We start from the raw sequence: 70,789 nt of genomic DNA, 5'->3' as shown, positions 1-70,789 counted from the left end.
CCACATCCGCGAGTGCCACAGGTCTCATACCTGTCCAAAACGCGACCCTCTGCAGGTGCGCGTCATTTATCTCCTCGAGCCCAGAATGCGCGTCCTCGCAGACATCACGAGTCCACTTTTGAGAGCGCTGAGTTCAGAGACGCAGTGAAGCACGCTGCTCGGTTTGTCACAGTCTAGTCAATGGGACGCTGTGCCAGAGAGGGGCTTGGAGCAGTAATGGGGGACGGAAGACAAACCCCGCCCTCCTTCGTCGCGCTATGCGCTGCGATTGGAGAGCCTTCAAAGAGCGACTGCACCACTGACGGGCATCTGCAGGCAACAATGATCCCCTTTGTGCAGCCTGTGCCCTCTGCACTGAGCAGAAAGCGTGTCAGGATTACGCACTCATCATGTTTTCCGCTGATTCCACATGATTCACGGTGAAGGGATCAAGTAGAGGGCTCAAGTTTGTGTCTTGTGTTTTTCTAGTCGATTTGTGCCGAAGCGTCCGCCGAACAGCCCACTCAGGCAGTTTTGCGTCATACAATCTTTTTCATAACCGTCATATAAATAGGCAACGTTACTTACTGGTTTGGGGAGACAATAGAAGAAGATGGCAGGGGATTGAAGGAGTGATGTGCTGCACCTCAGACGCGAGGGGGCGTTAGACGATCGCAGGTCGGTTATATCAGCTCTAGATCAGACAATCGGCAAAAATCCAAGAAAGGGAAATAAAAAAAATAGCCCGTATTTCTTAAGAATGGTGCACGTTGGGACATAAATGAGGGCCAAGGCTCTTTGGTCTTCAGACGTGGCTGCTGATATGGTGATGTGCCAGCGTCTGTCGCACATGTTGTGAGTGACCTTGAGATTCCAGCAAGTGACAGATTTTGTCTCAGGACTGGGAAAAAAGTGTAATGTGTGAAAACTAGTGTGACTTGCGTGAAGCTGTGAGCAGTGTACTCTTGAATGATTTTGAGTGACATGAAGCTGGTGTTCAGGCTGCGGCTCACTGAAGTGACAAAGAGGTGACAACTTGTGCTCAGCCCCAACTCATTTCTCACCTCCTTCTTTATCCCCAGAGCACTTTGTTACGGCTCGACGCTGAGGAGAAGGAAGAGGCTTAAAAAGAACCCAGGAGGCTGTTTTGTCGTGTGTGTGTGTTCCAACCACACCCATGTTGTAGCACATACCAGAGCTGATTTGTGCTCTGCCCTTATTAGAATGCAACCCCATCAGTACATCCAAAAACAACAACAACAATGCAGAACCCCATCTATAGAGGATAACCTTTGTTATTTTGTCACAGCTACAGCTGGCAGATGTGCGGTGCACAGGGAATTGCCAGGTTTCTGTGATAGACTCGCTGGTATGTAACTGTGCCTGTGTAAAACGTGCGTCTTGCAGTTTTCTCAAGGAGTGCTGATCCAAACCACCCGAGTGAGTGACTGAAGTCACATTGTGACACATTTGTTACATTAAAGAAGAGAATAAAGAAAAAAGAGATTTTTTTTAAAAGTCAGTAAAAACTAAAGGAGTCTGCATGTTCTCCTCACATCTATGTGGGCTCTCTCCAGGTACTCCAGCTTTACTCAAAGGTGTAAATGTGAGTGTCTGCCCAGGATGTATGCCGCCTCTCGCCCTGTGGCAGCTGAGATAGGCTCCATCAACCCTGCAGCCCTGAACTGGATAAGCAGAAGAAAATCAATGGATAGACGGTGCTTTATTGAGACATTTAAACCTAGAGTAAGTCATGAGAACATAACTGTTAGAGAGTGTTCTCATGAACAGAGAGAAAGTTTGTCTGTATCCCTCTCGCCAAATACACACAGAGTGGCGCAGGCAGCAGTCACTTCACTCCATTAAATGAGACCCGCTCATCGAGATGGTCCCCAGCAAAACACTCTCCAACTCTGAAGTGGTGCAGACAAAAAACTGTTGAGACAGAGAGATGAAAATAGAGAGATTTTACACATTCTTATTAATATATCCAAAATAAGCATTTAATGATTTCCTATTTTTCAGCCTGTGGGCACATCTACTCCATAGGAATCATTCACCATAAACAATTTCAGAGTTAAATGATAAGAGATATTGGTCTAACAGAGGCATAGGAATGGTACAAGTGCAGTAAATCTGGTGATTTTTAAAGTAATTCTTAAATTTATCAAGTATCAAAACAGTCTCAGCAGTCGGGTGATTAAGCAGACTGCAACCAAGATCATTTTGGTATTTTTAGCAGCTGATAAAGCACAATGTGGTGGGATTACCAGCTTTTAGTTCTAGGACCACAGACTTCTTCAAATCTAATCTTCATTTTATGTTTATAGCAGGCTTGCACAGTTTTATTGCATGGAACTTGGATTGTTGTAAACTCTCTCCACTACAGACAGACACACCTGCCAAAGCAGTCAGAGTCACCTTTGTGATTGTTCCTGCTGCAATGGTTTTCATTCTCCAGCGCCACTTTTTGCCATAATGAAACGGACACGTGGACAGACACAACCACAGAGTGAAAACATTACTAGCTACACTGTGTTAGGTAAATATTACATCTTCTTACCCTAGATGACAATACTTCCAATGAAAAGCTACAAATCCATTAATAAATGTAAAACTGTGAGATCTAAGCCAATGTCATGATGACCCTGACCCTAAGTTCATGGTAGTCAGTCATCGTTTTAAGTGACAGACATCAAGTAAAGTCAGGGTTAGGGTCACTAATGATGATTTAGATTCGAAAAGGTTAAAAGGATGTGGCACTGGTGTGCCCTCTTCTTCAGGTGCCAACCCGGGGATTGGACCACACCTGCACATTTTCACAACAATCCAAGGTTACATTTAAATGCCTGTCAAAGTGCTCAAAACTCCCTCTGTTGTAGTCCTGCCAAAGGACATTTCCCAAACACAAGGAGAGATGCAGAAAGACTCACAAGGCGAAAACAATACCAGCAACACTTTCATAGCTAGTTAACAGAAAACCTGTTTGTGATTTTCCCATCAAAACCAGCATTAACAGACAGTTAGTCATAATCTGTCAGTCATCTCATTAGGCTGACTCTTTACACAGGTAAGAAAGATGCAATCAGCACAATCGTGATCACTTAAAGTAAAACACAGGGAAACGCTAATGGCCCACTGAATCCAGCAAAACTGTAGGTTGCCTCAAAATGGAAATGTAAAAAGATGTAAAAATGATTGTGAATCAACCACAGCTTGCTTTGTGAGGCTTCCCACCTAACATCAGCTTGCTGAGGTGGGAGAAAAGGTTAACTGTTTGGATTTTGCGGAGGAGCTGAATCGGAGCGTATTTGAGCTGGCGGTTCTCACACATTGACCGTGAGACTCAGGAAACTTCAGAGAGTACTTTTCATGCTCCCTCACATCACACATGAATGCAGGCTGTTCAGTAGGTTATATGTTATGTAATTGCTGAGTTGTGTGATGCTTAGTGCCACCTAGAGGTAATTTTAATAGACCAAGTTGCAGAAAAATACTTTAAATTAAGGCTAATTGGTCATTTTAAATAAGCGTGGCTGCAGTGTTTCATCCCTTTCTGCTTGTGAGAGAAGTGAAGAAAGCAAAAATGATGTTTACACTGATGTTTAAGTATTTCTTGAACCCATTCTTCATTAATTAATGAAGGTTGGCAACTGGCGTGACTGCTTATGTTTGTTGTTACAGTCTATCACAGCCGCATGTTTATGAGGTAAAGTCTGGAGCCAATGACTCAACTCACAAGTTCCAGTCAGGTCTGTGCTGCCTTTCATAAGTCCCTAGAAACCAGTGACCCAGACTGGCTCAGGTGTCAGGTGGCATTCATCACCGGCTCCTCCCTCTCATTCATCCCCCCCCCCCCAGGAGGCATATCCATGTCAGCCTGCTGCACAGGTACACCACTGTCACAGGATGACTGAGCTGCAGCAGACTGCTCTCCTGCTCTGTCCTTCCTTAAGGTAGACAGCAAGCTACACCATGTACTACATAATATTATTCTAACCTGCAGGTTTATACCAGCTTAGATTTGACTGTTTATGTGCAATCTGAATGTTTATACATCAACCTGCAACCTTGCATCAACCTGAACAACAGGTTGATACAAACTGCCCCAGGCAATCAGTTGTGTCTTTATCTTTTCCTTCCTTATATATTCTCCATTTTATTCACACACATCTGCAGAGGTGCAAACAGAAGAACATGAGAGCTTTCTTTCACCTCCTTGCTTCCAAGTCTCTTTTTAACATCGATTCAATGCCCTTCATTAAAAATTTATGGCTGCCAAAGCTTTAAGAATAAAACCTAATTCTTCTCTTTGAGTGTCAGTTTGTGTGTGTATATGGTGTGTGTGAAGGCCGTGTGTGTGTGTGTGGTTGCCACATATCCAGCTCCACCCATAACTCTGCACCAGCACTGGTATCAGGAAATTCAAAGTGTGTGCAAACAGAGTCTGCACACAAAGCGAATCCAAATGAGCAAAAACACATAAATGAGCCATGCACTAAAGACATTTCAATTCAGCTGCTCACTAATGTCTCTCTATTGTATGTGTTTGTTGCTGTGAGGCTTGCGTGGCTCTTCTTTTGGCTTTACTTGGCATGAACTAGACTAGGCATTTAGGATTTTTACAGCCTGGGTGTGAAAATGTTCTCAAAATGAAGTGAGTTTCTGAGAGCTGTAAAAACAAGTCTGCTTAGGTCTCAAACCCATCTGTCACTACTTTCCTATTACAAAAGCAGATTTTCACTTTTGGACTTGGTTCCAGCAAAACTATTTTTAGAAGTATTTTTGCAGAAAGCTTCGGTAAGAACAAGGTGACCTGACATGCAACAAAGTTTCCCAGCAAGTATCAAACAGTGTGTTTGAAACATGTGATTCGGCATATAGATTCCATTTGTAGTCACCTCTATAATGATTTGTACTTGTTTTGCAGGCACAGGACCTGGGCACCTTGCAGTCACTGAGTTGACCATGAACTCTTCTGTATACCAAAGTACTCTAAAGATAAATGTGAGACATATATCTGACAGCTAAAGCTTTGCCAAAAGGTCGGTGACGGGACAATGATCCCAAGCACATCAACAAATCTTCAACAGAATGGCTGAAATAGAAAAGAATAAAGGTGGCACATTGATCCAGGCACATTCCAGACCTCAGCCTAATTGTTGCTGTGGCAAGACTTTAAGAGAGTTGTGCACAAACGAATGCCAAACTTAAATGAACTGTAGCAACAGAAAAAAGAGCAGGAAAATATCATCCACAGTGAAATGAGAGACAGGAACCACTTATTTCAAGTTGTTTCAAGTTATTGTTGAGAAAAAGCGGTTCTACAAGCTACTCTGTCATAGCATGCACTTACCGTCTCACATGAATGCATAGAATCCTAAGAAAACTTTCTTTCTCATGGGAGAGTTTATTCAAAATGCCAAACCATTACTTCCATTTTCAGCTCATTTAGTTGAACTTAGTTTGTCCTCACAGCACGTTTGACCACACAAATACTGACTTATTCATTAGGATGATTTTTTTTAGGGGGGGTCAACATTTGGTAGCTTCTTTTCTCATTTTTTAAATGTATTTTTTTATTTATGGAAATTATTGCTTTCACTTTTGTATAAGTCCACTTTGCACCAACTTGCACAAGTGCATGCTTTAACATGTCACATGACATGCCTCTAGCCTGCAGGGTGCAAAGTAGAGGGGGTGTTGCAGGGCCACGCCCGTGCTTGAGTCCATGATCGGCTCTGCACTTTGGTCTTTGTTTATTCTGTGAAGTCTTATATCGACAGCGCAGCTTGACACATACTTGACATCAAGCGTGTGAACTGCAACAACATTTGGTGTCAGTTAATTTAAACGTAATCAAACTTCATACGTCTTACTTTTAATCTGCACTTTAACCTACCATGGAAAGCACTGATTTATGAAATGCAGATCAAACGAAATTCAGATCAGATTAAATTACACTGATTTCCTAATTGCATATCCTAATCGTTGCTCCAAACATTGTACTTGTGTACTTTTATAACACTATTTCAGTGTGATGCAGGTTCTAACTAGAAAATGAAATCTAGTCACAAAGACAATTTTCTTCATGTTCATCATTTCTAGTAATAACTCGGAGAGCTGAGAACAATAGTCAGCCAGCAGACACACCCTGAACTCTGACAATTATCAACATTGCTCATCGCCACTTTTAATCCTTTATCGTGTTGACCGAAAACTTTCCCTTGGCACACACAGGGATGCACACTCACTCACATACACTGGAACACTGAAGATGGGACAAGATGAGACAGCCCCTCAGACAGTAAAAAAAAAAAGCAAACCAAAAACAATTAACATTCTCCTGTTAGAGGGAGTCAGTCAGAAGGTATGAGCTGTTTGTACATGCTGTGTTGGCACGCCAAGCAGAGATGGTTGTGTCTGTAAAACCCTTGAAACCAACCATACATGGGTGTGGTCCTGGGTGTGGAGTATGTCCTCCACTGGGCGCTTCCCAGAGCTTGCCCGAAGGTGTTACAGGGCGTTGAATATATTAATATTAATCTGAAAAGTTGCAACGGCTCAAGGATGAGTCAAGCTTTACTCAGTTAATTTTTGTTACTTGAAATACCCTCTTCTTTTGAGTTATGTAAAAAAAAAAAAATAGCAATCACGGATCTGATAAAGCCAGTTAATATAAGCTCTGCACTGCATTTAACACCAAGTAGTTGCATTTGAAATAATGCATTAAGTGTAAAACTAAAATCGTCACCTTCTCTTGGCTGCTGTCCTTACGGGTTGGCTCACTGGACCATCTCCCTCCATTTCACCCTACCCCTAGCATCCTCTTCTTTCACACCAACCCTCTGCATGTCCTCCTTCATTGCATCCATGAATCGTCTCTGTGGTCTATTCTGTACAAGTCCAAACCATTGAGCTCAGCCGCCTGTCTTTTTGTCAGTAGAGACCACCATAGCAGGTCTCACTAACACCTTGTAAACCTTCCCTTTCACTCTAGCTGTTATCCTTCTGTCACCAATCAAGTGTAAACTAAACAGATATACAGACTGCATACATTATTATACATTATTGTACTTTATTGAGCCCCGTGGGGAAATTGCTCTCTGCATTTAACCCATTCACTCAGTGAAGCAGTGGGCAGCCATTGGGCGCCCAGGGAGCAGTGTGTAGGGACGGTACCTTGCTCAGGGGTACCTCAGGGTAGCTGTTAAGGGGAATCGAACCCCCGACCTTCCGATCATGGGGCAACCACTCTACCTACTGAGCTATCCCTGCCACAAAAATGGATGTAGCTTTACGATTGTTATGTCCTGATGATCACTGGAAATAAAGTCAATTAAAACAGTGTCCTCAGAATAAATGCTCACATATGTGTCTGGAGGCATTTTAAAGAGGTCTGCTGACTTCCAGAAAGACTTCCGTGTGTAGAATACATTTTTTCAAGCATAAAAGTTGACATTTTGGGTTTTGCTTGGTTATTTTTTTGAAAATGCCCTGCTGTTATCAGCCAATACTACCAGACTTGGTTAGCATAAACTGAACAGGTGTAGCATTCATAACTGCCACCTAGTACTAAGTAAGAAGACAGGTAAAAATACTACAGGATATAATTTGTGGACAGGCTGTACCTCACAGACCACAGTGTCAACTAAACTGAGTTGGTGAGCCAGCAGCACAGTAGCAATACAAGCTCTGGAGATTTGGTCTCAGGACTTGTCAGAATTTCTTTTAACTGATTGTTACTAAAAGTGGATAAACTCTGTTAGTTAATTCACTCAAGACGCAGAAAGTATTTATGTATTAGAATCATCAACACTGGTAGACGACCTGCTTCCAAAAGAAAACAAGTTTGCTGTTGGTGCACTGCAAATGCATATTTAATAGCTCAGCATGCACACAGAAAATGTGAGGCTTTACCTGTCTTCCACAAACAAATCCACCAATTTCCACTGAAATTAAATTCTATAAAATTATATTAAAAAAATAATAAGGGTTGGGCTGCCCAGCCCTTATTTTATTTGATAATTTTATGCAATAGGCAGCTGCTTTGAGTTTAAACACGTGTGCCCAACCCTTAAACTCAAAGCAGACTCATCACTTACATAAGGATGAATGGAAACATAGAAGAGCATCTGTCTCCTTTCCTGTTAGATGGCCCCCCTTACTCACTTTCAAATTTCTAACTTTGGCATTTGTGGCCCTTGATGTTTACCAGAGATTGTTTTCTGTAAAATTAACCATGCCGTAAATATCTCAAATATTTCAATGTTTCAGTTAAAAAACAAACAACCAACATTTTAAATAATGGAATTCAGCAGCAAAATACAGCTGATATTTAGGCTCATCATACTGTGGAAAATACATGTTGCATTGCCCCAGGACCTAAAGGTGAATGTTGGGTTGTGGAGAGGTTAAAAGAGCAGCAATGCAGGGAAGGAGCAACACTGACAGTGAAAGGGACAGATAGGAAACTCTGAGAAATTGGAAGGTTGAAATATGAAGTTTATGAAGTGAGAGTTGGGATTCTTTTCAGCTTGAATGTTCTGAACTAGATGAGGTCCCACCAGGAGAATAAAGATCAGTGGAGTTGTTATGGTTTTAAAAATGACAACATGAATAAGTTTCTCAGGTCAGACTAATTACTGAAAACGAAGTGTCTGCTCTTTGAACTTATTCAGATCTAAGCATCTTTATTCTTTTTTTAATGTTTGAACTGTACTGACTCATTTTCTAGGATTACACCTTTTTTAACATGCTTCTACATATTTTGGCTACCGTAGAAACTTTATATGCAAGCCTTGTCCTGTCTCCAGAAATATGGAATGAAAGGAGATAGGAGAAGGTGGAAATTCTCACCACACCTCAGAAACATGCCCTAAAATGATTTCACTGATTCACCCAGAGGACAAAAAAGGATCAAACGCTCACACAAAACAAATGTGGAGAATTTAGTGGCTGACTTACAGAATCTTACATGCCTTTCTTTTTTAAGAAAATTACGATGGTCACGCACACCTGGGGTTCTATGATTTATCATTATCAGTCAGGACTTCTTTTCTCTCTTTTCCTTTATCCTCAACCACAGAGGTGAGGCTGAGGACAGTGTTTCCTGAGCCTGGTTCTGTAGATGGTGTTCCTTTTTTTTAATATTGCCGCTATTGTTGGGCGACTGTGGCTCAGGGGGTTGGGAAGTGTATCTGTAACCGGAAGGTCACCGGTTCGATCCCCGGGCTCTCTGCCCTGGTCGTTGTGTCCTTGGGCAAGACACTTTACCCTGCCACCTACTGGTGTGGGCAAGAGGGGCCGATGGCGCGATATGGCAGCCTCGCTTCTGTCACCCTGCCCCAGGGCAGCTGTGGCTACAACCGTAGCTGCCTCCACCAGTGTGTGAATGAATAGTGGCATTGTAAAGCGCTTTGGGTGCCTTGAAAAGCGCTATATAAATCCAATCCATTATTAAAGAAAATCTAGTTTTAGATTATATTATTGATAGATTACTGTTCTTGTGAATTAGACCTGCACAAATAAAGTTAATTCACACTAAATAAGTGACAAATGAGCTTTCAGGGCTGAAAAGGGTTAGCGTTAAAGATAGGGGAAGGGTAGTGCAGGAATGTCGTTTTGACAAATCTGTGTTTATGTGCAGGCAAAGGCGTGCTCTTGAATGTCATTCGCCAAAGGGAATAACAAAGTTAAGGTGGGACTTCTTTCTTTTTTTTCCCGGAGAAAATGTTAGACCAGTTTATTACCTTTGAGTCACCCACAGAAAGGCAAGCACACATAAGCCCTGGGAGTTGTAAGACCATCCTGGTGTGTCATTGGTTCCCAAAAATTCTTTTCCACTCTATCATCAGCACCAAGTCTGCAATTAGACTTGAGCTAATGGAAAACAAGTCTTTGTAATAAATCATACCAGCAAACAAACACTACTGTTCGCAATCGCTTGCACTTTCCCTCCTGTTTGCTCGTACATAACTCACAATCCCACTCATTTCCAAACACATACATGCTACATTCCGCAAAGGTTGCTGAGTTTATAAGTTAGTGTAGGGAGACTCTCCTCAGGCTGTAGGGTGCCGGTCCATATCACCAGTATTTATGCTTGCAGACAGCCTTAGGTCAAAGTCATTAGGATGTTCTTTCCTATGAGTGAGCTCCTTATGCACAAAGACATATTTCTGAAACATGATTGTTGTGGCTCAAAAACCGCAAACCCACTAAGTGGCTCTCTCTTCATTGTTGGTATTTCTGGTTTTGAAGAGAGTTTTTTGCTCATCATTTCTTTCTCATACTAAATTTTCCTTAATGCATAAGATTTGTGCTGCTGGCTAGGCCTCCCTTTAAACGACTGTGATCTGGACAACCTTAATTTAATCAGGGGAAACTGAATCTGAGGAAAGAGCACTTTTATTTTAGTGTCTTGTGACTAGATTACAGAAACACACACATATATATGAAGTCTATAAAGTGACACTGTGTCGTTACATTAGCACAAAAGCAATGCAAAGGCATTAAGAAAAACAAGAGCATTCAGTATGTAAAACATCTTTAAACAGAAATTTTAAATGTTTCAAGGTAACACAAAACCTGTGGTGACCCAGGACAGTTGTTAAGCCTGCTTCATGTGTCAGGTACAAAATTATTAAATACAATTTCCAAAATAATGAATTTAAAGTAAAGCAGTTTAGCCAGATGAATAGACAATAGAATAGAAAGCCTTTGCTGCTATTAGATTACACAGAAAACAATTAAATCAGGCGTGCTACACTTGATTGCATTAAAACACACAGTAACTTTACACAAATTCTATGTAAAAATTAGATAAGTTTATAAACTAAGAAATATATGCAAAAAGTCTCAAAAAACAAAATAGGCATCTGCAGAGCTACAAAAACATATTATAGTGTTTATTCTATTAAAAAAAAGGGAGAGGAATGCTTTAACACTCTTGATTAGTTTATAAATTAAAGTCTATGATTTAAGAAATTTCTTTGCAGTTATTCACAATTTTCCACTTTGCTAACACATTTAAAGCCAAGGCAGGTCACACCGCCTACTTTTGAACAAAGACTGTACATTAGTGAAGAAGAAAAAAACGTGAGCAATGAGAGCAATTTGTATCTCTGCTGAAACTCCACAGCAAAGAGTTCAAAAGGCTTAAGCTGAGCTGGTGAGTCATTTTGAAAGAAAAGAAACTTACAAAACCAAAGTAAGCAGCTTTGTGGAGCACTGGCGATTGTGCAGATAGACTGGGACTCAAAGTGACCTGTAATTCACTGTGAATGCATCTTTAAAATGGGGAAATGTGGGTATCGCTTGAAAAATAAAATATTAGTATATTACCAATAACAGCAAATAAGTGACTTGTTGGGAAAAGAAGTACATTAATTGGAAGGTGGTCCGACTGTGATTATGGACATCCCAAACACTGATAATAAAATTTAGTGTTACTGTCGTTACTGAGTGGCTGCTAAACCTGTTTTTCCAGTGAGTCCCACCCATTGCCTGCAGGCAGTTGTGTGAGCAATGTTAAAGTGTGTGTGAGAAAGAGAGAGTTTCTTCTCAGTTGAGGACGCAGACTGAAAGCAGATGGGAGGGGCATGGAAAGACTTAAAGACACCTGTGGAGAAGAGGAGTGAGCGATACCTCGGCAGCTGTTTTAATTTAAATTTCAAAAGATGCATCACCTGGTGTACTGGATGTATTATCTGTACTTTAAGCAGTTTGTCTTTAAGGCCTTTGATTATTACAGCCATTACTTTACTAGTTTCTGCTTAATACTACAGATGTTGTTAAACTAGGAATGTAACTAAAAGCAGTTGTTTTTATATCCTAGGCACATCTGTCAAGGGAAAACCATACTTAAAAAAATAAAAATCTAAGCACTGATCGCATTAGTATATAATCTAGTCATTTTACTGAATCATGTATGTTGAGCATATTGTATATACAATACTTTTTTTTTTTTTCAAATAATTAGTGTGTACATTTGAGCTATCCTGGCAAATACAAGCATTTCCTTCTTCTGCTTTATAATTGTGAGGATGTAATCGACTTCATTCCTTAACTAGAACTGCCACCATGAGTAATCCATCAACTTGACACTAACTAACAAGTTGTAAGTTTCAAGTTTCCAATTTGGGATGATCTCTAACTCGCTCTCATAATCAGTCACTTTAAAAATAACCCCACTTTACTAAAGCACACACATAACCTGACTTTTCAGAAACATCGTTATTTTAAAAAAGAAAGAACTGCATCACTTTCCAAATGCTGATCGCCTTCTGTTCAAATGCTATCTTCTGATCCGCTTTCTTAAACTGTGCTTTTAAAACTGTCTCTGCTCCTCTCAGACTCTGATTTCCATAACATAGCCATGCTTTCCAAAAACGAGCTGTCTTTACTGAAGCAAAAATAAAAATGTCATAATGTTTCAAAACGTCCTGCATTTGCGAGGTGTTCAAACCTGTGGACCTTAGGGTCACACACACACACACACACACACACACACACACACACACACACACACACACACACACACACACACACACACACACACACACACACACACACACTGTCTCCAGCTGAGTAGACAGGGGAGTGGCAGAAAGAGAGATAGAGAAAGAAAAAAGTTTTTGGCTGACAGACAGAGAGGTGTGGTCACAAGGCTCCAAAAACGGTCCCGTCCTGCTCTCGGTTTGCAGTCTGCACCGGAGGGACCAGGGCGGACAGAGTGGAGAGAGAGAGAGAGAGGGCGGCAACCTGTCAGGTTGTTTCCGTCCACTTAGTTTCGTCCAGTAACTTCTGTGGAGCCGCCGAGGCTGCAGTTCTCTGGTCACCATGTCAGCGTACGGGTCTCAGCAGGCCCTGAACATGCTCCGCAGGGCCAACTCCAGGGGAGAGTTGACTGGAGAATCCACCTACCAGTACGCACGGAGCGACGGCTTCCACGGAGGGGGTAACGGATACGACCAGTACGGACACGACGGACACAAAACCTTCACCTATTCAAAGTCCGTGAAGGGAGGTGGGATGGCTAGCGGAATGGCGAGCAGCATGAGAGCCGGAACCACGAGAGGAATGACGTGGCGTGGGGCCAGCATGGGAGGGGGGGCGATGAGCGGCGCCGGCGGGGGCGCGATCAGCGGAATGGGGTATGAATTTAAACTCTATCTTCCACAAGTTTTGCGTTTCTTTTTGCACCTGTGGCCAATGTGTGAACTGCAGCGCACGATAGATTATTAACTATTAACCGTGACAGCCTGTGTTGTTTTTTTGGGCCCTGCAAACACTAAAAACACCCGATACTCACTGGCCTTTAAAAAAGCGAACAAAGCAATTCAATGCACATCAGCCCGCAAGAGTATAATTACAGGGAAATGTTCTTGTTCTGCAAAGTAACAGCATTTCCACTTGTTTTGTAACACTGAAGTAAAGCTGGTGGTAATTGTGTATAAAACAAAATAAAGTGATGTTTAACTCAGATTGGTTTGCAGAGTCACGTCAGTGACATAACTGATCATACGCACTGATAATGCGCAGTGATACACGTCGTGATGCTGACATACAGCTGTTGTCTTTGGCACGTCTTTTCAATTGTTCCTCAGCTTCTGCTCTGCACAGGAGCAAACCTCCCCGGGGAGAAACGAGATTTACAGTCCGCGTTAAATTGCCGCCTCCCTCTGCTGCTTCACAGACCCACGGACACGCGTGTCGCTTTAACACATGCGACTCTATCAGCAGCACAAGGATTGTGTTTCTGACCCCGCACTTTGAGGAACGGGCAGATTTATTTAATTCGCAAACATAAGTTGTGAGTCAGAGCAACTTCGTTTATGGCTTTGATAGTTTTATATCAGGGAGTGATGTTTGAGATAAGGTACTCATGTAAGCCCTGTGATTAAGGGAAAAGTGCCTGGGGCAGCTTATGGCAAATATAAGTACATTTATTACATTGTTTATTATAGCTGGTAGCACTTTTTTCTGGATGGTAAGTAAAACAAGAAATACAAGTGTAGAGATGACAGAGATATTACAGGTGTTATTTGGAAACAGTGCCCTCATTCATAGCTAGTTAAATAAGCCAATGTCAGCTTAGATTTTTAGGGCAATAGTTATGATATGTGTGATAACACAAGTATATCAAAACTGGTCAATAAAATTGATAATAGAGATACATAGAGTGGGTCTTTATGCATATTTTAGAATGAGGTCAACATTGTAGTTTGTATGTGTGTCTGTGAAAACCAGAGCAGGTTTCAGGAAAAGTGTATTTTGTAGAAATTTGGATGCTTATCTGAGTTTCAGCTCAGACTGTACAAAACATTTTGCTCATATACAGCCAGCATAAATAGTTTAGTACCTCAGAATTGATAACACGTACTATAAGCAGCAGTGATAGCTGGTTATCTGGGGTGATAGCTTTTTTCTGTCTCTATATCTCCTTGTTTCTAGGAAACAGAGAGATCTCTATCATAACAACACTTATTTTTCTAAATTTTTAGATTTGTGGCTGCTGCCACAGCTCGTGTGTTTGAGCCCATATACCAAAGGCCCCACTAAAGATCTGTGTTCAAGTCTGCTCCAGACTTTTCCCCTCACTTTCCTGCGTGCCTGCAGTGCTTTCCTATCAAATTAAACCTAAAACAATATTAAAAGAAAATTGTAATGTTTATAATAGCAGTGAAAAGAGTTTCTTTGGCACATTGTGTATGAATGTTGACTATACATACCAGCTGTTGAGCCCGTACTGATGTAATCCGTTGCAGTGTATTTTTTTAGCTAATGTATTTGAAAAATCTAGCCATAACCATGACCATATCTTTTCAGTTTGTGGATTATGATGATATATGCAAAAGGAGACACTGCTTTGTTTTAGGGGAACACACGGTGAAAAAAACTGGGAACCGCTGCGGTAACTGGGAATATTTTGGTAATAGTTAAAGCTGAAGATCTTAATGTTAATGAGTTTACTTCGCTGCCCTCCACAGTGGCTCTACACTTACTTCTATCAACCAGAAGGCCGCTATCCTGCAGAGCCAGTGCAACGAGTACCTGCAGAAAGCCGAGTACTACATTCAAGCTGTGAGTTGTGTTTTCTTTTCTTATTTGTGTTACTTATTGTGCTTTTACTGCTAGAAGTGCAGATAAAAGTCAGTTAGCCCAGTCAGGAGGGTTTTTATTTCACATGAAGAGTGTAGTGTTGTAGCCTGTCCTCTGAGGCAAAAAGAAACAGAAAGAATGACAGAAACGTTGTGCGGCTGTAATTGGAGTAGCTGGATGTGTAGGCTTTTGGTGTACGGTCAGAATCTGTGAGAGACACCAGATAGATAATGTTTCATTTTTGTTTAACTCCCTGTTGGATGTGATTTTTAGAACTGGCCCCTTGAGCAGTATTGCAACTGTCAGTCCACTTTAAATTTACACCCTTCCTTAGTTTAGCTGTTAAGCAACCTATCATGAATTATTTATGTTACTGTGAAGTTCATCGCAAGTGCAAAACTCACCTTAAAATTTGTGGGCGTGTGATTTATTGTCTTGTTGACTACTTATATCGGCAGACTATCACAACCGCTTTGTCCTTGTCATAAATCATCTTCTTCCGTGGGTTGTAAAAGTTGTTTTTCTGAAGTTTTGACATTTTTTGGCACTTCTAAATGGAAATAATTCAATCTAAAGCACAACAAGGACAAAAGACATCTATACTCCAAGTGTGCCCATTCAGTTTTCTGGATTTGTACACCTCCTTGTGTCTGTGTATTGCAGGGTGGAAACCCGAGTGAGGCCGAGTACTTCATGGGGATGGCCAAAGAGGCCATTCAAAATCTGAAGAGCTGCGGGGCCGACCTGAGGCAGATGGGACAGCCTAATGAGAACGTAATGAGAAGGTAAGGAAGGCCAGATTTCTCTCTCTGTCTTAATCATCTCAGTTTTCTTTTACTAGAACAGTGCCCATCCGAGGTCAGTGTTACCCATGATTTTGACACTGAAATGTAACTGTCTCTTGAATGCGTCACATGCAGGTAATTAAGTAATTCAGTTGCTGTTCAAAAGGATAGTGAATGTATCTCAAGCTTTAAACTTAGTCCAAATTTCCTCAGGCAGTCAGTAATTAATCTCCCATTTTTAAAGCAGATGGGATGAATGTTTGTTGACCGGACAGATGGATGGACAAACAGAGATTTCATGAATTTTTATAAAAATATATTCTTTGTATAGCATATGCTGTTCATTCCAAGTCTCATCTTTTTCTGTTTTCTAATCCATAGTGTGGAGATGTACAATAGCCAGCTGAAGGGGGTCCACATGGCCATCTCAGGCACCACGCAGAGAAGGAAGAGCACCAAGGGGGGCTCCGTTGGCTGGGAGGAACCCGGAAGGAGCTATCATGATGCTATGGGCTGGATTGCACAGCAAAAGGCGTGTATAGACACACCCAACTTAATACCTAACGTGCACCTGCAGCTGCTTTTGAAGATCAGTCTTCTGACATTCATGAGCCCTTTAAGGAATCCTGGGTTAAGGTGTCTTGGTAAAGCTTGAGGGGCATTACTACAGTGTGCATTAAACTGTGCATTACCTGCAGTAGATGGTGGTCAAGCACCCGAACTTGGGGGAGTCGAGAAGAATATACTTAAAAGCTAAGAAATCTACTAAAAATCAATATTCGGTGAAATTTAGGCAACATTTACATTTCAAAAGATTTGTTGGAGGCTTGTTTTTTTCTTTTACATTTTTGACAGGGTTTTTTGCGCATTTATTTCAGTCTTAAATACCCTAAAATTGTTGCATTTTGATCACCTGATTTCGGTTAACACCAGCCTTCATTTTTTCAGATTAAGAGAAGTTGATGTAATTTGTCACATTAGTAAGTCAGAGACGTTTGTTACACACAACAGATAATCAGCTCATTTCATATCATAGCACATTTAAACACAACAGAAGTTAAAATGCTCCACAGTATATTTAATATATTATAGTTCTTTAAACACACTAAAAATGTGAACAACTACATTAAAATAATTAAAATTGTTAAACAGTTCAAGAAAAAGTATTTTTTATGTTTAACTGGAGAAACAGAGCCTTTACACAAAAGAAATCTTTGTGAAATAAACCTAAAGTGAAAGAAAGACCTACTTCTTCAACAACAAAAGTGACATTAATGCCCACTAACTAGATGGTTAAGTGCCGTGTCACTTTATGACAGTGTAATAAAAGGTGTCGGTAAACCAAATGACAGATCTCGCTGAACCATGATCACTATGATAACACAACATTCACAGCATTTAACACAGAGCATAGAGAAGAATGCTCTGCTATGTTGGTGTAGACACAGTATTAAGGGTGGTTGTGGTTAAGTACAAATAGAAGCTAAAAGGAGCTATTGTTTTACACTCAGTGCTAAATCATTTCTTTCTGAGTGGATTGCTGATCTTTGACCCCAAGTGGTGCATGAATTTACCAGCAAATTGCTGGTTTAACTTGTATCTCTGCCGCCACCTGCTGGTGACATGAAGTGCCTGTGTCTGAAGTCTTCTCTAAAACTCGATCTACTCCGTGCAGCGTCTGATTGAAACAGCTTCATGGGGAGACGATCCTGCAGCCATCGAGCAGCAGCTCATGAGCCACCAGAGGTTTCACAGCTCCATCCAGAGGAGCGTCGAGTTCGATCGAGCCAGAGATGACCTGGTGGGTTCAGTCAGCAGGTTCAGTATCAATGCTGTGATGATGAGACGATGCTGAGATTCACTGTTGCTTCAAACAGAAGCGCCGTTGATCTATTGTTTGGGATATTTAAAGTCACAAAACTAAACCAGTGTTAAAGAAGATCACAGGGTAAAGAGATAAATAACCTAAACAAATAAAAATGATCCGCTATTGGTCAGATAGCGATTTGTTATTATTAGTATCTGTTTTGATTATTAGCATTTGCAAATATTGACACATCACTTTATTTTGAAACACATAATTTGACTCATTCTCTTCCCCCAGATGAAGACAGGAGACAAAGCCAATCTTAAGGCTCTGGATCAGGAATGGGACAATCTCCAGGTGAAGAAACTAAATATTATCTCTGTGTAGTGTATTTCCCTGTTAATCGCTAGAGATTTGTATTAAATTGATTCACTTTAACCCTGTTTAACCCTGCTAGAAAAAGTCCCATGATCGGACCCAGCAGCTGCGAGAGTTCCAGCAGATCATTCAGGAAATATCCAAAGAGATCATGTGGGTGAATGAGAAGGAGGAAGAGGAACTGATGTTTGACTGGGGAGACAAGAACATCGACCAGTATATCCCCAGAAAGCAGGAGAGCTACTCGGTTAGTCAAACATCGGATCACAAGGGAACAAATATAGAGCTGGATTCAGTAGATGCTGCAAAAAATCCACTTTTTAATTTCCAATTTTACGAGCTTCATTTTAGGCAATAAACATTCTTGGCAATTCCTTGAGCCTAAATGGCGCTGATGTCTTTTATGTAGTAATCTGCATCTCATAAGGGAGCAATCATCTGTGGTAGATTGGATTTTGGCAGCTGCGATTAGTCATCCACTTACAGCGAAGCCACAGAACTTCCCTCTTGCTGCATCCTGATGTTTTTCCTGTGTCCCTGTGATTATCCACCTCTTCTTATATAACAGAAACTGATGAGTGCCCTGGAAGTAAAAGAAAAGGATCTGAATAGGCTGAAGGCCAAAGTGGACAACCTCCTGAAGAATGACCACCCTGCATCGGACAAGATCGAGGTCTGGAGCGATCAGAAGTAGAAATCTCAGTCCAAAAACAACTAGTTATAAACCTGCAAGTAAAAGCTTGGCTTTTTTTCCAGTGTTTGTGTGCTTGTGCATTCTCTTCAGGCTTATAGTGACACCCTGCAGACTCAGTGGAGCTGGCTCCTTCAAATAACAAAATGCATCGACACTCACCAGAAGGAGAATTTAGCGTACAGCCAGGTAACTTAAAGCTACTCTAATAAACATGAACCTGCAGGAGTCAGTCACACTGACGGACACTGTGAATAAGAGTGCATGTAAAAGATGCACCATGACACCTCTGATTTCTTGTTGCTACATTAGCATTTTGATTCGCTTTCAGCTTTTCAGTTGTTATGTACACATAAAAATTGCTTGTTTACTTATCATAATGAGACTGGGAAACTACAATTAACTTCATGCTAGATTTCACTCAGTATTTCACAAATTGTGCGTGTTTTCTCCTGAAACTCACATCACATATGCTTACACACGTGTGCATTTAGTTTTTCAAGGAGGCCAACGAGACGTACAGTGCTCTGCAGAAGGAACACGAGACGGTTCGTAAGAATTTCATCTGCGACAAGAACACTTCTCTGGAGACCCTGCAGGAGCTCCTCAGAAACCTGGAGGTACGACAGCGTCATTACAGCAGTAACTCATCAGCTAGGCATCAGGAGCTTGATCGCGTGTGTTTAGACGTTTAGCATAGCGAGATAAAACTGATTAGACTGAACATACAGTAGATCTTTGATGTAGGATGAGTAGGGATGGGTATCGTTTAGGTTTTATCCGATACCGGTGCCAAATCGGTACTTTTGAAACGGTGCCGGTGCTCAAACGGTGCTCAAACCGGTGCTTAAAGGATGGAGAACACAAAATTGGTCCAAAAACCTCTCATGTTCAGCTGTTTTTTGTAAAAAGATAACAATGTTAGCCTTTTCTGCAGCTATGGGGCATATATGGTATCACTCTTGGCTGGAAGCAGTGCTTAAACAATGGAAAAAACACAAACTTTGTCCTAAACCTCTCATGTTTAGCTGTTTTCCACTTTTTCTTTGGTCATTTTAGCCTTTTTGTCCAGGGTGAAGGGAGTATCTGCCATCAAACAGGAAGACAGCCGCATGTAGCTATGATGAGGTTTGCTAGTTCACCTTACATGCATTAATGTAATAACGTGGTTAGCCTACTCAACGTAAATTACACACGAACAACATTTAGCTACTCACGCAGAGAAGAACGGCTGCTGCTGCATCATCATCCGTCATCATTTCTGCTACACTGGCAGGGCTAGGGGCCAGGACTCTCCTCTTCGTGTTTTTGGGGGATGTTGCATAACAGGCAACCCACCCGCAGTAGATGCGCTCGGTGTGAGGTCTCGCAGCAAGCTATCAAATACGGCGCATTTCTGGGCTATGCGTCGCCAGGTGTTTCATCGGATTTGAGGTGTTACCTCCTTTGACAGTATCACAGTATCAGCTTAAAGCACTTGTTGCAGGCTGCTGAGTTTGCATATTTTGCTGTGAAGTACAGCCAGACTTTTGACCGCTTCGCCTTGGACATTTTTAATCTGTAGCTCTGCTCTAAAAGAACGTACGTACCTGGGCCCGCCTACTATCCTCGGAAACGTAAAATTATTGGCTAGAATCTAAAGTGTATCACAGCTCAGGAAAAAAAAGCACCGAAATAAAGCACCGAAATGTGCGCTGCTTTTCGGTCTGGTTACTACCGTTTATGTCAGAACCGGTGCCATCATGGCACCGGACACCGGTACCCATCCCTAAGGATGAGCTTTTGAAAATTTCATGTCTCAGGCACTACAGTAAACAACAACACAAAGCCTGAAATATATAAAGTCAGTGGATTATTTAGCCAGATAATTCAGTTCAGTTCATTTTTATTTCAAACATTTCAAACATTCACAATCATTACAAAATATCGTTCCATTATTTGTTTGAAAAGGAGTAGGCTGAAGTATTTACTTATTTGTCCCTACCCCCTCAAGTTTTACCTCTCATTCATTTAATTTTTTTTTGTCTTAAATAACAAACAACATATGAAACATATGAAGTAAAACAAAACAAAACAAAACATACATAAATCAAAAACAAGAAATTAGCAAGCCCCACCACAGTATAGTTTCTTTCATATGAAAAATACAGAATGTGTATATTTGCAGATACACGAGTTATGGAAAAACAAACAAACCAAAACAAAACCCCCAAAAAAGAACCACAACACCATTACCAGCATCTCCATAATTCATCAGGAGAGGTTGCTCGGAATAAACTGAATGTAAAAAAAGTTTTCTTTGAATTTAACGTTTTACTTATTGTACTTATGTTATAAAATCACATAGAACATTTACACATAATTAAAAAATGGGCAGGATTTTGGACAAATTAGTTTTGAGTGTACCACCTAATAGTGAAGCAACTCCAATACCATTGGATAATACCTTCGAATGACCAAATGTTTCTTTTACTCATTCTGGACCAGAACCCCAGTTTTTACAGTCCAGGAGAAACATGCATCTTAGCCCTCAAACTTTTGCCAAACAATAGAAAGTACTATTTTGGTTGTTGGCATCTTGTTACAGACATGCTCAAATTCAGCCCATTCTTTTAAAAGAAACATTATTTGTACTGTAAAGGCAGACTGCATGCCTAGTAGTTATGGCATTAGTTACAAAAATGGAAACAGAACTCTCAAAAAAACCCAAACCAGTTCTGGATTGCAGGTCATATGTTTCATACAGGACAGGCCATTCTGTGCGACTTCATTATTTACAGAGAGACAAAAATGTTGGCGAATTAGAAAAGTAAAGCAGTTGTTAATGGCTAAACAGTGGCAGGCTGACTGAAACCTTTTTTGTCTTCAGAGGGAAAAGGAGAAGATTGTGGAAAATAGGAGGCAGGTTAAACACCTGGTCAGCAAGTCCAAGGAGATCGTGAGACTGAAACCCAGAAACCCTGAAGAGAAGAACACCAGCGGCGTCATTGTCAAGGCTCTGTGCGACTTCAAGCAGGACCAGGTCAGTTTTCAGATGTCAAAGTTAAACACATATTGGTATTTTTATTTTTTACTTTACGTTGCACCGACATTCTCTCTTTCTTTTATTCTAACTTGTGTTTCATGTGTTTTATGTGTTTTATGTGACCTTTGGGCTCACAGAAGGTGATCCTTAAGGGCAATGAGGCTATCCTAAAGGACAACAACCAGCGCAGTAAGTGGCTGGTGACTGGCCCGGGGGGTCTGGATATGTTGGTGCCCTCTGTGTGCCTGATTGTACCGCCACCTAATCCAATCAGCATCAGTCTCGCCAACAAGTAAGAAACAAAAAATGCTTTGATTTGGACATTTACTGTTAAAGGTGATTGTATAACTCTTGCTCTGGCTGGAAAGATAATCCTGAAACCTTTAAATTTCACCTCTGTGTCGTGCAAAGAAACGAGCAGTACTACGAAGCAATCCTGTCAATCTGGAGCCAGCTTTATATCAACGTCAAGAGTCTCATCTCCTGGCAGTACTGCGTCATGGATATCCAACGCATCAACTCCCTCACCATCTCCATGGTAAGGACCGACGAGGTGTTGGAAGTCGGCCTCTGCTGTCTGTAAAAAAAATATTTAGTCATACGTCAAAGTCAAACTTTTGCTCTCTTGCAAGGTATCAAAGGAGAAAACAAATGGTCATAATAAAAGTTGTGACATGGTGTTAATTAACGTTTAATTATTTGGTTTTAAAGGTGGGTTTTTGCTTTTACAGTTTGTTCTAAGCCAACAGCTGTAGTCTTCCATTTAATATGGGCTTAAAAAGTGTGTAAACGTCTCTCATTCTGAGCCACCTCCAGATGCTGGGAAACAGCTCCCATAGTTGCACACTTTGGAGTGCTGCATAACTCTGTGGCATTCAAACAGACATTTAAGCATCTCTCGAAACCCGCTGCTTCAAACCAAAGTCCCTTTTGCAACTTTTCACTGCTCCAGTTTGTACTTTGTGTTAAAAAAACACACACAATCATTTTACTGCACTGTTATTCTTATAACACTTGATGATTTATTGGTGGAAAATTAATTTATAAACATAGCCTTAGAACTTAGAAACTATGTTTCTTACAAGTGTGGTGAGTATCGTCAACATAAAGAAGGTACCAAAGATTTAAAATAGCATGTCACATTTGACCTCTGACCTCTCCTTCTCGGTGAAAAGATATGTTTGGGTCCAAATTAAACTTAATGTTTCTGTGTCTGTTCAGTTGGCCAAGATGCGCCCAGAGGAGTACCGGAAAATGATCAAGAGCATGGAGACTCACTATGATGAGTTTATAGTGAACAGTGTAAATTCCCAGATGTTTGCTGATGAGGACAAGAGGAGCATAGAGAACCAGGTCAATGATGCCCAGACCCACTATGAACAGCTAGTGGTGCAGATACCTACTTACAGTAAGTGTTTGTAGTAATGATCACCTCGCAAGTACACGTTCTGTTTATTCTGTACATTTCTATTCAGTCTCATATATCAGATGGACCTCTTGCGCTCATTTTCAGCTCCATATGTTTATTCTTGCACTTCTTGGCTTTTGTTTTTTTAGCCGGATGTCTCTTAGACTTGTATATAAACATTGCTCAAATTCAATATTTTTAGTACGTATTTCAGTATATTACAGTAAAGTACAGTATACAGTATGCATTTGAGTCTGTGTGCTTCATAATGGAATAATTGAATTGAATAAGTGAATCTAGGGAACTTTTGAAAAGACTTTTATCTATTTTTTAAAAATCGTTTTGTCCACAGTTGTCCAGCAGGAACAATTACAGCAAACATCTGGGCAACAACACCAGCTGATTATATTACAGCAGCAGCAAGTACAAGCTGCTGCTGCAGAAGACGCAAGGAGGCTTGAAGAAGAGGCCAGGATGCGCCAAGAGGAGGCCTGGAGGCTTGAAGAAGAAAGACGGAGAGCAGAGCTCAGAAGACAGGCCGAGAAGAAAGCGGAGGCAAAGAAAGAGGTGGTGAAGAAGGAAGTGATAAAAGTGACCAAGACGGACGCAGGAAAGAGGAAGGTATCCACATCATCATCATCATCATCTCACAGCTTATTAGAGCTGCACTCGCTCAGATTGAGGCTGGAGGCCGCTGAAGACATGCTGAGTCAGCACATCCATGTCTGCTTCGGAGACAACGGCGTGCAGGACTGTAGCCTCAAGATCTCTCAGTTAGAGGTGAAAGCATAAAATATAAGAATAACAGAAATGCATGTAGAATGAAAACAAAAACGACCCTGTATTTATCGCGACACATATATGTGCATCTTTCAGACTGTGCAGCGTGATGTGGACTCGATGCGTGCTGAGTACTTACTTTTGAAGGAGCGCATTCTAAACGAGCTGGAAAGCGTGAATGATTCAGACAAAGCTCAGTTCCTCCGCAGCGAGATTGGAGTGATTAACCAAAGACTGGGCAGCCTGGAGAGCAGCTCATCAGCTTATGTTCAGCGGTACATAACACAAGGCAAAACCTCAAAACGATGGCGTAAAGCTTAGTGTGTTCTTCTGATTAATTTAAAAGCACAGTTAATAACTGTGCACTGTAAGATCAATTATTATCTGCAAAAAAATATACTTTTACATACAGATAATCTACATTATGACAAACACACATATGCCTTGCATATTTGCATATTTGATTATTCCATATGCTTGTTTTAGGCTACGAGCTCTAAGGGACATGCTGGAGAGTGTGGCACGAGCCGAGGACATTGTGAAAGTTTATGAAGCAAGAATGACAGAAAAGGAGACCACTTCTCTGTCTCCTGAGGAAGTGGAGGAATATATGTCAACTCTGAAGGTATTTTTGCAAGATAATGGTGTTTTCCTACTCTTTGATAATAGCAGACAAATCATTTGTGAATACTGCCCTATTTTTCTTATATCCTTTGTGCTGTGACATATGCTTTAATTCCACTTATCAGGCTGATTTTTATTATACGGTGGATGCAGTCGTATCATTAATGTTGTGTCGTGTGTCGATGTGCAGAACATCAAAGCAGAGCTGGATCAGAAGACAGGTATTCTAAATGCTATGGAGGCAGAGTTGTCCAAGGCGAGCCACTGGAACGGCCAGGTGGGCGGATCCTCCCACAGGTGTGACCTGATGCTAACAAAATACACAGAAGATGTGAACATGCTGTCAGACCGCTGGAGACGAATCCAATTACAGCTCGATACGAGGTATGCTGCTCTGTCAGTTTTTAATAATAACTGACTGTTAATGTGAAATTGAAGACTTTACAGTCATGCAGTAAATAACTCATTCCATATTCAACCATATGTATATGAGGCTGCTTGTACACATGTGAATCTATTTTTAAAACATCTTATTCACATACACATATGTCAATTTGTGATTGGCAGAAAATGATCGAGCAAAGCACAAAACATTTGTTGCTTCGGTATTTTAAATGTAATAAAAAAACAATATTAATCTGTAAACTTGGCATGACAGCGTTTGAGTAAAAGTGACATAACTCACTTATGCTGGTCGTCTCTTCCACTTGCTCAGAATGCAGGACCTTCGATCATATCTGCCTCAGCTGCAACACTACAAGCAAACCAGCACTTCCATTCTTGAATGGATTGAAGCCACTCGCAGAAAACAGGTGGCTCTACAGGCCACCAAAATAGAAAATGTTCAAGCACTGGAAGACCTCATTAACAACCAGAAGGTAATATGCTGAACTTTTGCTATTATTAGAGCTACTTCCAATAATTTTCTGTGAAGGCATCAGATACCTGACATCTGTACTTTGTGGGTTTCTCTAGGCTCTGAATGCAGAAATCAAGGTGAGGAGGGAGACAGTAGATAGTGTGCTGAAGGACAATGAAGCCTGTGTGAACGCTATCAAGGTAAGTAGGTCAATAATCGAGTGCATTTGGCCTCAGATTCATTAAAAGATCAACTTCCTCTATTTATTTATTCATTTTTATTTTTAACAGGACTATGAAACAGACCTTGCAGCTTACACCTCTGGTTTAGAAACTTTGCTCAACATCCCAGTGAAGAGGACAATGCTGAAGTCGCCGTCAGTGGATCTCAATCATGAAGTAATGCAACTGTAGTAAAAACATTAGACATGTAGTAAACCATTAGTACATGACATGTTTTTTCTTGTAGGTTAGAGTTGATTTTTCTGATGTTTTTTTAAAATTAAAATTAAATTTGTCTCTGTTCCAGGCTACCCAACTGCAGACTCGATATATGGAGTTGCTTACCCTTTCTGACGACTACTACAGATTCCTAGGAGATTTGCTCAGAAACATGGAGGAGCTCAAGGTACGGATCTCCAATGCTGAACATCCAAAAATATCTTGTTGGATGTAATCATGGTTTTCTTTCTTTTTTCTTCTTCTTTTTCTTTCTTTCTGTTTATGACATCTTGTCATCAAACTGCCCAGGGATTATGAATGAGAATTTGGGGTAAATCTGTCACCTAATCTTTGATATAACGTTAAAGTTAAAGGAACTCCTTTATACCTTCCAGCAAACCATTGTTGTTAATAACATCACCTGCAGTCAGCATTGTGTTGCTCCCATTTACATGCGTCTTTTGCTCATGAACTCGGTGTATTAATATCCATCAGCTAACAGAGTATTAAGACACACATTGCATGCAATGCGATGTTACTGACTGTCCAAGAACTGACAGACTACAGATGCTATATACATGAGTTTCAGTATAAAGAGAGTAAAGTTCACTTAGATATGACCAATGCCAAGGACATATGTTGCGACTAAGTTGCAGCTAGTCATAATAAGCAACCTACTATCCACTATGTTGGATATTAGTATCCTATGGAAAGCAAATTTTTTTCTCACATAGGACTATAGACTGGTAGCCTACTCCCAGGCAGACCATTTGGTAAGGAAAAATGTGTATTCCCATTCAAGTACTAACCAGGCACAATGCTACTTAGCTTCTGAGATCAGATGGTATCAATCTAGAGAAAAATATATCTTTCACAGCTGGACATTGTGCTAAAGGTGCAGTTTAGTGTTAGTAAGTTATGGTTGCAAACTAAGATAATAACAGTGTAGCTATGGATGACTGTAGTAATCTGTTAGTGAACAAAGCAATTACAGGGAGGTTTTGTTGAGATAAACCACATACCTCATTTGTGACTAATTTCACTTTGTAAGTACAAGCAACCTCCATGGACAGATTATTAGTTATTTAAGAACCGTTTTGTAGTCTCAAGATGAGTCTTTTCATTGTCACTAACTCACAACCACACGTCTTATGATTGATAACCTGTTAGCCAAGTGTGTGGTTTCATATGGATAACCTTCTATAGTATGATCAAGATTTTTAAAAAAGCAGTTTTTTGTTCAATAAGACCTAAAATACAGAAAAGTTGGTGGAAAACGCAAGAGACATGAGATAACTATAGTTTTTTTAAATTCAATTAATTATAATGGCAAATGAAACTCTACAATAACACAGAAAAACCCAACGATCCGATGAGATGACAACATCTCGCCCCCTCCCCCACTCCCCATAAACAAGCATTTGGTGACAGTGGGAAGGAAAAACTCCCTTTTAACAGGAAGGCATAGGTATCTGTCAGAACTGGTTGGGGGTTTTGGATTTGCCTCAAACTGAATGGAATGTTTCTTCATGGCAACACGATATGAATGTGGTGTTAATAGGGTTGTGCTAAGCAAATGTTATGCTGGATACTTGTTAACCACAACACAAGTGGGTAAAAAATAATAATGAAAGTTTAATTTATCATTTTTAAAAACACATTTGTATTCATCTTTTCTTTGTCTTTCCTTCAGATTCGTAACACAAGGATTGACCTGTTAGAAGAAGAACTTCGCCTTCTGAGAGACGATATGAGAGACCGCAACGCCAAGAACAAATCACTGGAAGATGCTCTTGCTCAGTACCAACGGGAGCTGAACCAGTCAAAAGAACAGTTGCTGTCAATGGAGGAGGTGAAACAAACTGCATCGTTGCAGTGCAGTGCCACCAAGGAGGACCTAGATAACACACAGAGCCAGCTGGCAGGCCTCAGAGATCAGGTGGAACGTCTCAACTACTTGCTGGATGAAGAAAAGAGGAAGAGGAAGCTAGCAGAAGAGCGCTACACTCAGCAGCAAGAAGAGTATGAAGCAGTGCTGAGAAAGAGGCAGAACGAGCTGGAGACAGTCAGTTGGTCCAAGGTGGAGGTGGAGAAGACTTTGTCAAATAAAGAGCTTGAGATTGAACAGCTCCGGCGACAGCTTGCTGACGAGACAGCAAGGTTCATGGAGCTGCAGAAGGAGATATCAAAGGTAAGGAGCCAATACAGTACGGAGATCAATAACTTAAAGCTCAGCTACGAATCTCAGATCCACGTCAGCCATGCAGACATGCAAAGGCTGGCAGCTGAGAGGGACGAGGATACAGTGGAGCTCCAGCTGCAGTATGACAGGATGGAGGCAGAGAGGAGGAATCTCGAGGAGGAGCTACGGAGACTCCGAATATCTATCAGCCAGGTTGAGGAACAAAGGAAGGCAGCAGATGAGGAAGCTCACACTCAGCGGGCTGTAATCATCGAGGAAGGCCGCAAGAGAAGAGAATTGGAAAGTCAGGTGGAACTGTTGATGAGGCAGAGAGACGAGCAAAGTAGCCAGTATAGAGTAGAGCTGGCTGAGGTTAGGAAGGACCTGCAGGAGACGAGTGACCGACTGGCTTATGTCACACACAGTCTAGAGGAGGAGACCCGCAGAAGACAAACTGCGGAAGAAGGTCAGGGTGTGCTTGAACAGACTCTGTCCCAGCTGCAAGTGAAGCTAACTAATTCATCAGTGGCTGTAACCCAGGGGCGGGAGTACAAGGAGGAGCTTCAGAAACTGCGATTGGAGCTGGAGAGAGAAAGCAGGGAGCGAAGCAGAGTTGAGCAAAATATGAGAAGCTTACAGGGACGCATCAAGGACCTCCAAGCTGTAAGAGATGGACTTGAGAGCCAGGTGGAGAATTTGCGGCAAGCTAACCAAGAAGAAGTAGCCAGAAGAAGGCAGATCGAGTCAGAGCTAGAGAAGACCAACATGACCCTGGCAGAACACAGCAGCACTATCGTTGCACTACGCCAAAGCCAAGAACAAGCCAGCAATTCTGAAAAGAGAGGTGAAGAAGAGCGTCTTCAGTTGCAGGAGGAGCTAGAGAAAAGCTTGAGACAGAACAAGACCTCTGCAGAGCACATCACACAGCTGAGCTCTGACCTGAAAGCCCTTCAGCAGCAGCTGCTTGAGGAGCAGCTCAAAGTCAAAGAGGCAAACCTCAGGAATGAAGGTCTTTATAAATCTATAGAGGAGAAAAGCAAGATACTGAATGCGAACTCAGTTGAGCTTCAAAGGCTGAAGGAGCTGACAGAAGCTCAGACCAAAGAGAGGCTGAGACTGGATGAGGAGCTAAGGACAACACGACATGAGAAAGATGAACTCTTGAGGGCCAAACAGGGAAGTGATGATGAGCTCTCCTCGCAGATTACTGCGCTGGAGCTGCAGCTACAGGCCAGTGAGCGCAGTAATTTAGACTACCGCAACCTGGTCTCCGAGCTCTCCTCTGAGAGGGAGAAACTCAAAGTGGAGACTGAGAAAATACAAACGCAGGCCACCGAGGTACACGGAAGTTTGGTGCTTAGTCCTGGACTGTTCTCGTCTTTCCAAATCAGAGTCTTCACCACTTGAAGCATTCAAGTAGCAACTGTAGCTCTAGCTAGTCTGAAGCAAACCCTTTCCTTGCATGCTGGAGTGCCTCTTGTAGATGCAACTCTGATTTGAACACATACTGTCTGTATGTGTTTGAATAAACTTGCATGTGTATAAACTCGCATGCAAACATAATCTGTGCCTCTCTACCTGACAGCCTTCCTATTCCACTGTCTCCCTGTACACACTGTGGAAAGATGGGGAGTTAAGGGTTAGAGTTAGTGCAGTTCGCTTGCTTTTTTGGGGTCACTTTATTTGCCCAGAATGATCAGCACCATCACTGCCGCTGGTTTCCTGGTCTACTAGATTCTGATCATTGTTTCTTATATTTTTAGTACATCTTAATGGGCTTAAAGACACCTTTTGCAATCTTGTAAAACAGCACTGGCATGACTTCAGAAATTTACAGTTTCCAAAAATGCTTATGACAACTCCTCTTACAAACTAAAATCAGGTGATCACGATTGGCCCACATCTATTGGTTTTATGTATCTGTGCTGTTTTGCAAATCAGTCTTGCTTTCTGGTCGTTAAATAGAATTAGCCATTTTTTGTTATATCACTAGTATAGCAAACCAAATGACAATTTGGCAGAACAGGCACAGACTTGCTTTTTATATTTCAACTTTTAACACTATTGCCAGCTGTTTTTCTTTTACAAAAATGTAAAAAGGTTTGAGTTGTAACGACAACAAAAAACTTTTTTGAGAAAATGCTTTTATTGTTTCTAAATAAGCTGTGCACCCAAATATTCTTTCCGCAGAAAGAATTCTTGCACTGTGAAAGATTGAAAAGAGCAAGAATGTGCACTGTCCTCAATAACCACTGGTTGTATACAAAAAATGAAAAAGAAATAAATGAGGTTCCTCATCTATACTGTTAATATATGAGTATTTTTGAGTTGAGTAACTTCTCGTCTCTTTTCTCTCTCTTTATTTCCTGCAGATAAGAGCCACCATGCAATCCCTTCAGTCCCAGTATAATGAAATTGTAACCGAGAGAGACACTCTGTTGCTGAAATTGCAGTTGTCAGAAAAGGACAAAGACCACATCTTAAGACTAGAGGAGGAACTCAGCCGCATTAAACTGTCCTTAGAATCTGAGTATCGCAATAAGCAGCGTCTACAGGAGGAGAACGAAAGAGTGAAGAGGGATTTAAGTCACTGGAAGGACCAGTGTGATAGCAAACATGGCCTGATTAGGCAGTATGAGACAGACAAGGATATTTCGGAGAGGGAAAAGAAATCTTTGAAAAGTGAGATAGAAAGGCTGATGAGAGAGTTACGTGAGCTTGAAGAGTCATATAAAATTAAACTGTCAGCCACCCAGAAAGAATTACATGAGGTCACCATTGTCAGAAAGAACATAGAAACTGAACTGAAGACTGCCAGAGAACCCCCAACCTTGGATCCTTCCACTCTGATTTTTGATGGAGTCCGTAAGACAGTGACAGCAGACCAGTTGCTCAATTGTGGTGTTTTGGATAAACAAACATGTAACCAGCTGGTGAAGGGACATAGGACTGTCCCTGAAGTGTCTGTTGACAAAAAAGTCAATTTAAAAGGTACAGGCCCAATAGCCGGGGTGGTAGTTGAAGGTCTAAAAGGTCCAGGCTCCATTTCTGGACCTCAGTTTGCAAAACTGACTTTCACTGAAGCCAAGAATGAAAATCTCCTCCCAGCAGATGCCATCAATTTGCTTCTGGATGCTCAAGCCGCTACAGGACACATCATTGACCCCAGAACTAATCAAAAGTTGACAGTTGAAGAAGCATGTAATCATGGTGTGATTGATGATAAGGACAGAGAGAGGTTGCTAGCAGCAGAAGCTGCAGCTGTAGGATATAATGGACCTGGGACAAATAAACCTCTTTCAGTATTTCAGGCCATGAAGATGGGACTAATTGACAGAAACACAACACTGCGTCTTTTACAAGCTCAGGAGTCTGTGGGGGGCATTCTAGATCCAGTACTCAGTGTGTTCCTTCCCAAAGACACAGCCATTGAGCGTGGCCTAATTGATGACAACTTATGCCGTGCTTTGAGTCAAAGACCTGAGCTCTACCTGGACCCAGAAAACGAGGACGGTGTAAGTTATATGTCAATGAAGAGAAGATGTAAGGTAGAACCACACACGGGCCTTCTTCTTCTTCCTGTCACTGAGAAGATAGATCCCTCCAAACTTATTTTTGATGGTGTTCGAAAACCTGTCACAGCCAAGCAGCTGCTGGATTGCAGTGTCCTGGACAAGCCAACATTTAAAGATCTAGAAAAGGGGAAGAAAACCATCCCAGAAGTGTCTGTTGATAAAAATGTCAATCTGAAGGGGACTGGGCCAATTGCTGGGGTGGTAGCTGGGAAGCAAGGCAAAATGTCCTTGTCAGAAGCCAAGAGACAAATGTTGCTACCTGAGGATACTGCAGATTTGCTACTGGAAGCGCAGGCTGCAACTGGTCATATAATTGACCCTCAAACAAATCAGAAGTTGACTGTAGAAGAGGCATGCACCAGAGGAGTAGTGGATATAAGAGATAGAGACAAATTATTGGCAGCTGAGGCCGCTGCTGTTGGCTACAAGGATCCTAAAGTTGCCAAGCCTCTCTCAGTGTTTGAGGCCATGAAGAAAGGATTGATTGACAATAAGACTGCACTGCGTCTACTGCAGGCCCAAGAATCAGTGGGAGGAATTCTAGATCCCAATCTCAGTGTGTTCCTGCCTAAAGACACAGCTATTAAGCGCAACCTTTTAGATGAAAACCTTCGTCATGCTCTGAAACAAGATCCTGAATGTTACATTGACCCGGAAACTGAGCATGATGCCAGCTATGAGACTTTGAAAAAAAGATGCAAGATAGAGCCTCATACTGGTCTGCTACTTTTGCCAGTCTCAGAGAAACTAGATCCTACTAAACTGGTCTTTGATGGTGTACGTAAACCAGTAACAGCAAAGGACTTGCTTGATTGTGGGGTGCTGGACAAACCAACATTTAACCAACTACTGAAGGGGGAGAAGACTGTCCCAGAGGTGTCTGCAGACAAGAAGATCTCTCTAAAGGGGACAGGAGTGATTGCTGGTGTGGTGGCTGGACCTTTAGGGAAACTGTCTTTATCAGAGGCCAAGAAACAGATGCTCATGCCCTTAGACAGTGTAGATTTACTACTGGAGGCCCAGGCAGCGACAGGTCACATCATTGATCCCATATCCAATCAGAAGCTGACAGTAGAAGAGGCATGTGCAAGAGGAGTGGTGGACAGTAGTGATCGAGACAAACTCTTGGCAGCAGAGGCTGCTGCTGTTGGCTACAGAGACCCTTACACAACCAAGCCTCTTTCAGTGTTTGAGGCGATGAAGAAGGGAATAATTGACAAAAAAACAGGACTACGTCTGCTGCAGGCCCAGGAATCTGCAGGTGGGATTCTAGATCCAAACCTTAGCGTGTTCCTTCCGAGAGACACAGCTATAAAGCGTAACCTTGTGGATCAGGAACTCTGTCGTGCATTAAATCAGAACCCCGATTGTTACCTTGATCCAGACACAGAACGTGATGCCAGCTATGGGGCTTTAAAGAGAAGATGCAAATCAGAGCCTCACACAGGCCTGATACTTTTACCAGTCACTGAGAGGAAGGACCCTTCCAAACTCATGTTTGATGGTGTCCGCAAACCAATCTCAGCACAGCAGTTGCTTGATTGTGGGGTTCTTGACAGGGAAACATTTAACCAGCTAGTAAAAGGACAGAAGACTGTCCCTGAGGTCTCCGTGGATAAAAAGATCTTTCTAAAAGGGACTGGTTCAATTGCTGGTGTAATAGCTGGGCCTTCAGGGAAGATTTCTTTAGCAGAAGCCAAGAAACAGATGATCATGCCCCCAGATAGTGCAGATTTACTTCTGGAAGCCCAGGCTGCTACAGGTTACATTATTGAGCCTACATCAAATCAGAAGTTGACAGTAGAGGAGGCATGTGCAAGGGGAGTAGTGGACAGTAAAGATCGAGAGAAACTCTTGGCAGCAGAGGCTGCTGCTGTTGGCTACAGAGACCCTTACACAACCAAGCCTCTTTCAGTGTTTGAGGCGATGAAGAAGGGAATAATTGACAAAAAAACAGGACTACGTCTGCTGCAAGCCCAGGAATCTGCAGGTGGCATTCTAGATCCAGCCCTTAGCGTGTTTCTACCTAGAGACACAGCTATAAAGCGTAATCTTCTGGATCAAGATCTGCTTCGTGCATTAAACCAGAACCCCGATTGTTACCTTGATCCAGACACAGAACGTGATGTCAGCTATGGGGCTTTAAAGAGAAGATGCAAATCAGAGCCTCACACAGGCCTGATACTTTTACCAGTCACCGAGAGGAAGGACCCTTCCAAACTAATGTTTGATGGTGTTCGCAAACCAGTCTCAGCACAGCAGTTGCTTGATTGTGGGGTCCTGGACAAATCAACATTTGACCAACTACTGAAGGGAAAGAAAACAGTCCCAGAAGTCTCTGTGGATAAGAAAGTCTTTCTAAAAGGGACTGGATCCATTGCTGGTGTGGCAGTTGGGCCTTCAAGGAAAATGTCCTTTACAGAGGCAAAGAAAATGAAAATTCTGTCATCTGATAGTGCTGACATGCTACTGGAAGCTCAGGCTGCCACAGGTCACATCATTGACCTCAGAACTAACCAGAAACTAACAGTCAAAGAAGCATGTGCCAGAGGAGTAGTGGATAAAGAGGATGAATCAAAATTGTTTGCAGCGGAAGCTGCTGCTATAGGCTACAAAGACCTTACTACTGGCAAACTTCTGTCAGCTGGCCAGGCCATGAAGAAGGGATTAATTGACAAGGACACAGCTCTGCGTGTGCTTCAAGCTCAAGAGTCTGTAGGGGGTATATTGGACCCTGACCTCAGTATATTCCTACCCAAAAACATTGCACTAAATAGGAATCTCATAGATCAGGATCTATACCATGCCTTAAGTCAGGGTCCTGACTGTTATCTGGACCCAGACACCAAGCAAGGAACTCCTTATGTATCCCTGAAGAAAAAATGTAAAGCTGATCCAAGCACAGGTCTTTTGCTTCTCCCTGAACCTAAAAAGCCAGCAACTGTCCAGGGGCTTAGAGGCCAGGTGTCTGTTGTGGATCTAGTGGATGCAAACTTGCTGCAGCGGTCTGATATTGACAAGTTGAATCAAGGTAGCTTGACTAGCCAAGAGGTTGAAGAGCGTCTACGCTCCTATCTGAGAGGTTCCACCTGCATAGCAGGAGTTTATGATCAGGCCAGTGATAAAGTACTGACAATTTATCAGGCAATGAAAGATGGACTGTTGAAATCTGGGACCACTCTTGAACTGCTTGAAGCTCAGGCTGCCTCAGGTTTTATAGTTGATCCTGTGAACAATCTCTATCTAACTGTTAGTGAAGCCTACAATAGAAGACTGTTTGGGCCAGAGTTTAAAGATAACCTGCTAGCGGCAGAAAGGGCTGTGACTGGTTACAGACTGCCTGGTACAGACAAGACTATCTCTCTCTTTCAGGCCATTGAGAAAGGTCTAGTGGAGAAAGGCCATGGCATTCGTCTACTAGAGGCCCAAATTGCCAGTGGTGGTATCATTGATCCGGAACACAGTCATCGTATTGATGTGAATGTAGCCTACAAAAGAGGCTACCTGGATGACGGAATGATTAAGATCCTCTCTGATCAGAATGCTGATACTAAAGGTTTCTTTGACCCTAACACGGAAGAAAACCTAACCTACACGGAGCTTAAGAACCGCTGTATCCCAGATAAGAAGACCGGCCTCATGCTTTTGCCTATAATCGACAAGAAAAGTCAAGAGTCAACACAGAAGAACACTCTGAGGAAGAGGAGAGTATTGATCGTGGACCCAGACACCAATAAAGAGATGACAGTCCGAGAAGCATATGACAAAGGGCTTATTGACTACGAGACCTTCCTGGAGCTGTCCGACCAAGAGTGTGAATGGGAAGAGGTCACTATTACTGCTCCAGATGGTTCTGTAAAGTTTCTTATTAATGACAAGAAAACTGGAAGACAGTATGACATTACAGAACTGCTTGAAAAGCGATTAATTGATGAATCAGTTGTAGCTCAGTATCGTGCACGAGCCATCACCATTAATGAATTCGCTGATATCATCACCAGAAAGACCAAACATAGCTCATCGTTTGGACAGCCAGCTGCCTTGGGCACATCTTCAGTGAAATCATCATCATCATCATCATCATCATCATCATCATCATCATCAACAACTTCAAGAACACCTTTGGGAATATCTTCAGTAACATCATCATCAACAACTACAAAAACATCTTCATCATCAAATTTAAGAACATCAGAAGGCTCAGTTCCCTCTTTGTCGACATCATCCTCACGATCATCCTCACTGGTGTCAAGACCCTTATCTCCCACTCTCGCTAAAATGACCACAACAAAGACGACCACTGTCACAGAGCGAAGCGCCAGCAGTGTTTCGCAAGATTCACCTGATTTCCATAAACACATGTCCAGTGTATCTTTCACTCTGTCCTCTCCTGTTGAAATAGTGGGTGAACAAGAACCTATTGGTGCCATTTTTGACACAGACAACGTAGAGAAGATATCTGTCACAGAGGCGTTAAATCGTGATCTAGTGGATTCCATCACTACCCAGAGACTGCTTGAGGCCCAGGCGTGCACTGGAGGAATTGTTGATCCTGCAAGTGGCAGAAGGGTCAGCATCCAAGAGGCATGTCGTATGGGCATAATAACTGAAGACATGGCCACTAAACTTAAGCCTGCTCAAAAAGCCTATATTGGCTTTGAAGATGTAAAAATGAAGAGAAAAATGTCAGTTCCTGAGGCAGTTAAGGAGATGTGGCTGCCATATGAAGCAGGACAGAGATTCATGGAGTTCCAAGTTGTAACAGGAGGTCTGTATGACCCAGAAATGGGTGGTAGAAGAACCATAGAAGATGCCTTGAAAATGGGTTGGCTGGATGGGAGAGCAGGCCAGAAGCTCCAAGATACGAAATACCACACAAAGAACCTAACATGCCCCAAAAGTAAACTTAAAATCTCTTACAAAGAGGCTCTGGATAACTGCCTGACAGAGGAAAGCACTGGCGTTAAAATGCTCCAGGCGTCATCTGTGTCTTCGAGAGGCATCAGTAGTCCATACAATGTTGCCTCTGCCCCAGGATCCACCACAGGCTCCCGGAGTGGCTCACGACGAAGCTCCCGCAGGAACAGTTTAGACTTAGGCTCTCCCATATCCTCATCAGTCAGTCGCTACAGTATTTCCAGCTTCAACTCCTTCCAAACCAAAAGCTAAATTGATAAAAGAAAAGCAGAGTTTGTACTTTTCTTGCACACAAATCAGAATTTGTCAAAACTATTTTCAGTGTTTTGGAAAAAAGTTGTGGAAAAAATGAGTGTTCTGTGTGAGGAGAAAATTTATATTTAGCAGTCTGAATTGTTAAATGTTCGCATATTTTTAGAGTAAGCTTTGGTGTTGATGTGCTTAAAAATCTATAGTTCAAATTATACAGAAAAACTGCAAGATGTTTGTTTGTTTGTTTTTTAATGGACAAAAGTATTAATGGTTTCTAAAATAAGGTGTGTGGATTAATAATATAGTTCATGTCATTTAATTTTTTTTTCAAAAATTAATGAAAATATCACTTTGTATGCTTTGCATTTGAAAAATGATAGAATAGGGTTTACAGTTATTTGACATGTTGTGTGTTTGGTTTACAGGGAGGGATTTATAGTTGGGTTGCATTGGCTTAACTGCTGTTTTTCATCATTTTCATAAAGTCATCTTTTATTCATTCATTCATTGGTTTCTTGCCCAGTAGTGCTTCCACTTTTGTAACGTTTTTTTTTTCAGTATCTTAAAATAAAAACTTGAGTTTTTTGCTCATTCCTGACTGTTCTTATTTGTGTTCATCTAAAATACCCTTTGTTGCTGCCATGTAAGATATGTTTGTTCATTTTATTTGGTTATTTGGTTTTTGTTTGATTTTCAATTCGCAGCACAATACATTTGTGCTGTGGTAATTTCATCTATATAAAATGCTAAATGAAAGATTAAAAATTATAGATATTTGTATTTTATTGCTTCAGCCTTGGCATTATCACAAGTAATCAAATGCATTTTTCAGATTAAGGTTTGATTTGAAAGAAATAAAACTGAGCAACTGGTGTTAGGGCACCCAAAACAGTTAACACAGGCAATAACATGGTAGATGCATAAAGTAGAATAGTATGATAGAATCTGACAAAACAAAATAGCTCGAAAAGGCAAAAATGTCTCAGAAAAGTTCAATAAAATAAAATGAATATAGGAAGTCTAAAAAGTAGCAATCTAAATCTAAATAGTATTCTAAGTGGGTTATGAAAGCTGTGACACACCTTTCCCTTCAAGAAAGAAGCTTGTTGATTTTTCTTTATTAGTTATTTGTTTATAAATAATGTAGTATAAATAACCTGCAAGATAAAGATCAAGAAATGCAAGGCAAGCAGAGTTGAAAGTGCAATCGTATATGAGGCGTAGCATGGTAATCTATATTTTCAAAATAAAAATATTTTTCATATTTGGAACGTTGCTACGGAATTTATTTTGATAGTATCACCCGGAAGGGTTTTCATAACAACATTGTATGGCATCCGGAGGAGGTTGTCAATTTATCTGTAGATTTTTTATCTGTTTAAATTGTTCTTATCACTGGTTGTGATGGCCACTTTAATACTTTTTAGTAGTCTCTCAGAGAATTTTTACTTTAGAGTAGTTATGCTTTTAGCTGGTTATCTGTTCCTAAGCTAACACTAGCTTGTTTGCTGACGTTATGTAGCAAACAGCTGTGGGGCAGCTGTCTGAGGGTCGCGGGAGCCCGAAACGCTTTGAAACGTCAAGGCAGGAGTCTTTGTGTTCACTGTGTTTGTGTTCCAGCAAACTGCAGGGAGTCGTAATTAACTTTTTTAGTCAGCCAAATTAAAAACATTTTTCTGTTTTCCCCCAAGCTGCACGTCTGGACGAGAAACTTTGTCTTATGTCCATGCAGGCTAAAACAGGCTAATACTTAAAGTTTGCTTTTCTTTAGTTTGAAATGCACATGTTTAACTGTCCAGGCGGCACCATGGCTGACGACCCACAGAGAAATTTTCGCTCTGCATACTACGAGAAAGTGGGTTTCAGAGGAGTGGAGGAGAAGAAGTCCCTGGAGATACTACTCAAAGACAATCCTCTGGGTGGGTAACGGAAAATTATCGCTCGTGCTAGCATAGGTAGCATAAGTGTAAAGTCTCTTGCTAGCTAAGCGTCCGCACTACCATGACAATAACAATATACCTGTAAGCCAATGCTATGCTATAATATAATCTTACGAACACTTTATTAAAGACACCTGTTCAGCTACTCATTACCGCAAATATCTCATAAGCCAATCACGTGATAGCAACTGAATGCATTTAGGCATGTAAACATAATCAAGATTACCTGCCGAAGTTCAAACTGAGTCTTGCAAAATGAAGAAAGGTGGTTTAAGTGATTTTTGAATGCGGCATGGTTGTTTGCATCATCTGATTTGTCATCATCGGAGTGGCACAGGCCACTCAGGGGTTTGCAGAGAAAATATGCACTGTGCAGCAGTTCTCTTGGTGAAAATGCCTTGTTGATGGCAGAAGTCAGAGGAGGATTGCCAGGCTGCTTGAGCTGATAGGGAGGCAACAGTAGCTTAAAGAACCACCCATTGGAACTAGTTATGCAGAAGTGCCAATATGAATGCACGGCATGTAAAACTTAGGAGCAGATTGGCTTCAGCAGCAGAAGGTGCCACTCCTGTCAATTGATAACAGAAAACGGAGACTCTAATCGTCATGGGCTGATTGGAATTGAACAGTAGAAAACATTGTCTAATCTGATAAGTCTTGATTTCTGCTGCAGCATTCAAATGGTAGACGGATGAATGGTTAAAATATGGTGCACATAACATGAAAGCATGCATCTTGCCATGTGTCAGTGGCTCAGGCTGGTGGTTGGTTGTTGATGGTGGTTGATGGTGTGTAATGGCTTGAGATATATGTTCTTCGCACACTTTGGGTCCCTTACTAACAACTGAGGAACGTTTAAATGAAGGGCACCTTCTTGGTCATGTTGCAGGTTTCCAAGGAGGAAAAACATTCCAGTGTTAACATTTTCCTCTTTTACTGCCACAGATCTCAAACTTGAATGAATAATTGAGCAGGATTGTTTTCCTGAGTCATACACTGTAAAATGGAGTACATCTTTCTCCTTCTCCCTCTCCCTTATCTTTCCAGCTTGGCTTCTCGTGTCTTTTGTATAGTCTCGCTTATTCTCTAACCCTAAGAGAGTCTCCCAGACTTGTTCTCTAAAAACCTAAAGAAGAATTATGGATTTGGTCCCTTAACGAAACTGACAACTCCTGGGCCTGGGAGAGCCCAATTGTCCTGTGGAGACGTTTGCTGCCGGGTACTCGATGGTTGGTTGCATCATGTGTCTGACGACGCTCTCGATGGAGGACATTGAACGACATCTACCAATTTGGAACCACAATAGCAGAGTTCTGGCTGATTGGAGCTGGCTCGGGCCTGGCTTATTGAAGAACAAGAAGCGGCTACAGCTGTTCAAAATCCCACAAGGCTGGTCGTAAAATTGGAAGCTGTTTGTTCCGCTAACCAAAACAACTACCATCTTTATCTCATGCGGCACCCCCTGGCGCCAGCTGGATGCTCAAGGCAAAAGCTGATGGAAATAAAAAAATTCTCCCTTAGATAACAAGACTGTGTTGTGACTGCCTCCCCCCTCATTCAAGACCACCTGTGTCGACCTAAGATTGCTGACTTTTGCCTAACTGACTGAAGGGACACTTTCTCTTGGCTGAACACGGAACACACACACACACATGCACACATATGCATGTACAATGACACATTTTTCATGTTTTTTTTTTGGTCTGGAAAAAGCCAGACCAAAAAAATAAATAAATGTATTTTTATATTTTTTTTTTTTCAATTTCCCTTTTTTTAAACTTCATACCTGAAGAGTTTTGCTCTCTTACAGATTTAGAAAAGCTAAGCACCTTCAGTCAGAGGTTCCCCCTTCCTTCCATGTACAGGATTCATGTGTGGAAGGTACTGCTGGGTAAGAATCACATGCGATCAGGTGTTCACCCTGTCACCCTCTTCAGTTGTGCAGATTTGACTAGATGGGTAGAAACAAAAAATACAGGAGAGAATCACTTAGCTATTGTACTGCACTAGTCTTTAAAGATTTTTTTTAAAAACTATATTTAAAATATTCATTTTCAGTAATTGTGATTTGCAGTATAGACATATGCAGCCATATGCAAGGCTAAGAGCTGCATGTAAACACATGTTTCGTTTACTTCTATTTCTCTTGTTTGGAACTTATTTATGCTAAATAGGTTAATCTGTCCAACACAACTGAACACTGCACTCCTTTTTTAAAATTAACTCAGTTTTGTTAAATGTGTATGTATACATTTCTTAACTAGAAGTCATCTGTGCCTGCAGGCATCCTACCTCCACACAGTGACTCTCATGCTCTGGTTGGGGGCTACAGGAAGGAGCAGTATCAGGATATCCTGGAAGCTCTGGAAGTGATGAGATACATCAACTCCTCCACACCCTCCACCCATGTTTACTTGCGGATGTTCCAACTGGAGAGCCAGACCCTCCCGCGATGCTCTGAGACTTCACCCCCGGTAAAAAATAAAGTATATCAGTCCATAATAAGCGAAAAGGATGTAAATTTGTGTTTTGTCACATATTTCTTTCTTGTAACAGTGAAGAAATAATTCTCACACTGTTCGAAAGCCTGTTTGTTTCCCCTTAAATGGTGCCACATTTGTAAAGAAAATGCATTTGTGGGTTGAGCAGCAGAGTTCAAGATCAAACAAAAGATCATAGCAACAAAAAGTACATCAAGCAAGAATTCACAAGACAAAATAAGCAATTGAAATTATAATGTCATGCTTATAACATCTAAAAATTGGAAAATAAAAAAATGTGATGATATCAAACTACAGAAACAAAAGTCTGGATAGTGACTAAAACAACTGCCCAAGAACAGTCACAGGTATCACAGATGGTTTATTTAACTGTTTTTATTTTATTTATTTATTTTTTTGGGTGTGTGGGGAGATGTTAACACGCGGCGTCTTGGTTTTGCAGTGAACAGGGCCAATCTACAGGGGTGGCATGGTGTGGTATGTGCCACCCTAAAATAATCTTTTGCCACCCTAGTTTTGCTTATGACAATGCTGTTGATTAAAATAAGCTAGCATTAACAATTTGAACTTAGCTACAGTTAACATTGAATCTAAATTCTAAAACTGAATTTATCCCCTCTGGTAACTTTTTCCTACTAGGTTTTTATGGGGAGCTTTTTGTGTGTGATTTTTAGATCGGTTGTGTTAATACAGTATGTCAATGAAAAAATAGCTGTAAATTCAGACATGTGAGATTGAAAATAATGATACTAACCAAGGCATTGTCAATAGTATTACACACATTGTGTGTCACACACATTCCCTGAGTAGATACCCCTAAAACCTATGCCTATTTTTATCTTCTTCTCCTGTCCTTAAACAAACTGAATGTAAATCTACATGCTGCCAACGGAGAGATGCCAAACTGTGTTTCATTGTTCTTGTAACAGTGACAATAAAGATTCTGTTCTATTCAATGAAAGTGTTGTTGTATAGCTGTTTGATCGTTAAGAAACAATGACCACATAAAAAGTACAGATTTTATTTTAAGTGTTTTTCTCTGGGTCTGTGTTGTTGATATGTTTTCTTTTGTTTTTTTCTTCTTCACCAGGATGAAGAGAATGAAGACTTCCTCTCCATCAGCCGAGCCATGGAAGAGATTGTAGATGATCCTGTTGACTGCTACTGGCTCGTCAAGTGTTTTGTCAACCAGTACCATACAAAGTTTGGAGACTCAGTACCTCACCTTGTAAGTGTTTAATGTTTAGTTTTCATCATTTCACACACTGTACACCATCCCGAGATGTGCCAAGTTTCCAGCTACTAGCTCTTTGTGAAGCACCTTTTTGGTGCAAAAATACTATAAGCCTGTCAAACTGTTTGACATTGTTAATAGATTAACTAAAAGAACGGGAATAAATTGGCGTTAGTGCAGCTTTTTTAGATACGTTTTGTGATAAAGGTACATATGCAGACACTGCGTCGCTCACAGACACACCACAAGAAGATTGTTGAAAAACGACAAAGCAAAAACTATAACAACATAAGCCTCATTAAATGGTTACATGAAGGTGTTCAGTAGTCAAATGAAGTAACCCAGGCGTTAGCTATCTAAGTGAGCCCATTCAAAGTAAAGGGACAGTCTTGGTAACATATGGCCAGGTGTGCTGTCAGCACAGCAGCATATTTTACAAAACATAGTTTAAATTGGAAAAATATGAAGAGCTTTAATGCACAATGCAGGTGATACAATAAATCTAAATCCCTAATCCTGCTTCATAGTACAGGCCTCAGATGTTGACCAGAAAAAAGACAATGGTTAGAAAACATTCTTCAATTAAACTAAATCATTTTCTGGATAGTTTTGGTCACAGAAAGGATAAATTGCAGTAAGAATTGAGGACAAATGATGAGAACTAGGTGATGAAAGTGTGTTTATGTAATTTCTTTTCCTGTACGTCAGTTTTTAATGAGCAGTGTGAATAAAAGACTGCTCATCTTTGTGAAGTTTAATAATGTTGGAGATAATGCTGCACTGATAATGTTGTTATAAATAACCCTCGCAGCTGTGTGCATACAGACAGCTGTTCTGCTGAGTCTAATGAGTTTTTTTAAAGGCTGCTTACTTTCTATTTAAGGCGAACTGTCAAAGTAGAGCTGAGGCCCATGCACGTGTGCTCCGTTTCACACAGTTGAGGATTTTAAAACAGTGACAGCTGTACTTACATGCAGTGTTGGGGAGTAACAGAATACATGTAACGCCTTTACGTATTTAAAATACAAAATATGAGTAACTGTATTCCGTTACAGTTACCGTTTAAAAAGGTGATATTCAGAATACAGTTGAAATAAAGGGATTACACGGCGGTCTTTTCCTGTTTCATATGTTGGGCTATATCCTCTCTATTTTTGGTAATTCCACGCTGGTGGAAACTCAAACAAAACACCCATTAAGAGGCTCTAATGCCTGTGTCTCAATCTCGCGGCTCACGTCTACTTGCAGCCCACATAATGACGTGATGAAATATTGTTAAAAATTATTGTTCAAAAAATTATTCAATATGAAGGCAATAGACAGAGTGTTGCAGGCATAGGCCTAAAGAATGTAGCCTCATGGGCAGTGTAGCCCAGTTGTAAGTAAGCTATTAAGAGTCGACTGTAGACTCGCCTCTCTCTGTCTCTCAATAGCAAAGTTGGCCTAGACAACAAAGTAAAGCTAGTTTTCGGCTACGAGCCCGACACGAACCCGACGTATTAGCCAGAGGTCCCTTTACTACGGTTCGGAGCTGTGGACCTGTTTTATATCCGCGCGATTAGTTTTCTATACGAGATCGCTGCAAAAAGTGCAGCCTTACCTAATGTCCACCTACTGTTACTCATTTATATTAAGATTTAAACATCTAGTTGTTATTGGTATGGCGAGTAACCTTCAGTAATAGTAATAAATCACACAGCAATAGTACATTCATGTAGTTGTAAAAAGCATGATAATATATTAAGTAATCCAAAGTATTCAGAATATATTACTCTCATTGAGTAACGTAATGGAATACGTTACAAAATACATTTTGGGGCATGTATTCTGTAATCATGTAATCTGTAGTGGAATACATACACCTTCCCAACACTGCTTATATGTTTATAAATTTGTGAATCTACATATTTTGATGTATTTTTGACAGAACGCTGAGACACTGAGTGAGAGTGAATCTTGGTGTAACTTCAATTTGTACAATCTGTATAATGCATAATGGTAAAGTTCTCATGATCCAACAATCTGAATCACAAAGATCTTAAAATAAAGACTTTGTTATTTTCCTCCTGGGGTAGCCAAAGAGCCTGGAGCATTATCTGAGTCAGGAGGAACCTCGACTGCTAAACCATCTGAAGAACAGCGGAGCCCTGCATCAGCTACCCTACAACCTCTGGTTCAGATGCTGCTTTGCTGGCTGCTTGCCTGAATCCAGTCTGCAAAGGTCAGTTAACTGTTCACTCCAGAAGCTGCTCATTTCACCATCTTTGGATTGAGCCAACAAAACAAGGGTAGCTGCATTCTCATAAGCTAAAGGGCATTCTTGCATTTCTTTAGCATGGAGTCATGGCAGCATGGCAGAAAACTTTTATATAGGGTTCCACATTGTGTCTTACTCAGAAGGCTGCCAGCCATCTTTTCTTCATCAACCAAAGTCACAATTTACAAAGAATGGCATGGCTCAACAAGCCGTGTAGCAACAGCTGACTCTACCCAAAAGTCCATCTACAGGAACTGTTGAGTTTGTCGATTTCAGTGTTAATGAATAAGCAAAAATTGTCAGCATAAAGGTGCATGAAAGCTGCACTTTGTCCGGATTGTCTTAACTGTTTGTCAAAGCGCTCTGTTACTGTGTCATAGAGGTCACCTGAAGGCCAATTCATGGTTTCCACATTCTCAAGGGTTTGTGGAGTGTAGCCGAAAATTTACTTCCAGCATAAAATGGATTTTTGTGTTGAGGACAGATTACACAGATTTTGGAGGTACTTTCTTATTTATATACAATTTATTTACAGACCTAGAGAATAATGAAACACATCGAACAAATTCCATAGCTCTTGGCTCACCTTGGGAATATCCTACAGCCTTAATTAGTAAATGTGAAGTGACAGCCAGTCTTTTTAAAGCATGTGAAGTATTAAAAAAAAATTCTAGTAATTGTATTAAATTTATGTTTATCAAACTTTAACTTTAAGTGTGCTCTAGGACGTGCTGGGTAGTATGTTGGCTCTTTTATTGGTCTGATTGTGGTCTTCCCTTGTCTTTAGGGTGTGGGACAAGGTGATCAGTGGCTCCTGTAAGATCCTGGTATTTGTGGCCCTGGAGATCCTGCTCAGCTACAAAATTATTTTGATGGGCATCAACCGGCCAGAGGGCATGGTCAAATTCTTGTGCAATGTAAGTATAAGAGACAACTGTGTCTCACAGTATGGGTCCAACAATACCTGGATTCTGATAAACAATAAACACTCCAGCCTTGGTTTTTGAGTTAGTACAGTAAATCAGATGCAGATACAGCAGTTACAGTTGGCAGGATTTGTAGGCTTTTTTCTGATGATATAATTTTGGATGAAATAACATTAAGATAAAAAGAATGTACAGGCGATTAGTTGTTCCTAGTTAATATTGTGCTAGCCTAATTTGGCCTCAATTAACATGCCCAAAATCTGCAAATTCATTTTTGGATAATTAACCAACATGTTTTAAATACACAAGTGAGTTTGATTGATGTGCACTAATACAATTTAGTTTTTTTTTTTAATATCTTACTTCATAAATATGCAGTTCTGCAAGTGTGTGTTTCTAACTTCCAGCTCTGTGATCCATTATTTCTGTAAAACAAAACAAACAAACAAGCAAACTGTCCACTGGAGTCAATGGAGATGATCGGACTCTTACCAGTCGGGTGCTCTGATTCGACCCATTCAAGCAGACGTTGCAGGTTCTGGTTGTGACTGAATGACACTTAGAATGTATAGAATGAGTGAACACATTTTTTTTAATAAATCTTTTTCCTTGTGCTGTAGTTCAGATAGGTGAGAGACATCAACTGGTGCACTGCCAAAACACCTGCTGCAGTGTCAGAATGTAGATGTAAGACTAAACTGATAGCACTTGTTTGGGTCACTGGGTGTATTCAACTGAACGAGTCTCATGGTGAACTGGACGTCCTTGACCTAACAGGACAGATAGATGTACAGTTGGACCCCTACGTTGTAGCTTTTCAAATCCAGACACATATTCTCTCCTAGCATGTGCTTTGTATGATATTTCCCTTCAATCTCTCTTCCAGATACCGCAGGAGAACACAGATGCCATTGTCACTAAAGCCATTGATTTGTGGCATAAGTACTCCGGCACCCTGATCCATGCTATATAGCAACACGGAGCCAGACAAGGAAAATATCTGGAACCAGAAGTAATCTTCTTTCCTGAAATCCACCTGGACTCGCAATGCTTCACTAAGACACTGCGGCACTCGCCGTCCACGGGGCTTTGTCTCTGCGTAACTGAACTGAACTGAAAACTCATCATGGCTGCTTTTGATAAACCATGGGGACCCTTTTCATACTGTTGATTTTCCAGGTTTCCCCTGCGACTCTGGCAAACCATTCTGGTGAAAGAGACTTGAGTTTGTGGTGGGTTGGGGGAAAAAAACCAGACGAGGCTGTAACTTATTATTTTTTTAATAAGTTTCTTTCTTTAAGAAACTGCATACATCATAGAAGACTCACAATAAATTAATACCCACATGCAGGTCTTTCTGCTTTACAAAAGAACATTTGAAAATCCTTTTAATTTATGTACATCCTCTTAGAATTCTGAGAAGAGTTTTCTCAAAACATTTTTTAAACGCGTACAAGTGACAGTAGTATTACTGACTCTTGCATACGCACACACTCAGATACACAATCATAACCCACGCAGCTTGTTCTCACCAATAACATGGTAAAAACCTCCAATTCATGGACCCAATCTTAAGTGTAAACCATTAAAAAGGGAGAGGAAAAAAAAGGCAAATCGTAAGGTGGCAGGATTGACACGTTTCGTACCAAAAAGGCTCATGTCAGACAATAAAAGGTGAAATGCAAACACAGTCCTTCTTGTAATTCAGCAGAGAGCTCAGTAACATTTTACTGTGTCTACAGATAATATTCTGTATCAAATAAACAAGGTTATTTGGCAACTTTGAAATCCCTGTAAACACGCCTGTAGGCACAGTGACACAGTGGGTTACTGAACTCTTGATACTCGTCACTCCAGAATTCTCCATTCAAGGTGACGGCTTTCACAACAGGTCAAGTTGCTTTGGTTTAAAATGGGAATCTGAAGTTTGAAAAGTGTTTGAACACTCGAACGCAGCCCACAACTAGATTGATGTAAAAGAGAGAATCTGACATTATTGCTCAGCGGATTGATGTGAAAGTGTTTGGAGACAGGAATTTCCTTTTGTTGTAGAGAGCACTCTTGGACTTTGATTAGAATTTTAGGGCAATTTGGCTTAAGCTTCAGCTGCCTGCAATAGTACACACTTGTGGAATGTTTTCATGCCTCTGGCAAAGAGAAATGATTACTGAGATGTCATACGTGGAGTAAAATCAAGCTAACACAAGCATACTCAAAGGAAAAATTCTGCCCGATGAAAATATGGTACAGGCATGAAAACAGTGAGAGTGAAATAAAGACCCTGTGTTTCATCTTTTACCGTCCCCATCCTGTAAAATTGGCACAGATTCTGTGTTGGACCTCCAGGAGCCTTGTTTAAAAAAAAAAGAAAAAAGAAGTGCTGCAAAGTAAAGATATCACCACCTCTTCATCATAAAAAAAATACAATTAAAAGCTTTTGAATATCAAGAAGTCACCAAAATCTCCACAGAGGGGAGACAGTCATTGATCCGTCCATCTCAGTGTTTTTCTCCCGTTTCCTGTAATGGCTCAAACTTGTGTGATGAAGCCAGTTCGAAGTTGATGTTGGAAATCTGTAGCAGTCTGAACACTTGAGACTTTAAGGGATTTTAAAAACATGGCTGAGGTCTCTGAGCCGACTTACGGCCTGTGAAACCTGTAGGAAGAAACCAGGAAGAGAAAATGAGCATGTTTGAAGAAATGTTCTTTATTCTGACACAATGAAATTATCTAAAAGGAGACAAAGCAGTCAGAACATCCTCATCTGACCTCCAGCATCAACGAGGCCTTTTCTTCCAGAGCACTGCTGCTCACTGGATATTTTCGCTTTCTCAGACCATTCTGTGTAAACTACAGAGATGATTGTGCAGGAAAATCCCTGAAAATCTGAACTACTCGTAGCAGCCTGTCTGGCACCAACCATTTAAAGTTATTTAAACTACTTCATTCATGAGCCTGGAAGTTCAATCTTCAACGTCCTTTGTCCAACGTATCCACTATCCCTCCTATAAAGATGTCAAAACCATCTCAGCTGCAGAGTAATTTGTCGATATCCTGCTAGGTAATCCTGCTAGGTAGACTAAAATTCAAAGCTAGGTTCTACCCCTAGGTGCAGATAACTAAAAAAGAATTTATATAAATGGCCGAAGGAAGACTCAAGGGATTTGGCTGATCGTACCCCGGGTTCAGATTGTAAGCGACGAGACTCATTCAGGATGTTTGATGGCTATGACAGCTGCAGCGAGGAGTCCACCAGTAGCGCTGGGTCAGATGACAGTGAGGATGAGGTGGCACCTTCCATCCCTGCCAGTCCGCCCATCAAGAACGTTGAACAAGTCTACACCTACCCTGATGGAAAGGCTGGAATGGCTTTTTACTCCAAAACCAAGAGTTTGTACAGTTTCCCCTGTTCTAGGGAGTTATTCTTCAAATTTGTAAGAAGCTAGCATCTTGGCAAGACTCCAGGCCAAACCAGCAACAAAAAAGGCCAACATGGTGAAGGCCCCTGTCAACTTTTTCAAGCATGGCCCCATGGGAAGCCTTGCCTCCAATTTTGTCTCCAAGAAACTCAGCTTGAGCTTTCCCTCTGATATGCTCGCTTCTAATCCTGTCCAGTCTGGCCACTCCCAAAGAAAACCTCAACATATTTAACTCTGACACCTCCAACTCAGCCTCCTGTCTTTTTTGTCAGCGCCACCATCTCCAAACCACACATCATAGCAGATCTCACAGTGTGTAAGAGCACAGCTCACCCTCTTTTCTGCCATTGCTCTCGAAAACTGAGAGTAGGGGAGACAAAAGAAGAAGCCAAAAAACCCAAATGACGAATTAGAATTTTTCACTGAGCAAATATTTGACAGGATACCCTGAAAGGAAAACATTCACTTCCAGTCAGCCTATATTTTTAATGGCAACACCAGATTTTAGCACCTGTGACTTCAGCATGATTCTACCAGTATGTTAACACCTCTGCTGGTTTACTTGCAAAGTAGGAGATATTGCATTTGCGTCAAAAAAACAAAAACAAAACAACAACTAGGAAAGTAATTTGAAGATTTCACACTTGGCTGCTCATAATTATGGGCTTAACAATCTGGAGGCAGCGCAGCATGGTACAGCTACAGCTGACAACGTGAGGCTTTAGCTGATAAAGGCTGAGGCAGCTATAAAAGTGTAATCACACTTCTTAAAACTACTGCTGTCCATAGCAGAACTCCACCATGACCTTTACTTTGGCACCTTCCCCAACACACCTCATTTAACAAAAAAGCAAAACAAAGAGTGCTTTGCAGTTTCGTAAGGCAGCTCATTAGCTGTTCTGTGCAACTTTTCCATACCTGGTCAAATGACGGCTCGACTCATGCACCTCCATCTCTGTGCTTTTAAACTCATTTAGTTCCTTTCTAATGGCAGCCTGAACAAAGAAACACACACTTAGATAAAGCACACTAGTACAGATTACTTGAATCCAGTCTTTGTGAGAAATGAACCTTATCTGTAGCTGTTAGCCGAGTCCACGGCTTGTCTGCTCTCCTGTCGTAGTCCTGAGCCTCGGCGACCTCCACGTAGTCACTGAAGCGGATGAGGATCTTCGCCTCTCTCAGCTCCTCGACTGTGGGTCTCTGGCTGAGCTGAAAGGTGGATGAACAGATGGGTGCTGTCCAATCAGCATTAAGTAACTTGTGCTCCTCAGTACAGTTAACTTTGTCTTTTGTACAGTTTTGTACAATTTTATAAAAAACTTCCCCTTTTTTTAATACCAGACCTTACATCCTTACATTCTTACGAACCAGGAGGGTAAGTGGCAGCCAGGTGCTGCTAATCAGGTGCACCCGATTAATTATCAGTAAGTGTAAGGATGTCTACAAACGCAGAAGTTTTTGTAGTTTGCTGGTCTGGACTTTCAGGTGTGTACAGACAAGGACAAAATGATTAGCCCCAACTTACAGATTTCAATTTTTTGATGTGCTTTACCTTTATAATTCTTAAAACACATAAAATCATTAAAACTGCGGGTTGCTGTCCAATTTACACACAGTATAAAAACTTCAGCCAGAGTTTGAGCTGTAACTTGGGAAAGCATCATGCATCAAACGAAATCAGTTTACATGAGAAAAAAATGTCTATGGTTACTAAGGAGCAGATAGACATACAATGTTATCACAGTGTCAAGAACTGGAGTGAGAAATTTATTGAAATTCAAAGCCACAGAGCACATAGCAAGCCTGGCAGAGGTAGGAAGTGAACGACTTTAAAGACTCTGGAAAGAAAACTAGTGAGAGATCTGCCTGATCCTCAGAACAACTGCCAACAAGTGACCAACTTAGCCAAGTGAGGAACTGTTGATACTTCAGTGCGTCTGGAACTGGGAGTCTAGTCAAGGAATCATGAGGAAAGAAGGATATATGAAGATTTTCAAAGAAAACCTCAAACAGCAGCAAAACTGGATCTGCACCAGTGCTTTGTTTTCCAACACAACAACCCAAAATACATGTCACTCCTGTGAAGATCTACCTCCAGAAGACTGAAATGAAAATTACTGACTGGCCTGCACAAAGCCCTGACTTGAATCTCATTGAAAATCTGTGTGGTGAACTGAAGACCAACAAATCTGGAGGAGCTTGAGAGATTCACCAAATGACCTGGGATTGCTCAGAAGATGTGTGAGACTTGTTGAAAACTACAACTCAGTTCAATTTTATTTATATTCACCAAATCACAACAAATGTTGCCTCAAGGTGCTTTACATTGTCGAGGAAAGACCCTACAATAATACAAAGAAAACAGAAAACCTCAACAATCATGCAGCCCCCTGTAAGCAAGTGCCTTGGCTACAGTGGGAAGGAAAAACTCCCTTTTAAGAGGAAGAAATCTCCAGCAGAAACAGGCTAAGGGAGGGAGTGGCCATCTGCCACAGCAGGTTGTGGTCAGGAGAGGAAGACATGACAAAGATGATTAAATGATTAAACACAGAGTGGTGTACAACCACGTAGTGAGTGAATGACTGTAGGCTGTTTTTAAAAGGATACACAGCTGATTGTTAGCATCAGCTAATAACTTTCAAATTCACCCCCAGCTCAGACGGTGAAATACTTAGATACATTGTAAAAAAACCCAGGAGCTACATCTCAGACTCTACAGGCCTCAATTAGCATGATAATGCTAAAATGTATGTCAGAAGAAAAAGCCTGAACGAGTATGGCTTGTTTGGAAGGATTGCTGGGAGAAAACCTCTCCTCTCTTTAAAAGAACTTGTGGAACAATGGAAGTAGAGATGTTTGGAGAAAAGCAAACACATCATATCAGCACACACCAACAGACCAGAACTTCAGTCCATGGCGGTCACACTAAAACAAACACACAGATTTATGTGCTCGATAATCAGAATGACTGTTGCTGTATGGTGGATCATCAGATATACTCTAATTTGACGTTTACTGTGTCAGGTGTTCTTTATTATTCAGTAACATGTGACTGCGATGGAGACGATCTAAGACACACACAAAAACTACTTCTCAAAGGGGTGCAGTCTGAAGAGCGGTAGGTTAGTCTCCAAGGCAACCATGTTCATATTTCTAGTTGGGGTTATGAACCATCTCAGCACTGATTGATCAAAGACACGCTGTCCACATCTTCTTTGCCTTTACCTTTCTCGACAGATGCCTCTTGATCTCCCTCTTCTCCTCCTGCTCCTCCAGATCATTTCGAGCTGCAGGAAACCGCACAGAAAGCACACACACTCACACACAAATCATTTTTATCTGTAGTTTTTTTTCTTTTTTTCCTTCATGTTATGCAAAGTGACTTACGTTTCAGAATGTTCCTCTGTTCTAGCTCCTCTGCTGTCGGCCTTTGACTCAACCGTCTGAATAAAGGGAAGGAAAGCATCTATTTTAGGAAAGCTATTTTTATATGATTTTAATGTTTATTCGTGCAAGCTTTCAGATCATGCTTATTGCTCTCGACATATGCAAAAAGAGATTTTACTCTTGTGGACAGAAAAGCTGGCTGTGCACGGGAAGTCTTTTTTTTTTCTTATGAAGCAGTATTTTGTGAATTTATTGAGTAGGTACTGACTCAGAGGCACTGGAATAGCAGGATGACAGATAGTGACTGAGAACAGGAGGATAAGAAGCAGAAAAGTTGCCAAAAACCCTCCAAAAAAAAAAAAGAAAAAAAAAAAAAAAAGAGGTGGACAGTGCAGAGGCTCAAAACATCAGCCAGAGGAAGATAAAGATAAAGATGATTCCTCCAGAGCCAGCTAACAAAACAATACCAACTAATGTTAAGATGTGGAGTTCATTAAGTAATACAAGCAGTTGCACACTACAAGTTGTCCTAATATTATAAAAACCTATTAAGTGGGACCAAAGAGCACAATGAATATGTAGGGTAATGCCCCCGGCCATATATTACAGCGAGTGGTTATAGAAGATGGATATTTACTGCAGTAATGATGTAGCTAAGTACTGTGTGTGTGCTTTAGATTTTAGATAAATTTTAGTACATTTCATACATTTCTGTATATAAAATGTGGACTTGCCACTATGATATCAAACAATATTAGAGTAGAATTTTGCAACAGCATGGATTGCGATAGAAATATAACCAAGATGAACTATTTTTTGCGACTGAAATTAGCTACACGGGCTGTAAACATGGTTAGTTTTGCTAGCGAGGCAACCTCTGGTCGTGAAGGAAAAATGCTTGTTCCCAACTGGTTGGTGAAGGTTGATGTCAGTCACTGAGAAAATGACTTCTAACACAGACATACAGACCAATCAGTGAGCTCCTGGCCACCACCTGTCGTTAGAGGAAAATGTGTAGTCTCCAGCCGGCTGGTAAAAGCCTCTTTATGATTACTTTGGTCACCAGCATATTGCTGCAGTCATAGTTTGAATGGAAGTGACGGACTTGTCTATAAAGACTGACAAGCTGCTCTTTGAGCCGCAGTGGAGCTGAGAAAACACACACTGGAAATGAAAACTGGTAAAATAGGATTGTTTTCAGCGACAAGCTAAAGCGTTCTAAAAAATTTACAGGGCTCCTCTTGGCAAAGCAAAGTGTTTGGCACAACCTGATTCTGCTAGCTAAAGCTGTTGTACAGGACAGGGTAAAAAACAAGAAGAACTACAGGCAACCCTGGATATTTCCTAGCTACCAAAGTAATCACTCAGTTTTCTCACAGGTTTTTGCAACCGGAAGAAACAGGAAGCACTACTAACGACTCAGGGAATACTCGCATTTCCCAAAAAACGGTGGTTGTGTCATGTGTGATGTGATATGATGGACAACTCTTGAGCAGTGGGCATTTTTATTAGAAACCTCATTAAAAGTTTGGCACTTTAAAATAGGACTAGATGTGACCTCAAGTGGCCATTCATGGAACTGTAGCCTTTAGCATTTCTGCACTGGCTTAAGTTGCCACTTGGTACAGTAAGAATGATTCAAATGTTGTGTGATGATTTTGACAACATTTTGTGTCTGTACACATCTAATGTAGCCTGCACTCACCTTTACAGTCACGACACTATTCTCTTTTTTCCGTTTTATTTCGTTTTACACCCCCTGCTTTAATCTTTCCATCTCTGCTTTGCGTCATCCCTTCTTCTATCATCTGCTCCTTGCAGCAGCCAGGTCGCCTCTATCACAGCTCGCATGGGTTGAAACACTTTGCAGGTGACTCGATGTGCATGTGATGAGCGATGTGGGCGTGTGTACCGCTCCTCCGAGTGGCTCGGTGCCACATCAGCATGTGTGCTCTTAAGTCGGAAGCTCACCTCGTCAGTTTGGTGGCCGTCTGTTGCCGGGATTCGAGCCGCTCCTGGTCTGAATGCAGTGGCAGGATGTTCTTCTCCTCCAGCTCTCTTTTGGATGGACGGTTGCTCAGCTTGATGGCCAGAGAGTCTTTTCGTAAGACCTTCATGGCCAGTGTGCCTTTATTGAACATATTGGCAGAGGAAATCGTATCAAAGTTAAGCAGATTGAGGCTGTCGCAGCCTCCCAGTAAGAGGCACACAGTATAGATCTTCTTCTGCAGTAAATATTTTTGTAATTCTCATTAATGTACACGTCTCTGTCCTCTTTATTGTTTTTCAGGGTTTCAATGTAACCTTGAAGACCATGGTGGGTGTAAGCCAAATTTTAATAAAGACAAAAAGATGCTTACTTGTAAACAGTGTATCATCCTCATCCTCTTCTTCGTCTTCCTCCTCCTCCTCCTCCTCATCTTCCTCCTCGTCTTCCTCTTCCTCCTCTTCCTCATCCTTGTACATGCCCGGCAGGTCCTCGTAGTCTGCCTCGTTAGGGAGGTTCTCTTTGTCATCGTCGCACTCGATCATCACCGTGGGAACGGCGTGCATCATGGAGCTGCAGTTTCAGAATGAAATGGTAAACGTGTCACACAAACATATTCACACATACACGTTCACTGCTGTGTGAAGTGAGGGTTATGGTTATGTCTGAAGGCCTCTACCATTATGGCATAGACAGCCTCAATGACTACAGACCTGTAGCCCTCTGTAGTCCTGAAGTACTTAGAGCAGATAGTGTCTCAGCACATCAGAGACTGCTACCCCCTGCTTTGACCCCCACCAGTTTGCTTACAGAGCAAATCCACATAGGATGTCATCACCATCACCCTTCACAGAGCGCTGAGCCATCTGGAGAACAGGAAGAGCTACGCAAAGATGCACTACAGCTCAGCATTCAACACCATAATGACAGACATCTTCATCCCCAAACTGGACCACCTTCAGATCCCCTATTGGAACCTGCACGATGGTTGGGCTCATCTCTGATATAGATGAGACGGCGTACAGGGTGGAGGTAGAAAACCTGTCCACTGGTGCTCAGAAAAGAACCTGAAGCTGAACATCCTTAAAACAAAAGAACTCCTAATGGGCTTCAGGAAGCACAGACCGGTCCACTCCCCTCTTATTATAAAAGGAGAATGGGTGGAATCTGAGAAAGAATAACCTGAGGCTGATGCTGGTCTTCCTCCACTCCTGTGTGGAGGGCGCGCTCTGGATTTTTGGAACGCAGGAGCCACTACTGAGAACAGAAAGGCTGCGCAGAGGTTAATTAACACTGCCCAAAAACATTATTGGCTGCCCTGTCGCTCCCCCATCGTCCGATCCTTCCCTCCTGCCCCTGGAAGATCGGGTGATGGTCTCTTGGGATGGGATCACAGGTGACCCCGTGGACCCTGCTCACCACCTGTTTGACCAGTTGCCCTCTGGTCAGTGCCTCAGGTCAATCAGGTCACACACCTCATTGACCTGAGGCACCTGTTAAAAAACATTCTCCCCCGACACCCCACCCCTGCCCACCCACCTCACCGATCTGAGCCATGGTCTGAGTAACCCTCATCACTCAGTCCACTCACACACCGACTCTAATTCAGACTGTGAATAGACAGACTAAATAGTGATACTTAAACAGACAGTGCAAAGACAAGTCTTTTCTTTGCACTACCTCCAAGCACTTTGCTCTCCAATGTGTGCCTCTCTATTGTTTTGTATGTATTCCTCTAGACCAGGGGTAGGCAACCTTTTTGATGACGAGTGCCATCTAAAGTTTCCTCAGAAGTCAATGTGCCATATAATTGCATTAGCAATAAATTGAATAACGATCTATATTAACAGTTGCTGTGCTGAGCGGAGAGCTCAAATTTCAACATCGCTTGAAAAAACTGACAGCTAGCAACGTCCCTCTCACCAGTAGGCTAAGTGATTTTTAGCCAATTACAAGTTGAATCTGGTAGTCGGGGTTGTTAGCTAAGATGCCGTCATTAAGAAGTGGTACAACTAATGTGTCTATGCGAGCTAATTTGCGATGTGCACCGCTGGCCCGGCCATTTATTTTTTAATGCACCCTCTCAGATTAATTCACTGCGTGTCGTGCCCAGGGCTGGACTGGGACAAAAAAATCGGCCCGGGCATTTTGACTACAGACCGGCCCACCAGGTATTATAAGAAAAGCCATAAAGCCTTTGAATGAAAACAAACGCTGTTGTGACAGTGATGTTCACTGTCTTGTTGGTATGTGTATGATTTCTATACGTTGTACATCAGATAAAAACTTTGGTTGTAAGATTCAGATAATTATTTTTTAAAAGCGAGACATTTTAAATGAGAATAAGAAAGAAAAGTATGTCTTTGTGCCCCCTCTCCCTGTTAATGTCCTACCTGGCCCCCCTGGCAAAACTTTGCTAGACCCACCCCTGCACAGTTACCAGCTGTCAGCTATGTAGAAAAAGGATCCTGGTGTTATTTGTCTCTCAGAAACAGTTCATAGCTTCCCTTCAACTCATTCATGTCACCTAAAAGGTAAACCTGTTTCTCCATCACCTGTTTAGCTCTGATGATTCAGTAAGGACATCTCCTGGTTTCCCTCTCATCACATAACCAAACCATATCATGACCAGCAGCTTTACAGCTGTGGCTCCAGCAAAAATCAGCTGATACTAGAAATTAATATTAAATACATTCTAACAACAGCTGATCAAGCTTAAACGCGCTGCTGTTTAGCGCGACATCCGCTGGTTTCCTCTTTCTGGCGCAAAGTGGGCGATAAACAAAGGAGAGACGGGACTTGCGTCAGCTGATCATTGATCAGTTTCAGGATTGAATGAGAGAAGAAGAGTCAGCTGATAGCGTAAAGGCGCAGGATAACTCCAGCTTTGTGTCTTTTTCATCCTAGCTGAAGTACGGGACAAACTGTGTTCCTTTTCAGCTCAATACGAAACGCGTAATATTTTCTCTGAATACGGGACGATTCCGTTTTTTACAGGACGGTTGGAAACTCTACTAACTAACCTTATGAATTAAATAAAGTAAAATCATAGCACCGACCCAGCTGTGTAGAAACTCCGTCATGTTAAGAGCTACACCTACTTTGAAGAAAAACAATTTTTCACTGTGGACTACAGGCAACTATGGAAAGACCAGAACTCAATCTAATCTTTTCTGAATGTGAATCCTTAAAATGCCCATTCAGGTGGGAGCAGATCATACACACTATTCTGGAGTCAGACACTCCATCCAAATCCAGAAAGACCCTTGAAAGCCAAACAGATGTTTCAATTTGTTTTTGTAAAACGGATAGCTCTGCCTTACTAAAAAAAACAAAAAACACACCACCTATGGTTGTGTATGTGCTGCGCAGCCATATTCTTCCTAGACAACTGTCAAAAAAATAGGAATATTTCCCTATAAATTACACATTTGTGAATCTTAAAATGGCGTTGTGCTTTCCGTGGATGACTTTTGTGAGTTGGTGTGAAGGATTCCAACTCAGATCGTGATTCTATAGCAAAAGATCATCATAGTCACTGTAGGAGCTCTTAAAACATTCACCTTACACGTCTCAGAGTATCACAACCTAGCCTGGATAAATGGGAGGTCATCTGGCTTCTGGGTCAGTTGGATCTGCTTGGATCCCTGTGATGTAAATTTCTTCATCAGACAGTGAGCGAGGGTCCGTGTGGACATCAGCTTGCCTGTCTGTTTTTACATTACAACACACTACCTGTGTGCCTGGGCAGCGGACTTTAAAGAAGTATATAAGGAATGACAGCTGTCCATGTTCAGAACAGAGTAGCATCCGAGCTTTCAACTTGGTGCCAAGTCAACATACAGAGCCATCTGCTTTGGGAATAAGGGGGCCGACACTCTTCCCTACTTTTTGTGGCACGGGGGTTGGTGCTTAGCAAAGTTGCCCAGGGCTGGATTTAGTACAGAGGGGACTGGTTGATTAATCAATTGGTCTTTCTCAGTTTTGTAAAACTACTATATAATCAAACAATATTTTTTTTAATCATTTTTGTAATTTTTTGTTTAGTCCAAAATATGATTGTCCCAGCTTCTTTATGTTACAGGCTCGTTCTAAACGATCAATTTAATGAGCCTTTTGACTTTTCGCTGATATTTTCTTGACTTTCTGGCCTCTGCGGTGTGATCCTCACCTCTCAAACCTCTGCATGGTGAGGGCCAGGGTTTTGTTCAGCTCCTCTATGATTCGGCTGGGCGGGTGGAGAGGAACAGGCAGGGTCCCGTACTGCAGTGAGTGTGCACCCATTGGAGCATGGCTGGGAGGGGCGGGGCACTTCTGGAAGGCGATAGAAGAGGGCTCCATGCTCCCTGCAGGTACGGAGATCATGAGCTTCTTCGGAGGTAGAGGAGGAGACAACTTAGCCGACATGCATGGCAACTTCACGGGGGCGCCGTCTGCACGAGGAGGTGGACGTGGGAGGATTAGGCACACGCGCACTAATGCGGTTGTGAGCACGCATGGAGACACACTCACCTGTAATGTGATTGGGTAGCCTGTTGAAAGGCTTGGGTGGCAGAGCGGGAGGTTGTTTGTGTAGCGTTGGAGGTCTGCAGAGGGTTGATTCAGCACCATCAGCCTGATATACGATAGACTTCTTTGTGGGCGGAGCCTGACTGGATTTCTGGGTGTGGTCCTGTTGAGCATCACTAGGCATTTGAAACTCCAGGGAGCCTGGGGGAAACAACAAAGGAGTCAGAGACCACTGTGAATCAAATACCTAAAGAGGTTTCAGTGGTTCTGAGGCTGTGCTGCCTACCTACAGCTGCTCCTGCTGCTCCCTCCATCAGCTCACTACCTTCAGACTCCGACAGGCTGGAGCCAAGCACCGAGGAACGACCATTCTCTATCTTCACCTCCTCCCGGATGGTCAGAGATGCACCATCTGCACAGAAAGATGCACATTGGTGTTCAAAAGTAGGTAAAAAATGAAAAAACAGAGCAAAGGATCTCCTTATGTAGCATTTTTTTCAAATTTTGCTTAGAGAAAATATGAATCACGTAACAGTGTAGTTTTCAAAGATAGATAGGGAGAAACACCCAGGTAGAGCAGCTGGATGTGAGGGAATGGTGGTAAGGATCAGACAGGCACACATATTCCTAAGCTCAGTCTTGTCATGATAAAGCTGACTGGTGTGCTGTAAGTAAACTTGTCACTGGATTTACTGACACTTAAAAAATGAGTTACAACTGTGCACAAGCTTGCGTGAGTCTTTGGTGCGCTGCAGCACTTAAACAGCACCACCCCACTGATGACAGAACAATGTGAGAGACTCAAACCAATCAAAGTGCAAGAGAAAAGGCATGAATCACAACTGAGAAGCTGCAACCGGAAAAATCTTACTTTACATTTGAATTTGAATCTAAAATCAAAATCAGGCCGCAAACAAAGAGAACAACTAATACTACAACACTGGCCACTTTCTTTCTCACCTTCGCTGTGTGGAGCCTCACCTTTCTCATAGACCTCCTTTAGGAGTCCCTTCTTGATGAGCTCCTCTCTGCTCTGGCGAGTGGACATCTTCCTCTCCAACACTGAGGGAGCACAGAGGAGGAGACGTCAGAAACGACTAGAACAGGAAGAAAGCTGCTGCGCTGGATGCTAACAGAGTTATCAGGATCGAGGAACGAGTCAGCTGCAGCAGCTGTTTCTTTGGACTTGCTGCTGCTTCCAGCACTGCTGCTGTGTGCCAAGGAAATATCATGTGACTGACCCTCTGAGCTGTGCGCACAAACATAACACTACCAGTTCACTGATCCTCTGACAGAGATGCCTACTCGCCTCCTCACTCCTAAACATTTCCCGTAAATAACACTTTTTCATTTTCTAGCATATCCAGCATGAGCTGTGAAAACGTATCTTTTCCAATGCCATTTTGATTGGTAGGGTTTGAGACAATATCAGTAAAGTGTTAGGGTGGGGGAGTTAATAAAAGCAATATTACAATACTACAAGTCTTTTTTTTTTTTTTTTTTAAACCCTGACATACACTATATCTAATGAAGTCATTTAATGGCGTTTGTAATGCGTTTTTCTGTGTTGCTTTCTAACAGCTCAGTTTGGTAAACTGATATCTACACATCACCCACACACATAGTAATGCAGGATTATTGTCTAACTGATGCATTTTGTCTTATATAGCCTTTATGGAGCAAAAGTCTTGAACTACCCCGTGGAAAAGAGAAGCAACAATTTATTAAAACGCGCACAAACACACATGAAAATACAGTATTTAAGGCAAAAACTGAGTTTGTAAAATTGTAACGACCTTGAATGTCAGTATTTGGTAAAACCACCTTTATTCTTCAACAAGAGCTGAACTCTCTTAGGGCAGCTTTCTAGTGACTTCTCTTCTAGGAGTAACCCGTGAAGCTCTTTTCTGAGTGGTTTCTGTCATATTTCAGGCTGTATATCACAAAATCACTGGGTTTTCATTAGAAGTTAGCGAGCGTGGTCTCTGCCTATTCAGCTAACCATGAAAACCCCCCCAAAACAATTCTAATGGTCGTCAAACCACATCTTTATTTATGTATACACTGAGGTGTCAACACTCATTGTTAAGGGTACAGAGGCGCTGGTCTAATGTTGTCTTTATGGGAAAAAGCCTCGAGAAGTCTTCAAAAATAGTTCTTCAGGCTTTTTAAAGGACATTCAAAGCTCTTCTTTGGATGTTGCCCCCCCTTCTGTTCCGTTTCTGTTCCCACGTTGTTTGAGTCCAGGCTGTGGGGAGGCCAATCCATGACTGACAGTTCCATACAGGTATGCTTTTACTAGATTGGCAGTGTGTTTGGGTTCGCTGTCATGCTGAAAATGAAGCTGTTGTAAAACAAATGCTCTCCATTCCAATGTTTCTTTGAGAATCACCTTGTTGATGCAATAATACTATTTTATGTCTGTCAAACTTTGTGTGATCTTTGATATGTTTCATAGATTCAGCTAAAGAAAGTGGAGAAAAAGTGCCCAGGGATACAATGTAAAACTGGTTCCGTATATGTTGCCCCAGTGTCAATGTATTGTAGTCATAACTGTCTGTGTTTCCTACAGTAAACCCTATTCAACCCCACAGCTATATTTTTACTTGAAGCACGAAAATCTGGATAATCCAATGCACCTTGACTGCATGACAGCAGGGTGCAGCAAAAGCACACGGTACACGCAACGTGTAGCACCTGTGCGCACGTACACATGCTATAAAACGTATACTGTTCATTATCTGGGTGCAGAGAAGGCAGGAAGGTTTTCAGCAGGGTAAAAAAAAAAAGTGTAACTGCTATGACAGCTGGGGGAACAGCTTGGCTGCAGGAAGCCTCTCTTCACCCCTCTGCTGCGTGTTTGCGTCGCTCAGTGAGAGCAGGATGTAAAATGATTCAGCCAGCTGAGAAACAACAACAACAGCGGCTATTTCGGCATCCAAATCCAACACTTTCCTTCGCTTCACAGCTTAGTACTCGCTGAATATTGTAGCCCCGAGCCAGACATATGAAACTACTTTCAAATTTGCTCACTGCTTTGAATGAAGTGTTAATTCACTGTTAAAGAGACAACACGTCGGCTGGCGAACTCCATTTGAAGCTCACTTGTTGCTACGGCCAACATTAATGATCAATTCTTCCACAGCTGCTGTGTTGGCATCTCTGAACAGCAGTGGAATTAACAGCTTTCAGCAACAGCATTTAAAAAAAGTCAAGTATAAGTTCATTGTGTAAGAACACGAATACACTGATGTCTGGAATAGCAGTTTGGCTGATCCCAATGTTTATTGCATTTATGCATTTCATCACACCACCTGAGAAAAAGCACAAATTCAGTCATTCTGATTTATGAGGCTGGATCCCAAATATACAAGGGCACCAAAACTGAAAGAATACAAATCAGTTACTATGTTTCCGCTGTGCTGACTATTCTTTATCTGTAGAAAAGTCTTTATGATGAAGACGGAGCCTGTAACAGCTCACGAATTTGACTAAACAAGTGGGAGGTGACGTTTACCTTCTTGCTTCCAGCTGTTAGCAGAAGTCTTTCTTCTGAGTTTATTACATACCTGCAGAATCAGAAAGCAGCAGGATCCTCTATTGAGTGGATACACATGTGAGAGAGCAGCCTCATTAATGACTGACAGCGATGCCACTAATGAGGATCTAACAGCAAATGGAGTTTTGCACTTTTCTTGACATGGATGGGCTGTCACACAGGTCAGCCCATCCACGTCACAGGTCAAAGCTATAAGTTTGAACATCCTAGGTGACTTCCTTCGTGAGTTATCACATTCACAAGATTTTCAATAAACTTGACCTCTGACTTGAGGTCAAGGTCACTGAACTTCAAACTCCAGAGTTTTAGTGGATGCACCTATGGTATCAATTTGAAAATTAATTATTCTTCACTTGGATTTTAGAGCTAAATAAAGATGCTGCATTCATGGTCTAATGGAAATGTCCAGGATTCCAATCCAGCTACAAACCTTTGCATTCGCATTATGTATACTTCCAAAATTGAATTCAGTGGACAAATGAAGGTTGATATTACTTGTTCCTGCTTAATATCTACATACAGCCATTCTTTGCTTATATGACGTATCAGACTATAATGACTGGACTCATGAAATCTCCCTGTGCATAGCCAGACACAACCATGCACAGTAGACTTTTGATGCTGACATTTTAAAGGACAGCGTCTCTCAAGGCTGTTGCTAGGTGTCAGAGATGGGAGTGAGGCAGAGAGGACAGAAAGGCGCAGAGCTGGCTGCCGACCTGCAGATGTGCTGTTTACAGAGTTTTGGTTCTCACCTGCAGACGTCTGCTTAAACTTCTCACTCTTCTTCTTCCTCCACTTCCAGGGTTTGAACAGACGACCCAGGGTGGCGAATTTGCTCCGCCGCCGGATGGGGGGCGTGTGCGTACCCGGTACCAGCGAATCAGAGCGCATCGCTGCCAACCTCTCCACTTCCTCAGCTGAAAAGACAACATTAACAAGCAGATAAACAAAATGCATAAAAACATTGTTTTTGTGGTTTTGACTCACTTAATTTTGCGCTTTTTATTCCAACGCTTAGCACAACAACGTATTTGTTCGGATATTTGGCGTTATGACGACTGACAGTTGGCATCTGGGTGACTGATATAGTCTGAGTTCTTTTTTAGGAAGAGTGTAGCACAAATTTGAAAACCTGATGCCTTTTCTCAGATAAACATCGCCATAAAAGGAAGACCTTCGGGTAATGACCCAAAAATTGTTTTTTCAAGAAATCATTCTGGATAATGATCTGATTAATGACCATTTTATTAAAGCCTCAGCCAGGTGGGCACAAAGTAAATGAGCTATTATTCTATAGCTTATTAACTGATAATGGGACCCTTTTAACCCACAGTTAAGTAGAACAGATGATCGCTGCTCTCTGCTTCAAATGTCAGAGGACATTTTCTGCCAGGGGGGTTTTGCATAATCAAGTCAGGTAAAGCTTATTTGGATCGCTTTCAATCACAGCTAATGTGTCAGGTGGCCACAGCAGCAGAAACCTTATGTAAGAAGGAGGAGAGAAAAACTTGGACAGAGAGGAGTTAGCCAGCTACAACACAGACCAAAGGGGGGGGGGGGGGGGGGGTTCAGTGGTGAGAATCTGATAGAATTATAACCTCTTCAACTGTGAGCCTTCCCTTTCCCATGTTTTCCATTAACCCTCTTCCTCTGAGCTACAATTCCCCCCACCCCACAGGGACTGTCCTCAAAGTAATCATGCTGGAGGCCACTCTATACAGCATGCTCCGATTTTCCATTTGAAATTACACCTTTCCCATTACACACACACACACACACACACACACACACACACACACACACACACACACACACACACACACACACACACACACACACACACACACACATCCTCTACAAAACAAGGGCAGAGCCAGCAGCAATAAAGGGGGGGAAGGAAGGCAACATTTCAGCAGGCAGCAGAGGATGTAAACCTGCACACACACGACAGAAGCATGCAGTGCAAACAGATACTTGTCAGACAGATGAATGGAAAGATGGAAATGAATCCAAACACATGGAATGTTTCGAATTTGGGTGAAGTAAACTTAATTCAACTGGGAATGTTGTACAAGTAATTGAGGAATGACAGGGAAAATCTGGCAGTAAAACATAGGAATGTTTTGCAAAATCATGTGCGGCTCAGAGTCAAAGATGCTTGTTTTCCACATCAAAAGCAGACAGATGTGGAGGTTCTGGACGCCTCCTAGGTGAGGTGTTTCAGGCATGGCCAAATGGAGGCAGACTGAGGAGAGATTACATCTGTCAGCTGGCCTGGGAAAGCCTGACTGCTCCCCAGAATGAGGTGGCTAAGGAGAGAGATGTTTGGACATGTGTGTTTAGATTGCTGTCCCTGTGATGTGGACCCCGATAAGCAGGAGACAATGGATGATGGATGGATAAAAGACTGTTGTATATTATCACTGCCTTCAGTTCTATTACAAAAATACAGTACGACTTGACCATCAGTCTACCTTTAAGTCAAAATCTTTGAAGCTGTGTTTTTGCCAGTGATTTCTCCTCTATTTGAAACATTATCAGCAGTTGATGGACAAACCAGCCATGTGTAAACTGATAGGCAGCTGCAGACGGGAGGCGATGACATCCTTCGGGAGGCCTTGTTGGAAGAGAGATGTCAGTTCAAATCTGCACCAACACTGTACCTGCCATTGAGAGTTCCTTCAACAACATCCAGTCAGCCCCCCCTCATCCTCCCCTCCCTAACCCCTCAGTAGACACTCTGAGTCTGTGTAGCATCCCTGTGTGAACGTCAGAGCTCACGGAAACCTCCCTTGCACAAAGGCTCTCTCAATGAAGCGTCTCCAGCACCTAAAGCAGTAAAATTAGTGTTTCCAGGACAACAGTGACATCATTCGACTGCAAAAAACCCCCAAAACTATGCAGATTTTGAGGTGATGACATACTGTGTTTGTCTCATCTTTTGTCTCCTTACACAAAAGGTGTCTTCTCCCTCCTGGTGTAGTCCAACCCCCCCTCGCCACAAGCAGTGGAGCGAGAGCAGCAGTGAGTCAGAGGGCTCAGACTCACACTGCAGGGAGACATTCTTTCAGTCTGACCTGGGGTCTGTTATCTCACTGATGCCTCAAAACACTGACTCACTGAACAACAAGCTCGAAAACAACTTGGTTCAGCCAAAACAACGATGCTGGAAGGCCTGTGTTACGACTGAATTTCTTAGCTGATTCATAGTTTTAGTTTTTGTTTCTCTCTCTTTTTTTTTTAAATGGCCTTGCTACTGGGCATCAAGCAAAATAAGACTCGCCACCCCCCCAAACTGCAGTTCCTCTGATGGCCACTTGAGGCTGTCTCCAAAAGAGTGTCAGTCCCACAGACCATATAAAAGATGTGAGTAGCTGTTGTGATGCCATCCACTGGTTTCTTGACAGTGGATGGCATTAACATTTTCACCATCACTAACTTAGCCAATGAGCAAATGTTTTTGAAACTAACGGCTTGTTAATCACAAGGCATGAAATTCACTGACCAGCAGTAGCCACTGTCATCTTTTTATACAGTCTATGCTGGCACCAGCTGTTGCATCAATTGACTTGACTTGTGTTGATTTGTGGAGGAAAAACAAGAACGCCAACAGTCTGAAACATCTTCAAGTAAACAATAAATGAAGAGGAAATGTTACTGTCACTGCAAACCAGTTTCTTCATTACTGAGTTTACTGAAAAATGACGTTTTTGATCATCTGTTGAAGATCCTCTGTCAAGAAAACTCCAAACGAGTTCTGGTTATCTCTTCTCAAACAAATCGTGCCAGTAAAACCAGGTTTTGAAAGGGCTGCTCACTAAATCCCCGGTGGCTGATTAAGCAATTTAAATCAAGTGGCTGAGTTTTATTAAAGAACAAAGCCTCCACTGATCCACACGCTAAGGTTTTCAAATAAAACCACAAGCTGATTAAATGAACAGATTCTATGATTAGCTATTGATCTCTGTTATTTAAGCCAGAGCAACTATTGACGTTGTGTGTGTTTGAGATGAACTGCTGCAGTGATGGCTCCATAAATTGATTTCTGTATTGACAGAAAATTCATCAGCATCAGTGCAGATAATAATCCACCGACAGTCTGAACTTGAAGTGATAGTTATAGCAGTTAATAAGGGAAAAGACTAAACCATACGATGATGTTTGGTTTGTGGAATCCAGTAAGACAAAACCAGAAAATTTCCCAGCTCTCTATATTAACTGAAACTATAGCGATCCGTGCGTGGAATGCCCTGAACTTCTGCTTTCACGATGCAAACAGGGAAGCAAAACAAAAACTGGACTTGAAATCATGCGCTTACAGTGAAGCTCCAGCCACACCACAGCCCCGTGACAGCGAAGAAGACTCAGCAGAGGCTTTCAAACAGCATCAGCTATTGTTAACCTCACTGTAAAGTAAAACAGATTCAATACAGGGATCTGATCTGAGCGCTGACCCCGACCCCCACCAGCAGGCAGGGAGCGATGAGCACAATCATTTAAAAAGCAGGAGTACTCCTCCTCCTGCTCTCAAAGCAACCTGAAGCGTCTCACCGTCCAGCGGCTCGGCTCCTCGGCAGTTGCTGCAGATGTGTTTGATCTCCTTGCAGTGGATCATGAACGGCGTGTTGTTGTTGTTGTTCGCGGCGGGCTCATGATGATGCTGAAGCTGATGCTTCTCGGAGCTGTTACGGGACTTCATCCTGGTCAGGCAGAAAGCTCTCCTTCTCTTCCTCAGCTCCCCCTCTTCGGACGCCGGGGTTGAGGATGTGCCGTGGGTCTTAGGTCCGGACCACGAGCACATCACGTCTCCTCCACAGCCCGCCATGTTTGAGCTGGACTGCAGGAATAGACCCTCTCGCCCTCTGCTCCGCTAGAGGGGATTTCAAACGGTTTGCTGCTCTGTCCACCCCCTGCAAGTCAACCAACATACGACGCTGTTTCCCCTCAGTTCCTACAAAATAAAAGCCCACAAGCTGTGCTCTTCTTTTTCAGATCTGCAACCAAGCTGGTACCTTCACAACCATGTCACCAGGTTACACGCGTCCCCGGCCACAAATCTTTCGGTGAACCCCAGCCAGCTAGTTTCTACGATCCCCCCCCCCCCTCTCTCTCATCAGACACATAAAGGAATGTGTACACAGGATGAAGAGTACTGACTGTATCCTACTGAAAAAAGTAACCCTCACAACACACCTTCACTCGCTTCTTCTGCTGGGAGCTGCAGCAGGTCGTCCTCTAGGGAGGGCAGCTTTTGGCACCTTCAAAGTCTTGTGATATGAATCCACTGTGATAGTGAGCTGCTGCTACTATGTTTTACCTCCCACTTAGCTTGAACATCTGAACGTCTCAAAAACTAACTGCAGTGTTTTCATCCTAAATTTGTTGAATAAAAAAATGCCAATTTTCTGGCAAAGTACTGGAAGTACTCAGCCCACACTAGCCTCAGCAGTGTGAGAAAGAGGCAGGAAAAATGAATGACTCCTGGATGAACCAACTGCGCATGGGCCCCTGGACATGCCTACTGGATAATCCGGCCCAGGCCACTTCTTACACTTTATTTAAACAGCTGTAGCATCTAAACTTGTACTTGTTTTTGCCACAAGTTTGGGTCTTGTGGAATCTTATATTAGTCCATGTTTTATCCTTTGAATCGCCTCTTGCATTTGCCATTAAATTGGGAAGGGAGACACAACAGTGTCAGAATGAGGCTCTCTGTGTTGTTGTACTTGTTTTTGCCACAAGTTTGGGTCTTGTCTATTGTCAGGCTAACAGAGAAAAAAAAACTCCATTATGCCCTGACCATGCACTCCACCTGTATCATTTCCTACTCTTCCTAGGATAATCTCTCTCTAATCTTAACCAAACTGGAGCTTTCATGCAAAATATTACAGAAATCCCTGTTTACAACACGTACACTACAAAAAGCAATAAATCACTGAATGCAATTCATGGTCTCTGCAGAAAAATTGAATAGTGACATCAAATAGGCGTTACTGTAAGTTGTCATCTTTATGTGGAATATGTATTTGGTGACAACAAAAATATTGCTCCACTTCAACCTAGACAGACCAAGAAAAATAATCAGCCAAATCGCCCCCTTTACCTATTAACTAAAAAAAACAAACAAACAAACAAACAAAAAAGAGTGTTAAGTAGAAGGTGAGGTGGAGGTGAGCTGCAACGGAGCTTGCAAGTTAAAGCTGGTTAAATAGCACTCCCTATATGGTATTTGTCAAATGGACGAGTAGAAGATTTGGAAGAGGAAAAAACGCATATCTACAGGCTGAAATGTTTGTGGCTCCACTGACTGATACTCAGTGTTCCATTTACTGTACCCACCAATGAACCATTATATGAAAATTCAAAATACAAGATGATTGTTAAAGCACATGATTAGCTTGTGTGGACAAAAAAAGAAACAGCATTGACAGCATGCTTGCAAATGTCCATTGCTGGCTTACATAGCGTAATATGTATTAGTTTACTACTGATAAAAGAAGCCAGACTTTTAGCAAATAGGATTAAAGATCCAGGTAAAAATAACTTAATACATTCTGAGAAACCTAATGCAAAATACATCTAAAGCTGCTTTTTTGTTGCAGCTAATGAATTTCAAACAAAACTGATTGGTGGCGGAAAAATGACAAGGTACTCTGCATTTAAAAAAAACCCACAATGTAGGCTTAGATGTGCTTTATTAACAAGAAAGCCTATAATCCTCTAGGCATCGTTAGTCTGGATATCATTCGTTTTTCATTATTTTATTTTGAAGGTCCACTTCCTTTCTGGGTTCCACCTATTTTTCCAGCCTTAGCTTTAACTAGCTCCAGCCCCCATCTCCGCAGCCAATCACAGTCTGCACGCGGATCAATGACGCGCATTCGAGTCGCCGCTTTAGCCAATGAGGTTGAAGCACGGACATTAACGATGTAGTATTTTAAACCAAAGAAGGAAAACCTGGAAAACCAAGGGAATGACTTTTTACATTCAGAAGCAAAGCCACGTAGTCTGCCTGAGTGTGACACGAACAGCTGTCCCTTTTATGTGTTTGAATATACGCTTACTGGCCACTTTATTAGACACACTTTGCCAGGACCTTTGCCTCCTTTTCAGCTACAGGCTGTAGGGTGGCTGTAGCTCAGGTGGCAGAGCAGGTCAGCCACTAATCAGAAGGTCGGTGGTTCGATCCCAGGCTGCCTCCTGGCTGCATGCCAAATATCCTTGGGCAAGATACTAACCCCATGTTTGCCTACTGGTGGTGGTCAGAGGGCCCGGTGGCGCCAGTGTCCGGCAGCCTCGCCTCTGTCAGTGCGCCCCAGGGCAACTGTGGCTACAATGTAGCTTGCCATCGCCTGTGTGTGAATGGGTGAATGACTGAATGTAGTGTGAAGCGCTTTGGGGTCCTTAGGGACTAGAAAAGCGCTATACAAATGCAGGCCATTTACCATTTTCCATTCAGAACGGCCTCTAAGACAAAGACTAAAGTGCTGGAAACATTCATCTGAGATTTCTGTTCATGTTGACATGACAGCATCATACAGTTGCTGCAGATTTGTCAGCTGTTATGCATGTAAGCCACCTTGCGCTTCATCACCTCCCAAAGATATTGGATTGAGCGTCTAGTGCCTGTGGAGGCCACTGGAGTACAGTGAACTTATTGTTATTTGTCATGTTAAGATCAATCAATCAATCAATCAATCAATCTTTATTGATTTAAACCAGTTTCAAATGATCTGAGCTTTGTCACATGGCATGTTATCCTGCTGGAAGGAGCCATTAGAAGATCAGTGAGCTGTGGTCATAAAGTGATGGAGATGGTTACTCAGGTCTGAATATTGCAACATAAATCAAAACTCATCAGACCAGGCAACATTTTTCCAACCTGCTACATTCAAATTTTGGTGAACAAGTGCAAACTGTAGCCTCAAAATCGAATATATAGATATAATATAGTGCTATATTATCCCAATAGATCATTTCACCATACCAGTGCAGGGTACATACCAGTTCTACCATTCCCACCATCACCTGATTATTGCATGTCTGATCATTGGGGTTCCCTCTCTAATGTTGTAAGGTTGTTACTTTACAATATAACGGTCCTTTAGTCAGTGTTAATTTGTAAATAACACTGAATTTGAAGTGGTATGAAACAAAAATAAATCCACAGTTTTACTGGAAGCGACTAACTCTTCCAGGTTGCAGATTGAAATCTTGAAATGTTCTTGAGGTTCACAGCTGCATAGCTGTGTGTGAG

At 41.8% G+C, this 70,789-nt stretch overlaps 4 protein-coding genes across 7 annotated transcripts in view; 2 read left to right on the top strand and 2 right to left on the bottom strand.

Annotated features, from left to right (window-relative positions):
* Nucleotides 1–200, bottom strand: part of slc22a23 (solute carrier family 22 member 23) — a 28,444-nt gene extending 28,244 nt beyond the window's left edge. Inside the window, exon 1 of the mRNA XM_080886582.1 lies at nucleotides 1–200. This exon is cut by the window's left edge and continues 904 nt beyond it. The gene's annotated coding sequence lies outside the window, so the exon portion shown is untranslated.
* Nucleotides 201–12,574: 12,374 nt separating this feature from the next.
* Nucleotides 12,575–37,398, top strand: dspb (desmoplakin b). Of its 2 annotated transcripts, none has more exons than XM_080886571.1 (24): nucleotides 12,575–13,136; nucleotides 14,973–15,066; nucleotides 15,748–15,869; nucleotides 16,251–16,401; nucleotides 17,545–17,670; nucleotides 17,974–18,033; nucleotides 18,134–18,301; nucleotides 18,623–18,727; nucleotides 18,839–18,934; nucleotides 19,240–19,365; nucleotides 21,615–21,767; nucleotides 21,908–22,062; nucleotides 22,182–22,308; nucleotides 22,992–23,178; nucleotides 23,531–23,958; nucleotides 24,055–24,233; nucleotides 24,445–24,583; nucleotides 24,773–24,966; nucleotides 25,298–25,460; nucleotides 25,558–25,641; nucleotides 25,732–25,839; nucleotides 25,970–26,068; nucleotides 27,575–29,401; nucleotides 30,436–37,398. In XM_080886571.1, the coding sequence occupies exons 1-24, from the start codon at nucleotides 12,823–12,825 to the stop codon at nucleotides 36,805–36,807; spliced, it is 11,577 nt and encodes a 3,858-aa protein (XP_080742697.1). In that variant the 5' UTR covers nucleotides 12,575–12,822; the 3' UTR covers nucleotides 36,808–37,398. The 2 variants fall into 2 exon arrangements, with proteins under 2 accessions (XP_080742697.1, XP_080742698.1); XM_080886572.1 differs by having other exon boundaries at nucleotides 12,585–13,136; nucleotides 27,575–28,072.
* A 736-nt stretch (nucleotides 37,399–38,134) lies between these two features.
* tbc1d7 (TBC1 domain family, member 7) lies at nucleotides 38,135–46,691 on the top strand. 2 transcript variants are annotated; one of them, XM_080886592.1, is made up of 8 exons: nucleotides 38,135–38,153; nucleotides 38,607–38,726; nucleotides 40,558–40,638; nucleotides 41,031–41,221; nucleotides 42,339–42,476; nucleotides 44,558–44,703; nucleotides 45,527–45,656; nucleotides 46,552–46,691. In XM_080886592.1, the coding sequence occupies exons 1-8, from the start codon at nucleotides 38,138–38,140 to the stop codon at nucleotides 46,636–46,638; spliced, it is 909 nt and encodes a 302-aa protein (XP_080742718.1). In that variant the 5' UTR covers nucleotides 38,135–38,137; the 3' UTR covers nucleotides 46,639–46,691. The 2 variants fall into 2 exon arrangements, with proteins under 2 accessions (XP_080742718.1, XP_080742717.1); XM_080886591.1 differs by lacking the exon at nucleotides 38,135–38,153 and having other exon boundaries at nucleotides 38,160–38,726.
* Nucleotides 46,692–48,184: 1,493 nt separating this feature from the next.
* Nucleotides 48,185–67,425, bottom strand: phactr1 (phosphatase and actin regulator 1). Of its 2 annotated transcripts, none has more exons than XM_080886589.1 (13): nucleotides 67,084–67,425; nucleotides 63,285–63,449; nucleotides 59,952–60,032; nucleotides 59,257–59,382; nucleotides 58,974–59,171; nucleotides 58,633–58,807; nucleotides 54,835–55,034; nucleotides 54,446–54,602; nucleotides 52,475–52,530; nucleotides 52,313–52,374; nucleotides 50,156–50,296; nucleotides 50,003–50,079; nucleotides 48,185–48,321 (listed from the first exon to the last, which is right to left on the bottom strand). In XM_080886589.1, the coding sequence occupies exons 1-13, from the start codon at nucleotides 67,355–67,357 to the stop codon at nucleotides 48,306–48,308; spliced, it is 1,728 nt and encodes a 575-aa protein (XP_080742715.1). In that variant the 5' UTR covers nucleotides 67,358–67,425; the 3' UTR covers nucleotides 48,185–48,305. The 2 variants fall into 2 exon arrangements, with proteins under 2 accessions (XP_080742715.1, XP_080742714.1); XM_080886588.1 differs by having other exon boundaries at nucleotides 58,633–58,894; nucleotides 67,084–67,424.
* Between the last annotated feature and the right edge of the window lie 3,364 nt (nucleotides 67,426–70,789).

This window comes from Rhamphochromis sp. 'chilingali', assembly GCF_963969265.1.
Source record: "Rhamphochromis sp. 'chilingali' genome assembly, chromosome: 7".
NCBI classification, from domain to species: Eukaryota; Metazoa; Chordata; class Actinopteri; order Cichliformes; family Cichlidae; genus Rhamphochromis; species Rhamphochromis sp. 'chilingali'.
This window is presented reverse-complemented; position numbering and strand designations above follow the sequence as displayed.

What these genes read in the sequence shown, in the direction of transcription:
- dspb (XM_080886571.1), top strand. Translation starts at nt 12,823, where the DNA reads ATGTCAGCGTACGGGTCTCAGCAGGCCCTGAACATGCTCCGCAGGGCC. An exon ending in GCTGGATTGCACAGCAAAAG is followed by an intron (nt 16,402 to 17,544) that starts GCGTGTATAGAC and finishes TACTCCGTGCAG; the next exon opens with CGTCTGATTGAAACAGCTTC. An exon ending in GGTGCAGATACCTACTTACA is followed by an intron (nt 23,179 to 23,530) that starts GTAAGTGTTTGT and finishes TTTTGTCCACAG; the next exon opens with TTGTCCAGCAGGAACAATTA.
- tbc1d7 (XM_080886591.1), top strand. Translation starts at nt 38,585, where the DNA reads ATGCACATGTTTAACTGTCCAGGCGGCACCATGGCTGACGACCCACAG. An exon ending in GCTCTGAGACTTCACCCCCG is followed by an intron (nt 41,222 to 42,338) that starts GTAAAAAATAAA and finishes CTTCTTCACCAG; the next exon opens with GATGAAGAGAATGAAGACTT. An exon ending in TGGTCAAATTCTTGTGCAAT is followed by an intron (nt 45,657 to 46,551) that starts GTAAGTATAAGA and finishes TCTCTCTTCCAG; the next exon opens with ATACCGCAGGAGAACACAGA.
- phactr1 (XM_080886588.1), bottom strand. Translation starts at nt 67,357, where the DNA reads ATGGCGGGCTGTGGAGGAGACGTGATGTGCTCGTGGTCCGGACCTAAG. An exon ending in AGGAGCCGAGCCGCTGGACG is followed by an intron (nt 63,450 to 67,083) that starts GTGAGACGCTTC and finishes TTGTCTTTTCAG; the next exon opens with CTGAGGAAGTGGAGAGGTTG. An exon ending in AGCAGCAGGAGCAGCTGTAG is followed by an intron (nt 59,172 to 59,256) that starts GTAGGCAGCACA and finishes TGTTTCCCCCAG; the next exon opens with GCTCCCTGGAGTTTCAAATG.